Below are 72,089 nucleotides of genomic sequence, written 5' to 3'. Positions count from 1 at the left end.
TAAGGACTTGACCTAGTTTCACACTTGTTGCCAAGTCGAAACCATTATACCCAAAGGTTTTGCCCACATTCACAGAATGTAGGGACAATTGGACGTACTTGCAAGAAATGATCTAGGGTTTCTACCCTAAGGATCACTCAGATGTTGAAACTCAAATTGAGTTGGAACCCCTAGGACTTGTCGGCCTAGTGCAATTGGGAATGGGTTGGATAAGAAGACACCCTAAACCCTGCTTCTTATCTAATCATGATTCCGTGACTAGAAGACGCCGTTCGATGGGTGAAATGATTCCATGGAATAGATGCGACACTTGTGCAACAAGTTGCAACGTCGCATGATCTTGTGGGTTGATCACAAGAGAATGACCAATTCTTGGGAATGAGATTGGCCGATTCTTGCACAAGTTTATCTTGCAAGTGGTATGACATAAACGCCATGATGTACTGTTAATAAAACCTAAGGTATTGGTTAAGTTGGGATAATAGGGTACAGCCCTAACCCAAAGACATAAGGGTTAACAAATAAACCCCTGGGGATCTTGCCAAGTCGCAATTGATCCCGGATCGAATGCTGGATGCATTCGGAGAGAAGGATTCACTCCTTAGCAGTTGGCCAAATAATGACCACTAGAAATGATTGTGCTTGTAATAGTTTAGAGAGCATTGTTTGATTTGTTTGCTCAAGGAACTAAAGGATGAAAAGATATCTAATGCTTCAGGTTGAAGGCCTGAAGGGAGAGGCAGTCTCAGTTACCCCCGACTATCTTCCTGACCCTAACCAAGGGGATTGTTAGCAGCGCCGAGAAGGTGGACCGAACCCACCGCGTGAGGTCTCTCCGTTGAGTGCTACTTGGAGCAGGAGGACACTTGGGTGCCAGGGGGGCTCTAGATGTAAATCCCTCACCTTCTAGGCCCTGCACAAGAGGCCAACGTGACTCGAGATTGGATCTTGAGGCCCACATACTAGTCTATGGGTGGAATCTTGGATTAGTAATCCCTATGGATTGCTGGATAGCCTTCAGGTGGATTATGGAACTTTATGAATGTATTCCAAAGATAATATGATAACTTGTTGAAAAGGAACTTGTTTGACACTTCTTTTCTATGTCAAGTGCTAAGATTATGTGAAGGAACCAATGTCTAATGGGCTAATTAAGGAAACTGCTTGATGCTTGTCCAACAAAATGTGGTAGGTAATTAGAGAACTAAAACAACCTGAGGAAAGTGCGGTGGATGTGGCCATGGGTATGTCCTATGGATGGGTGATCCCAGTTGGCCGGGAACTTTTCTCAATCTTAATGGATAGCAAGGAGATCTTCTCAAAGGAAATGAATAGCAAGGGCGCTGACCTAGAATCTAGGTTATAATAATCCCAACTTATGCTGTTTTAGGGGAACGGAATGGGACTATGCCTTACGATAGAGAGGTTGAGCCTTGCATCCATCTCGTTTCCCATCCTCCTTGAACCATGTGTAGCGTGAATCCGCTGCGGCCCTGGCGTATCTACGTAAAGTAGTTCGCTTGGGGTTCGACGCTAGTCGCCGTTTAGGAAATGACCATCAGGGAAAATTGTGATTCAAGTTGGTCCTAAGTGGGAACGGCCAGAATACTTCCGCTATGTTGCAGACGCTGAAAGTCCTAGATCGCAAATAGTAACATTCCATGGGAGTGCTGGGCGGAGCTTTCTAGACCTCCTTTCCAATGGACTGCTAAGACATGTCCTGAAGGGAACAGGTGGACACGTTACAGTTGGTATCAGAGCGAACCAACAAAGGATTTTTTTTTTTGAAATCTTAATAAGAAGAAGTAAAGAAAATGTTGCTGTTCAAAACATTTCCTTACTTTCGATGCTATCTTGCAAAATTATGAAGCATGGAATAGGTTCTTAGTGTTCCGAGTTATGTTTATGACCACTATGCATTCCCCGGATTATCGATAAAGGATCGATATGATGAACATCCAAGACCATATTTATAATCCGTAGCCTTTGTACGTGGAACTGAGGAGGATGGGTGACTTAGGAATCTACTACATAGCTGCCCACCGGTTTGCATACCTTCGAACCAACCTAAAGAGGATCAAGTGGTTGGAGGACCTAAAGATTGTGAAGCTGTTCATTTTTGTGGAGGCTCACATAAACTCAACTTTACATATCAAAGGTCGGTGGGTTGAGCTGAACTCATATGTATATGAGGAAGTGACCCGTGTATTCCCCACCTATAGGATCAAGGTGTTGGGACACTATGAGAAAAATGGGTACCAAAGGAAAGGATACACTAATCTTCCGATGACTTATCGATTCCTGAAGATCCATGACCCGAAACCATACTATTATCCAATTCCCGTAGCTAAATGTAGCATGACATTATTCTCCCCGAACTAATGTAACAATTGCTCTATCATCACAGGAATTATTGTACTCCAAAAGGGTTATGCCCATATAAATAAACTAAGGCTTCCTTTTTATCAATGTCTGTCTTGTCTGCAAGAATTGATAAAAAGTTAAGTAGCTAGGTTTCTTGGTTGATAGATGAATTGGGTATGAAATATAAATTATAACGATTAGCGAGTTATAACAATAAGAAACCTGTATCCAGCACAACCCTAGGTACATATTCCTAGTTCGCCCCCTACATCAAGTATGGCCGTAATCCAGGAGAATAAGTTTCTTCTCAAGTAGATTAAGCCGCCAGAATTTGACGGGAAAGGTAGAACTGTCCAAGTGGATGCTGAGATTTGGATAGAGTCCATGGAAGATTACTTTGAAGTAGCCAGTACTGCACCTGCCAACCAGGCTATGCTCGCCAAGTTGAAGCTCACCGGCAAAGCTAGGCTTTGGTGGAAGCAATGATGCAGAGATCAAGGAATCGCGGAAGGATCCGTTACCTGGGAAAAGTTGAAGAAATCTGTGCAAGGAAGATACTTACCACCTGCATATTGCACGCAAAAAATGAATGAGTTCTACGAGTTGAAACAGCTGGGTCTCACTCTTTACGCGTACTACTCAAAATTTGTCTCACTTCTGAAGTATGCGCAACAGATGGACATGACACAGCAGGTGTCAAAAATTTGTGTTGGTTTAAACCCATCAGTGAATACCCGCCTCGAATCTATGCACCCAACAGATCTACAGGACACACTCATTCGAGCTGCGCCCATAATTCACGAGGTGCAAGCTAGGCCAAGAAGTAACAAAACTTGGTCTTATAATGACCAAAATAGAGGAGCATATAGGCCCCAAGTGAAGAGAGTTCAAGGTCAAAACCGGGGATAAAGAAAGAAAACAAGGACTAATAATGTCAACAACTTTGTCCCTACCCAAAGCAATGGCCGAAATCTCCATTGTTTCCACTTCAACGAGCCCGCTCATTTCAAAAGGCAATGTCCCAGCTTGGCGGAGGACATCGTCAAGCACCTTTTCAAGAAACTGGCTGTGGCTAGGGAGCCGCCACTTGAGGCAGAGAAAGATCCGCTTGTGTTTCCAATAGGAAAATGTGTGAAGTAGAAGATCCGACCATGGAAGTAGAGTTTAAAAGGGCAACAGTCCATGCCACTCTTCACAAGAAAGGCCCAAATCACCAATTTTTGGTGATTCAGATAGTATCGGACTATCAAGGTAAAGGTTTCAAAACCTTGATTGATTGTGGCAATACACATTCCTTTATCTCACCAGCTTATGCAAGAAGATTAGGAATAGCCACAATAGAAGCACCTACCTTGCTTGTGGAATTAGCAAATGGTCATGAGGTCACTTGTACCAGGAAAACTGTTAAGATGGAGTTCTTTCTAGGAGGAAATACAACTTCAGTCAAATTCAGGGTCATGAACCTAGGTATCCATGAGTGTTTACTCGGAATGGATTGGCTTAAACCTAAGGATGCCCACATTCATTGAGGAAAGGGCCAAGTTTCCTTTCGAAACTCTGAAGGGAAATTGGTCACAACTCAAGGTGAGGCTGGAAAGCTGAAAATTCAATTGGCCAAAGCATCTCAGATTATAAAGGGAGTTAGAAAGGGACTACCTGTCAACTTGATTAAGCTCAATAAGTTAGATCAGAAGCAGGAGTCTAGTGAAGAACCTTCATGGCTAAAGGAATACACGGACGTATTTCCTAAAGAGTTGACAGAATCCCGCCTCAAAGAGAAGTGGATCATGAGATCAAGCTAGTGCCAGGAGCTACGCCAATTGCAAAGAGACCTTATAGGATGTCCATCCCGGAAGCAATTGAGCTGAAGGAGCAACTCAAGCAAGTGCTAGATCAGGGCTACATCTGTCCTAGCAGTTCACCATGGGGAGCTCCAGTGCTGTTCCAGAAAAAGAAAGATGGAATGCTTTGACTGTGTATTGATTACAAAGGGTTGAATCAATCAACTGTTAAGAACAAGTACCCTATTCCTAGAATAGATGAGCTTCTTGATTGTCTTCAGGGTGCGAAGATATATCCCAAAGACGGCCTTCAACATAAGATATCCCAAAGACGGCCTTCAACATAAGATATGGACACTTTGAGTTCCTAGTTATGTCATTCAGGCTCATGAATGCGCATACCACCTTCAACAGGTTAATGCATGATATCTTTAGGCTATAACTTGATGACTTCGTACTCGTCTTCTTCGACAATACCCTAGTCTATTCCAAACAAGAAGAAGATCATGAACCCCAACTTCGGATTGTCCTTGAGACAATGAGGGCACACAAGCTCTATGCTAAGATGAAGAAGTGTGCATTCTTCAAACGTCAAATTGAATATCTGGGCTTCATTGTATCAACAAAAGGAATCTCAGTGGATCTGGCCAAAGTCAGAGATGTTCTAGAATGGCCAATACCAACAACTGTCAAAGAGATACGCAGTTTTCTTGGATTGACAGGATGGTATAGGGTCTTCATAAAAAACTATGCTTTGATTGCAGCACCTCTGACGGATTTACTAAAGAAGCAAACATCCATTGCATGGTGAGCTCTACCGAACAATCTAGCTTTGATAGATTAAAGCAAAGTTTGGTATCAGCACCTATACTGAAACTTCCGGACCTTTGTAAGGAGTTCAAAGTAGTAACTGATGCTAGCACACTTGCCTTAGGATGTGTACTCATGCAAGAAGGTCATCTTGTAGCATACTCTTCAAGGAAATTGAAGAGTCATGAGAGGAATTATGCTACCCATAATCTAGAACTGTTATCTGTCATCCATGCTCTAAAGCTTTGGAGATGTTGTCTATAGAGCGGCGTCACGAACTGTCTCTATAGACCTTGTGTTGTTCTAATGCCATTGTAATGTTTTTCTTTAAGTTTTGATGTGACAGATATATTGCTTACATCCCAAGTTGTGTTTGGCAAGCAGTAGTGTTGCGCCCCGTGCCGCCACTAAAGCAGCACCTCCAGCAGTCAGAGGGACGATGGCGACGTCCGCCTCTATAACCCTTTCCAGGAGTATTGTGGCATTGCCTTTGACCCGCGGTCCGTCAACACCCTCTATCGCCTCCCCTCGTCTCCTGAATTCCTCTTCCCGGAGGAGGCCGCCGTGCAGCACCGCAACTAGAGTGAGAACTTAACCTACTACACTGACTGCGGCTATCTCAGAGTGGGCTGGACGCAGGGAGCAAAGGCCGCCTTGAGAGTCTCCGAGGAGGTCTCCCAGCCGAGGCCATGGATGAACAATTTCCAGAGATCAGGGGTAGATTGGGCAACAACTGGAGCGAGAACTTAACCTACTATAGTGGCTGCAGCTACCTCAGAGTGGGCTGGAGGTTTGGAGCAAAGGCCGCCTTGAGAGTCTCGGAGGAGGTCTCCCAACCGAGGCCATGGACGAGCAATTTTCGGAGACGAGGGTGCGGATTGGGCATGGACGGGATAACGGCCAGAGAGGAGCCATCTATGAAGCCAAGCTGTCGGCACCCCTGTTAGCTATATATAGTCTGTCTATATATAGCGCCCTAGGTCCCCTCTATATATTCCTATCATGTGTGCTCAGTAGACACACTTCTGGGGTTCCACTTCTGGTGTCTCATATCACTCTTCTCTCTTCTCTTCCTTTCATCTCTCGTCTTCCAATAGGAGACACTACCTGTTGGGTAACAAGTTTACTCTAGTAACGGATCATAAAAGTCTCAAGTGGATCTTTACCCAGAACAAGCTCAACATGAGGCAAAGTCGGTGGATTGAAGTGCTGGAGGAGTATGATTTTGAAATCAAATACCAACCGGGAAAGGAGAATGTAGTTGTCGACACACTCAGTCGCAAGGCATTCCTTAATTCTATAATCTTGCAAAATCCATCAATAGCTAGATCTCTAGCCATAAAGGTATCCATGCCAAACAACCCAATACTTGAGCTAGCTAGGGAAGAAGCATGCCATAATCTAGCCTGTCAAAAGATGCTAAGGGAGATCCCTATCAAGGACCAGGACCGAAAGCTATAGGCTAAATATCATGAATTCTCTATCAGTAGTGGACTTGTCTACTATCGAACGAGATTATGCATACCGGCAAGCCAGTCGCTCAAACAGAAGATACTATGGGAAGCTCATGATTCCCTTTTCTCAGGACATCATAGCTATGCCAAGACTCTCAATGCAGTTAGGAAGAGCTACTATTGGGAGAGGCTTAAAGGTGACATTCCGAAATATGTCACTGAGTGTTTGTCTTGTCAATGTATCAAGGCCGAACATGTCAAAATGCCAGGGAAGTTGCAACCACTTGACATTCCCCAAATGAAATGGGAATTCATCAGTATGGACTTTGTTGTTGGCCAACCCTAAGTTCGGGGAGGATACAACTCCATCATGGTTGTGGTTGACATGCTTACTAAGGTTGCACACCTTATTCCAGTTAAGACAAACCATAAAGCCTCAGACATTGCAAGGTTGTTTATCAAGGAGATACTCAAGCTACATGGGTTACCTAGAAGAATCATGTTACCGTGTTTCCCGCAGCACAAAGGAGCAGAAAATGGAAAAAATGAAAATGGCAAAAAAGGTGCAAGATAAAAGCAGAAAAAGGCGCCTTGACCGGTAACTAGTCCCTGAAAAATTTAAATGTTCGGGCACGACCCTCAAAAAGCCTCGATGTTGGCTCGAGACAACAAAAGAGAAAAAGGGCACACCATTAAAATGTGGGAGTGCCCCTGAATCTTTGTAAAAGAGTGCCAAGCTCGCTCCTGTGCAAAGTGCATGCATTAGTTGGGAATAGGATAAATTAGAATGGTGGGAAATGGGAAAAAGGGCCTAGACTACGGCCGGCCATGTAAAAGAGGAAAAAGGGGATGACCGCCCAAAAAGGATTTAGGGCGAAAGTTGAAAAGTGAATGAGAAGCTCATTCTTTGGTGTGTGGCAAAAAGAGTCTTCTTCTTTCTCTCTTCTTCTCTCCTTCTTGCTTGTGTGTGCTCTTGAGAGAGGGAGTGTGAGAGTGTGATGGAGTGAGTGTGTGTGAGAGTGAGGGATCAAGAGGGTGAAGCTCTTCACCATCTCCTCTTCTCTTCTTCTCTTCTCTCCTTCTCTTCTCTTCTCTTCTCTTCTCTTCTCTTCTCTTATCTTGCGCGCACGGCTATGGAGGATGGAGCTTGGAGATGGAGGAGGCTTGAGGATGCTTGATCTAGCATCAAGAATCGTGGAGCTACTGAAGTGCAAGGGAGAGGAGGGTACTTGATCAAGCATCAAAGTAAGGTCACTACACTCGTAGGATCGACGGCGCATCGGCTAGGTGAGAGATAGCCATTAGAGCTCGCTTGGAATGCTTGAAACAAGAAGCACTCCGTGGGTCTTAGCGGTTGAGCAAAAGCTCCCACATTTTGGTTCCGTTGCCAGGACAAATGAATTCAAGCTTGAGCACTTGCGCGCCTCATATCGAGCATTGAAGTAGGGTATTCATCCCCAAAACGGAGCTTGAGATAGGTAGGATTTTGGGTGTTTTTGATCTTCAAAACAGGTAAGTATTTTGGGATATTCTGGTTGTTTGATGATTGGAAAATATGGAGAAATTAGTTCAGTATTTTCCTTTCAATTTGTGTTGTTTTTAGCGTAGGTTAACAGTAGGAAATCAAACCCGAGAGGCAGAGGGTTTGCTGCTGTAAAACGGGGAGAAAATCGGGAAAAATAGGGGGAAAATGGAGGAAAAGCGCTTTTGAATGTGTGGGAATCACACAGGGTTATAAGTTCTGGAAGGGCAAGGGAATTATCATTTGCAACTAGCTGAGAGAGAGAGAGAGAGAGAGAGAGAGAGAGAGAGAGCTTGGGCGACCGTTCGATCGATCACGGCACGGCGTCACGTTGCATTCGGCGATCCTGAGGTACATAGATCTCTCCCCCACCACTCCAACATCATTACTGGTGAATTTTGTGGTCTATAGTCATCGATATCTTGAGATTTTGGACGAATTCGTGCTCGTAAGTGCGTCGGGCCGGCGGAATTGGACACTCGACTCAGTGTCCGATTCCCATAATCGGATGTCCAATTTTGAGAATCGGACGCTCGGACGACCGTCCGATCAGACCAACCCGTCCCACTCGGACACTCAGATGCTCAGACTCGGACACTCGATACTGCCGTCTGATCGGACTAACCCGTCCGACTCGGACACTCGGACTGCCGTCTGATCGGACCAACCCGTCTGACTCGGACGCTGGGACACTCAGACACTCGGACCAACCCCATCCGATCGGACGAGTTAGGACACGTTAGCAATCGAACCACCTTGTCCGGTTCGATTCCCAGAATCGGACCAGTCTGACCACCCAGAATCGGACACTCGGACCAACCCTGTCCGATCGGACCACTTGTTCGATTTTCTAAAATCAAACACCTAACCCCTGTCTGATTTTGAGACTCGGACTGCTCAAACTCGGATCCACCTGGTCTGATTCCTAGAATCGGACCACTAGAATCGGACCAGTGGTAAATCGAACATCTGATTCCTAGAGTCAGACACACCTTAGGCAAGAAAAAAGGGAGAAAACATCAAAACTTGACCTCCATGAGCGACTGGAAGCGCAACCCACTCCAAAACAACATGGCCAACGCCTTGTAGGCAGTTCCCGATGTAGGAGTCAAGACCAAGGGACATAGGGACAGTGCGGGAGCACTCCCCAACAACCTAACGCATTGAGAATGGAAATCCAATCGGAGGACCTGTGATCAACCCCCTGTGAACGGTAAGAAGTAGCCCAGACACTAGAACCCACCAGAATGGCCAGGACTTGAGCATCAAAGCCTATCAGGCTTGAAACGAGTGAGAGTGAGTGAGACACCAAGGAATTGTTTGCGGCACTCACATTGAATTTCCGCACTTGAAGTATACTTAAAAAAGCTGAAAGCCTGACTGGGCACAAGTGCACGAGAAATGACACTCTCACCGAGTGACCATAAATTGAGGTTTGTATTCAATAATCAAAGGAACTCACTCAGATAAATCACTCAAGGAACCCACCAATAGGAGAGGACCCACAACATAGACAAACAATTGAAGCGCAGGGTAGGACCATGCAAGGAGCGCCAACAACAAAGATTTGTCAAGACTATTCAATCTGATCGACAGTGCAACGGGGCGCAAGAATTCGACCATGACGAAAGAAAGGTCAGACCATCAGTCTAATGAGGAGCTCGATTTGAGTGTATTCCCAGATGCTATACAGCAAATGGTGAGCAATTACGATGCGCACGCCCAGTATGAGCACCGTGGCAGGACAACAGACGCAATCATTGCAGACCTAGAGGAGGAGAGAAGGCTAGCCCACAAGGCATTGCAGGGCATAGCTGATTATAATAGGGATCAACAGGCTAGGAGCCAAAGGCAAATCATGGAGCTGCATGAGGTGCAGCGAGTGCTGAACTTGGCCGGCCGAAACCGAACAGACCATGAGAGAGCGCTAGAAGGAGACCTGACATTGAGCGAGCTTCTCATGAAACGGCTGCTTGATAACATCGTAGTAGAGCAAAGTGCCACCACACTAGCGACGTCTCTACTTGCAGGATTAGGGGCAAACCAGGGCTCAAAGAGCCACGCCAAAATACCGATTGTTGCCAAGCAACTCGATAAGTACCAACCGCATGACGATCCATATAGCTTTGTTGAGCAGTTTGAGCAAGTCTACAAAGCCAACGGCCTCAACGACCAGACTCAATGTTCGCAAGCATTTGGGCTTTGCTTAGGCGACAAGGGTAGAACGTGGTATACAAGCCTGGATGCCGTGGAACAAGCCAACTTCAATAATCTCAAGGATCTCTTTGTCAAGAGGTTCGCCGAGCCCGGATACTCCGATAACCTGCTAGTACGCTTGATGAATGTCAAGCAGAAAGAGAAGGAGGACATCCGCAACTACGTGACCCATGTGAGAGGTCTCTTTAAGAGAATCCCTCTAGGCAAGTGACCGACTGACAGAGCAGTTTCAACTGTATTCATCAGCGGAATTAGAGACGAGGAGTTATATAAGGCATTGGCAGGCAATTCAATCTTGCAGTGGGACGTGGTGGGGCTAGAGTTTTTGAGGAAGCTATTAGAGTCGATGACCAACTGAAAGAGTAGAGCTCCAGGATCTCAAATCTAGAAGAGACCAACCCGCGAAGCTTAGAGAGGAAGTTAGCCTCTAGTGAGCAGTCAAACCCATCATCCCAAGATAAGGGGAAGGCCACCGAGACAGCAGACCAAGGCTTGGCTGAGATCAAGATGGAATTAGCCAAGATACAAGACATGTTGAGATGACCAACACGCCCGCACATCCAATGCGTGTACTATGGCGGAAACCACTTGCCGGCCGAGTGTCAAGACCCTAGGTCAAGACCTTGCGCTAACTGCAGTAGGTTCGGCCATGATATCGCACATTGCAGACTACCACGAAGACTTCCATACTCGCAACCCTTCTGCCAACCTTATCTAGATAATAGGCCACATCCATTCTTTGGAAGGGGAGCCCCATTGGCTCTACCCACGCCTGACGATATGAAACCAGCCATCCCTAGAATGGACATAAATCCTACAGGCATTCCTAGACTGCCTGGTCCTTATGTGACCCACCCACCGAGCGACGCTCCAGTACACTACGTGGAGGAGCCGAATGATGAAGAGACCTACATATACCCTTATGTCTCGCATGACAATGAGGGCAACGCGTCCTCATGGATTATCGACCCGTGCCGGTGATGGCGTTAGGACGAGGACGGGGTAGAGGCCTTGGAGGGCAGCCACAGGATCCAGTCACTTGTTGGACTTGGGGACACCCCGATCATGTCTCATCACGCTGCCTTGAAAGAGAGTAGCAAAACAAGGACAAGGCTGACCAAAGGTGTAGAGAGTGCAGAATCACCCATCTTTTCATAGACTGCCCAAAGCGGAAGCCGTCTCTAGCTCGGCCAATTTTCCATCCGTCCCATTGGGGCTGTTTGGTGTCGAAAACCCCGATGGGGAGGCCACACCTATTCCCTTGCGAGTTATGACCCAAGCCCAAATAAAGCAGGCGGGCATCTCTCTCCCAGGACCTAGCAATCTTGATGCAACCTCAATAGGAAAGAAAAGTCGCAAGCGAAAAAAGAAGACATCGGAAGCTAAGGTCACACTAAAGACCGAGAGTGCTACGACTCTACCTAGTTGGAAGAAAGTCTCAGATGCGGAGGCAGAGACTTCAGCCCCTAAGACAGTCAAAAAGGGAAGCGCTAAGATAGGGGAATACCTGCATCCAAAGTGACAATTAGAGGCCATAGAAAAGGTGAAGGAATGGGTGAGGGAGGCTCAACAGCATCTCAAAGATGCTGAATCCATCATAGAGGACGAGATCAATGATCTCTCCAGCATAAGCACGCCAATGTCACCACCTCAACCTAAGTCGGCCAAAGCAACTGTGCCACAAGCAGTGCCGCTGAGACCAAGCCTAGATGCAACAGAGCTGCAGATCAGCCGCCACGGCCATTGGCCCGAACAGTCTAGGCTAAAGGAAGGACGAGTATCTAACGATCTCCTGACATGCTAGTGACCACCCCTGTAACACTTAGCCTGGGAGGTCTACTTAAGCAGCACCCTACCCTATGGCAAGACCTTAAGCAGTGGGTCGAGGGATCACAAGAGCAGGTCATGGCAGACCCTCGAGACCAGGATGTAGAAACACAATTTCCAAGTTTGACGCTGCACTCCGTGCCTAAATCTTTGCACGTCAACACCTTTTGGGAAGGCTCAGAGATGCACGCAGTCCTACCGGTCCTAGCCCTAGGTGACACAACAAGGAAGGGAATCGTAGACATGGGAGCTGGGGTTAGTGTGCTTAGCCATGCAGTGCTTTAGACTTGGGGAAACCCGCCTATCAAAGCTGCTAGGTTTAACATCACGCTAGCAAACGGTATGAGAGTGAAGCCATTCGGGGTACTGAAGAATTGGCCAGTGAAGATCGCACGTGTCCAATTCTCTGTCAACTTTATAGTCATGAAGGGAGTGGACTATGATGTCCTATTAGGCCGACCCTGGATGCGCAATGCTAGAGTCATCAAAGATTGGGGTAACGGCTTGATCTTTGTTGGCAATAGAACTGACACCGTAAGAATAGAGATGGACACTTGGAAGACATCACCAGTCGACCTAAACGCCATCTCTGCTATGCTCAAGGGGAACGCTCAGGTCAAGAAGCCCTATGGGTCCTTGACCAAGTATATCCTGTGCCCAGAGGATGAGTGGGATTGGATGCACATCCTCGCTGCAATTGACCTACCATTCTCAGACCAGGAGGCGTATGAGAAGGCCATCAAAACGATCGGCAAGACCATTGAAGCACTCTCTACATCAATCTACATGATGGTAGCAAGCCTCCATGGAAAGCCTAAGCCTGTCACTTTCCAAAGTGCCATCCAACAAAAGGGAACTCCAGGGGATACTGGAATACCTAATGGATCAGCTAGCTGGCAACCCAGCTGCCAACTTCAAACCACTCCAGGATCTCTTGGAGGACTCCAAGTGGCAATGGACCAGGGTGCACGAGTTGAACCTCATGTATAATTGGGCCCTGGTTCCTGACCAATGACACAAGGCATACCAAGGCCTAGGAGATGACGAGCAGTTGAATGACAAGGATTCCTGCGATGAATACGAAGACTGCCAATCCTTTAGTGATGAGAGTGAGGGTGAAGTGGATACCATAGAATATGACACTGAAGGATGAGAAATTGAGCAGATACGCGAGCAAACGCTAAGCCACAGAAAAGGCAAGCCCTTAGACTAGAGCAAGGAGTCATGCGCATGAAATGTGATCGTGCGTGGTTGGAATGTATAGGAGCCATAGACCTTGAGCAAGCAGGCCTAGCCCAATCACGAACGACATCAATACTTAGAACGGAATCGCTATCCAAACTGCGGCCACCCGGGGAGACCACCTCTTCTAGCAAAGATGGAGAGTTTGACTCTGAATCGGAAGTTACTTCGGATAGCGACCCAGAGATCCCTAGGCCGCCCATGACCAAATGCACCAAGGGGAACATACCCATCCACCTGAGGCGCAGACGGTTAAGGCACGATACGGCAAAGCATCGCAGGGATGCACGATCAGAAGAACAACGAAAGTCGTAGGACCTCCCTAAACGCTTCACTAATTTCAAAAAAGGGGATAGGGTAGTGGTTTTTCTAGGTGCCAAGCGTCAAGGGCAAACGAGCGAACCAATCGAAGGACCAGCCAAGGTGAAGGAGGTAAACCTAGCCCTGGAAGGGGAGATACCCGGACCAAAGTTCATTGCCGATGACTTGACTGGTAAAGAAGAGTTGAGTCTTGTCTCTCTCTTGCGGGACTACATAGATGTATTTGCCTGGTCCTTAGAAGAGCTACGGGGGGTAGATCCGAGTGTTGTGACTCACAACATACCCATGACATCGCATGCAACGCCGATCAAGTAGCGACCGTACCCCATGAATCCAAAACACTCTCATGTTGTCAAAGAGGAAATTGACAAGCTGATGAGAGCTGGATTCATTTACAAAATTGAGCACACAGACTGGGTATCACCCATAGTCATTGTGATGAAGAAGAATGGCAAAATTCGAGTGTGTGTCAATTACAAAAAGGTGAACGATGCTATGAAGAGAGACAACTATCCCTTGCCGTACACCAAGCACATGCTTGAGAGGGTGGCAGGCAAGGAAGCCTACAGTTTTTTGGATGGCTTCTCAGGATACAACCAGGTGCAAGTGCATCCTGCAGACAGGCACAAGACCGCCTTTGCCACTGAGTGGGGCATCTTTGCATACATAGTCATGCCCTTCGGGTTGACCAATGCCCGTGCCACTTTCTAACGCCTCATGTGCACCATCTTTAAAGACATGCTTCGCAAGGAGTTAGAGGTCTTTGTCGACGATCTGTGTGTCCATTCGACCTGCATCGAAGACTTAGACAAACTCAGCACAGTCTTTGAACGGTGCTACTTATATGGCCTCTCCTTGAACCCCTTGAAGTGTAAGTTTTGGGTGAAGCACGGATGCATCTTAGGACACGTGGTGTTGAAGAACGGCATTGCCACTCACTTCTCGAAGGTCAGGGTTATTTTTTACCTTCCACCCCTAATTAATTACAAGGGAGTTCAATGCTTCTTAGGTCACACAGGATACTATTGGCGGTTTGTGCTTAACTATGCGCTGATCGCCAGGCCATTGTACATGCTGCTGATTGTCTTCGAGTGGACCGAGGCATGCCAACGGGCATATGAAGAATTGAAAAGGGCTCTAACAATAGCACCAATTCTACGAGCCCCAGATTGGACCACTACCTTCCACGTGCACATCGATGCTTCTAAGTTTGTCGTGGGGGCAGTGTTGTGCCAACCTAGTGAGCATAACTTAGATTACCTAGTGAGCTTTGTTAGCAGACAACTCACTGAGACGGAGATGAATTATTCGACAACAGAAAGGGAGGGACTAGCCATGGTGTTCGCCGTGAAGAAATTCCGGCATTATCTATTGGCCACACCTTTCATCTTCTTCGTGGACCATCAAGCCCTACTCTATTTAGTGAACAAACCTTGTGCTATAGGACACATAGCTCGATGGCTCCTCCTGCTCCTAGAGTTTGATTTCTCCGTGGTGGTACGAAAGCGAAAACATCATTACATGGCTGATCACATGTCTCGTATACCCCCAGGGGAAGCCGCTGGACAAGGCATCATTGACGAGTTACCTGACGCCCACTTATTCCACCTGTCCAGCGAGAGATCTATTTAAGGCTGATCTGACGCCATATTGGGTAGATGACATAGTCCAAGTGCTCGAGCACAGACTACCTGAGCGACCAATAGAAAAGGCACGACTTAGGTGCTTGATCCTGAAGATCCAGTCCTACCAGTTGATTTCAGGCCAACTCTATAGGTTGGGGCAAGACCGATTGCTGCGTAGGTGCGTGTGTGAGCATGAGATGCACGATGTGCTCTCAGAGGCGCACAACGGCATTGCAGGAGGATACTTTAGTAGAGACATGATAGCACGGAAGGTGCTGCAGTCCCAACTATGGTGGCCTACACTTTTCCACAATGCCAAGCAATTTGTCAAGCATTGTGACGAGTGCCAATGGACAAAAGTCCCGATTCATAAGGATCAAATGGAGTTAACCCTAATTATTGCTCGCCCAGACCTGTCACCCTAAGACTTGCACCGCACCTCCAACAAAGCACGAACTGGGTCCTCAAGTGTGGGATGTTACCAAGGGCTTGCCCAAGGTGAGACCCATCTCCCAATTCCACTACCACGGGCACCACACACTACATGTCGAGATAGACACGCCCCTTAGGGAGTGCACAACTTTTCTTGCAGGTTATGTTCGCATTTCAAGAAATGGCTACTCGTGGATGAGGATTGCCCACAGCATCCTTTAATGATCAAAACTTCTTTTCATGTGCCGACATCTAGCCATCTGCCTATTGATGGCTACCCTAATTGAACCAAGTCAAGGTAGAACTCTCATTGGCATAGATCTTGGAACCTCATCGTCCAATGATCCATGCCCAACGCCTCAAGATCTACGGATCGCTTATTGATTCCACAAGCCTGAAGACCTTCAACTCAAAACTAAAGACCTTCTACTCAAAGACAAGGATCTTCAATCAAGGCATGGATTTTCAAGGCAAACAGCGTTCGGAAGGTTTCTCCAGAATCAATCCCTCCAATACCATCCTCCTAAGGGATTGCTTATTGCTTCAAGTGTTTCGGATACTCAAGAGACGACCGGCTACATAAGGGACACCACAATAGTGTGAAAGATGCCGAGTATCTTCATGGAGCCTAAAGCATGCCGGAATCTTTCCTGGTCATCGTCCTTAAGCCCCGTCACTTATCATTCACCCAACCACATTGGAAGTAGTGTCACCCACCTACCTGTTCCACCTAGCAGTCGACCTAACTAGCCACTACGTCCCACCACAGTGCCATGGGACTGGCACTTGGCTAGGAGGGGGGTAATGTTACTATGTTTCCCGCACCACAGAGGAGCGGAAAATGGAAAAAATGGAAATAGAAAAAAAGACGCAGGATAAAAGCAGAAAAAGGCACCTTAAGTGGTTACCAGTCCTTGAAAAATTTAAATGTTCGGGCACGACCCTCAAAAAGCCTCGGTGTTGGCTCGAGACAACAAAAGAGAAAAATGGCATACCATTAAAATGTTGGAGCGTCCCTGAATCTTTGTAAAAGAGTGCCAAGCTCGCTCCTTTGCAAAGTGTATGCATTAGTTGGGAATAGGATAAATTAGAATGGTGGGAAATGGGAAAAAGGGCCTAGGCTACGGCCGGCCATGTAAAAGAGGAAAAAGGGGATGACCGCCCAAAAAGGATTTAGGGCTTTGTATATAAAGTTGAAAAGTGAATGAGAAGCTCATTCTTTGGTGTATGGCAAAAGAGTCTTCTTCTTCCTCTCTTCTTCTATCCTTCTTGCTTGTGTGTGCTCTTGAGAGAGGGAGTGTGAGAGTGTGAGGGAGTGAGTGTGTGTGAGAGTGAGGGATCAAGAGGGTGAAGCTCTTCACCATCTCCTCTTCTCTTCTTCTCTTCTCTTCTCTTGCGCGCGTGGCTATGGAGGATGGAGCTTGGAGATGGAGGAGGCTTGAGGATGCTTGAGCTAGCATCAAGAATCGTGGAGCTACCGGAGTGCATGGAGCCCTGAGAGGAACACCAAGGGAAAGGGAATTCTCTTGCAATAAAATCTATCTTGTAACATCAACAAGCTTGTTTATTATGTTTCATATGATCACAATGAAGAAAAGAACACCAAGCACAATAAATCTTCATGCAGCATCATGTAGATCTCCCACGGATTTGATAGAATCAACCATATTCTTCAATATCTTCACAAAATCCATCCATAGAACAAAGAAAGCAAAGGAATATACCATCTTTGAATGGAAATACATCACATAGTATTCATCTTCAATATCTTCATAGTCTTCTCTTTCAATCTCTCATATACAATCACTCTGTTTCAGTAGAATTGGCTATCTTTGACTCTCTCTCTCTCTCTCTATTAATAATACATCATATCCTCACTACAATCTCTCAAAATCACACTCAATAATCCTTCTTAGGTCATGGATACCCCTCCCAAGAGGTATGTCTCATATGAAGAGTCACTAGAGCCACTACAGTGTCCTTTCATAGCTCACTACTGTCACTTCACTCTAGTCTTCACTTGAGTCTTCAGTAGCTACTTCTTTCAGCTCTTTTGCACTTGTATTCACCTCTTTCCAAGGCTAAAAAAATTTCAAAAGCTATACTCTTATCCATCAGAACACATACAGAAGCATACAGAACAGCCACAGAACAATACCAGAACAGCTACAGTACAGAACAGAACAGAACAGAACAGAGAAAGAGGCTCTACAGAAGACCTACAGAAGGTTACAGAAGGTCATCAAAACCATGTAACTCATACTCAAACCATTCCAAACTCTCACAAACCATTCAATAAACTTTCACAAGATCTCAATCTTCATCAATCAATACTCCATCTCTCCTTACATAAGACAATCAGAACAAAACAGAACAAAACAGAAGCTATACAGAAGGTATACAGAACCAATCAGAACCTATCAGAACATCACAGAACCACTAATAAACATCATGAACTTCCAAATCACAATTAATATCATCCAAAACACTCTCAAACCACTTCCAAACCAATCAATCATCTCATAAAATCAACCATTCATCTCTCAAAAACAACAAAAATCAGCCAAAAAACAAGTCATTTCAACACTCAACATATCCCTACACTTAATAAGGAAGCGTCCGCATGACTCAGAAAAAAGGGAATACAATTTCAGGTAAAATCTCAACTTTAATCTTCAATATCTTTTCAAAAACAATCCATCCACCACGACCCCAACTTATAACCTGTATCTGATATAAAAATACAAAGAAAGGAAAACCCTTTATACATTAACACTTCTTATCAAACTAGAAATCACAACAAACTTGTAAAGGATATAAGAGTTTTCTTCTTCTTCATCTGCATCATCTTCAACTCTCCAACCACGACCCCATCACCACAATTCTCCAAAATGTAGCTCACACAAAATCCAATCCAATAGGAAACCACCACGTTCGTTTTACGTAAATGAACTCACAACACAAACACTACACACAACACAACCATCTGAATGACTCCTCCAAAAAAGAGAGATTTTCATTATAAATCATCCAGCATACATTGGAAAGGTATCAATGAAGATGATCCCTCTTGAAAGATTGATGTTGTTGGAAATGCTCCATAGACAATGATTCATCTACAAAGGTTTTGGGAGGATTCTGAAAAAACTGAAGACAACACATCCTTTCCAACAGGACCAGGTATCTGCTAGGCAAACAAAGGGCATGAAAATACAATATATCCAGCTGTTGGGAATCAATGCTCACATTGACATTCATGCACAACTTTGGAATAGGCTTGGAATCATTATGAGAGTGCCTATGCATATACGCCAAGTACCAAGCAAAGTGAGCAGTTAATCTCACTGAAGGATCTGCAGACTGTGAATACTGCTGAGCAAAATGAGCATAGTTCTGATAAGCTTGATTGGCAGCTGTCCATTCTCCTGGAATTACTGGCCAATTGATCTCAGATCCTGTAAGGGAATCATTCGAGCTCCATCCCCTTCTTCTAGAAATCTGATGATCAAACCCGTCATAGTCACTAACCAACTGAGGTGGTTGAGATATAAAAGTGTTAGGTGAGGGTAGTGGAATAAGGAAAAGTGGATGAAGTAAGGGATAGGAAAAATCATAAAAGGAAGAAAAGTTTAAAGAATGAGTGGTAGAAATTTGTAGGGAATCACTAAGGAAGGGTGTTAACTGATAAATAGGAAATGTGGAGGGTACATGAATGGATGGAGAAGGACAGGGTGGAGAAGGGGAAAATACCCTATCCTCAATAAAGGAACAGTATGTAAAAATGGGAATTTGAGGGAAAGAGGAAGGTTGGAAAAGAAGGGGTAAAATAGTAGTGGAATTAGATTGACAAAGGGAAAGATATAGATCATATCGGTGAGCCATTTGTTGGTAATATAGGAGGGTAAGAACAGAAGGTCCTAAGAGAGATCGTCTATGATAGGCATCAAAGAAGGTAGAATAAAACGGATTATGTTTTGAAAGATAAACTAAGAGATCCATCCTCAGTTGATTAGTACTCTGGGCATAGGTAGGAGCTGTGTTTTATCTTTGATTCAGGACCACAGAATCAATCATGGTATGCCAAGAATTATCATGATAATCAGCCACTTTAGAGGAATAACTCTGGAACATGTCAGCTATGCGCAACTCCAAATGGTTGACATACAAAAGAGCTTGTAGAACCACATCCCCCACATACCATGCCATATCCAGCTCATCTAGAATTAACAAGTCTCCTCGTAGATACATGTAGGATATCAACATGGTATCTGGCGTGACAGAATCCTCAAACACCATCCTCACCACCTCTATCAACAACTCAGCAGACCAAGCCCCACTCCATCCATCCTCTGGAAGAGGTAAATCCATCGTGGAAAGCTTCATGTAGAAGACCAACTTTTGTAATTGGTAGTGGACAAAGAAAGAATGGTCTGGTGGAACATATTCCTGAAACTGCTCAAAGGTAGACCATAACAAGTCCATTCTGGATTGCAATCTTTCCACTTTATCTTGGAATAGAGGACACAAGGTAGCCTGTCTCTGAAGAGCAGCCAAGTCCTGCTGTGAGAGAGAAGGAATCAAGGGAACATTAGGGCTTGGAGGAACAGACCGTGACTTTGCCAATTGATCTTGCAGCTGCTTGATTTGGGAGGCTTGGGATTCCACTGTGTCATTAGCAGTCTATAAAGCTGAAAGTTTGTCATCTAATAGAGTTTGGAACTCCTGCGCTTCTCTGGACATCCTCTCCTTCTCCTCTGAAAGGCTAGTAACCTCTGATTGAGCCTCTAGTAACTGGATCTTCAAAGATGAGATCTCATCTCTTTGGGTGGCAACCAGGTGGGTTTGGTGTTCCATCTGCTTAAACAAATCTGCTAGGGTATCCTTAGCAGAAGCTAGCTCAAATGTTGCCTTATGCAACTGGTCCTTAGATTACATGAGTTCTTCATAAAAGGACGCGTACAGCTATTGAACACAGGCTGTCACTGACAATTCAATGGAACTCTGAATATTTTTACAGAGGAAAGTAATTGCATCTCCTGAGACTAGACTGTTCAGTGAGGGAACTGATATGTTCAATGATCCTTCTCGATGTGCTCTGAACAGGTTATTACAAGTGAGATACCCAGGGAGATCACTGCCAGAGGTAGCAGGAATGGACACTGAAGGAAGTACTGAAGGAGCTTTATCCACTATCCGCTTCAAGCATTTGCGCTGGATGACCAGGGGAGGTGGAGAATCATCATCCTCTATATCAATGGGTTCTGACTCATCTGAAGGTGGAGGAGGAGGAAATGGATCTGATGGAGGAGGTGGAGGCAAACTCTTCTGTAAACTTGAATAGGTCAAGAAGGCAGACAAATATGATCCGTATGTGACATTGGTAACATTACCCTTGGTGACTTTGACGAAATGTTGATCCATTTTAGTGAGGAGGTAAGTGCTCCAATCAATAGCAACTCCTTTCAACACCATCCTGGAAGCTGTGAAAAGCTCTTTGGACAAATATTGGGATGGCGTTTTGGCAGGCATAAACCTGTCCTGGAGAAACTGACAAACCATCTTCCATACGAGATCAGTGATCATGGAAAAGGAAACTCCTGAAGAGTTGATCACCTTCTTAACATCCAGCATTTTTCTTGTTTGCTTTTGTAACAGCTTCAGAATCTCTTCATTAGAGAAAAGCTGATGAGTGGTAACAAAAGGTTCACCTTTGAAGGAAAGAGACAGAGCCTTCCCTAAGCCTCGAGGTGTCAAAGTCATAGAAATTCCCTGGACTAGTCATGTCTTCTTGCTGTAGGAGGCCAAAAACTCATCACATAACGATGGATCCTCGGGAAGCAATGGAAAGGAAGTAGCCACAAAAGTAGCGAGTCCCACCTTCGTGAGAGGCTCAAAAGTGAGTAGGGAAGAGTAATCCCTACTAACTAGTGGGACGTACTGGATAGGGGGAGGAGCGTGAGAAGGCGCCATTCAAATGGTTACACACACACCACAAACACTGACAATCAAGGAGAATACCTGCAAAGCAACAGATAAAAAACCAAGGATAAGAGAATAATCAAAACAATAAAACGTGACTCGACCAACTAACCCTAAGCAAACCACAACCTAGAAAAAATTTGACATGACCTTGAGACATATGCAACCGAAAGCTTAATGCTATGCATCAGACAAACACCTAAATCCCCGTATCAGGCAATAAAAGAAAAAAAAAACTACATACCGTACCCTTAACCGTATCAAAGAAGCGGAACCAAAACAATACCACATTCGACACAGATCAAGACTACATCATTGATAAACCAGTGTTTGACTATGGAAATAACTCCAATGACTGCGCATACCCATCCCACGAAACCGGGTTTATTAAAAAGGGGAATGTAAGTGCAGTGAGGGAAAAATTAATTTAATGAAGGGTTTATTTTAATAAATTATTAAGAATGGGTGAATTTTTATTAAGTGATAAACCTTAGCAAGAAAATGGCGGTTCCTTCTTAAAAATTAAATTACCAATTATTAGGTGAAACCGGTGCTTTAAGTTGAATCCCGGACTTCGATAACCAGACTGGGTCTCTAAATGCAAGTTCATTGATTACAAATTAAGGTGATGTGGAGCGCTTTTTTGCCAGCACGTGCTCTTGTGACGGCTGGTTCATTTTAATTAAAAATATTAAAGTGCCTCTTTAGCGCACTTAGCGCATGCTAAGTGAACGGTAGGTTTATTTTATTTAAATAAAATATGGTGTGTTTAGCGCGAATGCGCATGCCATGGTGGTAGTTAGGTTTCATTTATGTTAATTATTGGTTTGTTTGTTTGTTTTTTTTTTCGTGGTTGTTTTTTATTTATATATTAACCGTGGGTTTTGGGGTAGCTGAAAAAAAATAACAAATAAAAGGGAAAATACCTAGTACTGGGTGTATGAAAATGCAAAGAATGCGCTCTCCTCAATCCAAAAATATCTGGATTTTTTCTAGACGTTTAGTTCCGGCGTTGGATGAAAAATATTTTTTTAATTTATTTTTTAATTTTCAAGGAATTTAGGTGTGAAAGAAAAGATTATGACAACTGAGAAAAATATGCCAAAAATAAGAAAGAATGTTAATGGAAGTGTTAGGAATTTTTCAGATATTAATTTGGAAATTTTAAGCATTTGTAATGAATTTTTATCATATTTTTGGGTATTTTGAAAGATATTGGAATTTTAAAATGGGTAAAAATATTTTTTTTTGAAATTTACAGGTTTAGAAAAATATGGCCATGGGTTGCAAAAATAAAAGGAAATTGTCCTAGATTGTTTTGTAATTTTTTCAGAATTTAAAGTGGGTTTGAATGATTTGTTTTGTATTTTTCAATGTTTTTGTTTTTGTTTTTTTTGGGTAATTATTTTAAAAGGGTTTACGGGTGTGTGAATTAAAAATCTGAAAAAATACCGAGCAATAGGCTGCATGGCAGCTGCGTGTCAGCAACCGACGATCAAAGTCCCGCACCCGCGCACGAACAATCGCACGATCAACCACAAGCTCCCACGCGCGCGTACACACCCGTGCACGTGTCGAAGGACGGAAAAGGGTAGCTGCGTGGGTAGGGGGAACAGCGGCTGAGAAAGGGGGACGGTGGATCGGCTGGTGGGGTGTCTGCGCGGGAACAGGGGTTTGGGAAGGGGTACGGCGGAGGTGGGTGTGTGCAAAGGTGGGGGGGAAGAGGGCCTGGTTAGGGGTGGTGGGTGTGCATGGTTATATGGTGTGAAGGGGGATTAGTGGAGTGAGGAAGGTTGTGTGTGCTAGGGGTAGGAACAGGGATTAGTGTGGGGGTGGGTTATGGTGGTGGGAACAGGGAGTAGTGGAGGGGGGTAGGTTATGGTGGGTGGGAAGGGGGTGTAGTGGGTGTGGTGGGAAGGGGGTTTAGTGGGGGTTTAGGTTATGGTGGGTGGGAAGGGGGTAGGAGGTTGACGTGGCCGCGGTGACAGCGAGCAGAAGAGGCGAATGGCGGGGCTGGCGTGGACGACGGCTGGCCGACAACGAGGAGGGCAGAGGCGGAAGACGACATGGAGGCCGGGCTGGAGGGCGGCGCTGCAGAGGACGGATGAAGGGTGACGTGGGCGAACGGGCGACTGGAGGTGTAGGCGAAGCAGGGCGGCGATGGCAGGGGCGCTTCAGGTGGCCGACACGGAGAGGCGGCGACTAGCGACGAGGGGGCGGCTGGGACGGCGTCCACGAGGATGCGGGCCGGACTGGAGGGCGACGCTGCAGAGGATGGACAATGGGGAGGGAGAGGAAGGAGGGGAAGGAGAAGGGAGGAGCGGCAGGGTGGGAGAGGAATAAGGAAAGAAGGAAGAGAAGAGGAGGAGGGGAAATGGCGGGGAGGAAGGAGGAGAGAAGGAGGAGAGAAGGAGGAAGAAAAGAAGGAAGAGAAGAGGAGGAGGGGAAAGAAAGGGGAAGAGGAGGTGGTGGAGATGGAGGTAGGGAGGGTGGAAATGGAGGCACGCAGAAGGAGTGGGAGAGGGAGAGAGGGAGGGGAGGCAGTTAGGGGGAAAGGGTCGGGGAGAGAGAAGGACATGGGGGGGGGGGGAGGGATATGGGTGGGGTTTTTAGTACAGCCTATCATCCCCAAACTGATGGCCAAACGGAGCAAGTCAATCAAGTTATCGAGGATATGCTAAGGGGACACTGCTGCCGTGAACCAAAAAGGTGGATTCAATACTTGCCATTGGTTGAATTTGCCTACAATGCTTCTTACCAACAAAGCATTCAGATGACCCCTTTTCAAGCATTGTATGGGCATGACTGTCGAAGTCCCCTAAACTTCTCAGATCCAACCTTGAGGGTTGAAGCTTCAAGGCAGATGTTGGAAGAGATGGATGACCAAATAAAGTCAATTAGACAGGACATCCAAGAAGCCAAGGATAGACAGAAGGCATACGTGGATTTGAAGCGTCAAGATAGAACCTTCGAGGAAGGAGACATGGTCTTCATTCGCGTACGGCCAAAGAAGAGTTCCCTATCCTTAGGAGATTGCAAGAAGCTAAGTCCAAGGTATTGTGGACCATATAAGATCCTCAAATTCCTCGAACCCAATGCTTATAGACTGCAAATCCCCAAGAACCTAAAGGTTCATCATTTATTCCATATCAGCCTATTGAAGAAATATGTACCTAATCCTAGCCATGTACATGATGACCAACAAGTTGTAATGCCTAGCCAAGGAGTCCTTGAGCCACGGCATGACAGAATCTTAGATGTTAGGGAGAGATAACTAAGATCCAGAACCTTGAGAGAATGCCTCGTCCACTGGAAAGATTATCCCGATGAGGACGCCACTTGGATGGATGAAAGCACTCTCAACCAACAATATCCCCAGTTCATCTCGAGATGAGGACATCTCGATTCCTCCAAGGGGGAGAGAATGTAATATTCCTGATTGAAAAATATCACTAGACCGACTTTCCACACCCTGCGTGAAACTCCTGCAAAGGTTATTTTCAGCATTGGAGTTAGCGGCAGAGTAACTTGTAAACTGTACGCGAGGAATCAAGGCCTTCGCATCGGCAAACGAGGACCGGGGTTCAAAACCGCAAGAGAACTCCTTCTTGGGAGGAGGTTAAGGGGATAAATGTGGAATTATTGCAATTTTTTTAATTCATTTATCTTCCCCCGCTGATGCGTGGCTGAGGGAAGGGGATGGGCTAGTAAGGGCAGCATGAGGAGGTGGGGGAAGAGGGCCATGTAAGGGGCCACGGGGGGGGAGCTCCCCTCTCCCCGAGACTATAAAAACCCCCCTTTTGGGGGAAGTAAAGGACGTGTGAGAGGAGGGAGAGGCTGTCAGAATGTAGGAGGTCATCGTGTGAGAGGAGGCAGAGCTGAGGCAATCATGGAGAGAGAGAGGGAAGAGGTCGCTGATGACGCTAGCTGTGGAGATTGTCGCCTTCACTACGCCAACAGCCGGACTAGTTCTGTTGATGACGCCTGCTGTCGTGGAGCTCACGGTCGCCCTCAAGCCTTCCAAGTCATCTATCTCCACGCCCATACGTAGCTCCCAGAAGCTTCTTAGAAGCTTCTAAGGGGGCTTCTCTAAGCCCCCTTCCCATTGGATCCACTACAAGCCATTTCCTAGCCCCGGTTTTAAATCCCCCTTCCCATTGAATCCTCCAAAAAGCTATTTTTCTCTCGGGCTTCGAAGAGGAAGCCTATAAGGCCTTCCTACCAAATCTTCCACCACGCTTTCTTTGTAAAGAAGAAGAGGGGTTTCTCTAAGCCCCCTTCCCACTCGATTTCCTCCATAAGACCATCCCTATTTTTTTCCCCTGGGTCTTGTAGAGAAGAAGAGGATTTCCATAAACTCCCTTTCCACAAAATCTTTAGCCCCGGATTTTTAATGAGAGGAAGGAGAAGTTCATAAGTCCCCATTTCTGCAAGGCCCTTAAAACCATTCCTAGCCCGTAATTTCAAGGAGAAGAATAACTCTCAAGCCTCCATTTCCGCAAGGCCTTCACAAGAACCTTTTCAACGAATCCCCTCTTTTTCCAAAAGAAAGAAGGCCCAAGCTTCGAACCCTAAGGCCTTCCAAAGCCAAATTCTGCAAGTCGGTACTTCTGTCAAGGAGCCGTACCTCAAAGGGATTTGTGCGTATGAGGGAGACGGCCAAAGATCATAAGACTGCAAGCCAAGGCAAGAAGTTCGAATCCACGAAGGCAAACCAGAAGCCAAATTCATGATGGCCCCTAAAAAGTCATAAGGTGCACCTGTAGGAGGATCATCTCCTAACATTCATGTGGATATCTCACCGAGCCCACAAGTCTAGGTTTTCTTCCTATTTTTGAATTACATAGAAGTATTGGAGTTATGCATTGTTATTTCATGGAATTAGGATGCACTTATGCTTGTCAAATCCACCTAGTTAGATACGATTGAAATAAATTGGCTATTTTAAATTTTTTAGAAGTAACTCACGATTGAAGATTGGTCATTTGTACTTTCAAGGGAATGAACAAAAAAGAACATAAGGTGTCTATGAATTTTTAGAAAGTGACTCTTGTGCATTGCAAAGTAACGAGTCTAGAACAAATAATGACTACCATTACGAGGTTAAATTTATTGTAGAACACCTTTTATTATGCATGGAAAGATTAAATCGCATGTCGCATTTTTAGACAAATCTTCTTCGCAATGATTCATTAAGGAAGTCGTTATCAATCATAGGAATTTGCGACATGGAAAAGATTCTAAGGGCTGCATGAAATAGGTTAACTCTAGCTTCAATTGGCATGAATCTCATTTAACTGCGTAGTAGTTAGGAAAGGTTGCATAATGCACATTCATCGTACGAATAATTTCCGTCAAAGATGTAGTTAGGGAAAGGTTGCATGTTTCATTTAAGTGAAAAATCTTAAAAGCTTAGTGGCATGAATCACGAATGCATGTCCTAGCAAGATCAATGGAAGTTATGCCAAAATTTAACATACGCTTGAATCTAATTATACGTAGAGGCAATGAATCGTGTGCTTATGAGAATTGTATCATAATGTAACTAGTTTTTCACCTTTTAGATCAAGGCAACATCTTTTTGAATGGTTCGTCCTTGTCATAAGACAAGTAAACTGGATTACCCAAAATACCTAAACCGCAAAGGATTCTCATAGGATGGTTAAATCGATACAATATACTCCAACTGCTAACTAGGGTTTAGCACGTTAAGGACTTGACCTAGTTTCGCACTTGTTGCCAAGTCGAAACCCTTACACCCAAAGGTTCTGCCCACATTCACAGAATGTAGGGACAATTGGACGTACTTGCAAGAAATGATCTAGGGTTTCTACCCTAAGGATCACTCAGATGTTGAAACTCAGATTGAGTTGGAACCCCTAGGACTTGTCGGCCTAGTGCAATTGGGAATGGGTTGGATAAGAAGACACCCTAAACCATGCTTCTTATCTAATCATGATTCCGTGACCAGAAGACGCCGTTCGATGGGTGAAATGATTCCATGGAATAGATGCGACACTTGTGCAACAAGTTGCAACGTCGCATGATCTTGTGGGTTGATCACAAGAGAATGACCAATTCCTTGGAATGAGATTGGCTGATTCTTGCACAAGTTTATCTTGCAAGAGGATGAGTAGTCATCCTGATATAGCGCCTTTCTTGGGAAAAGTTGCCAAGTTAAGGGAATTAGGTTTTTGCTTGGAAGCAAAGGAAAAATCAATCATTTTGTGTGACAAACGCCATGATTTACTGTTAATAAAACCTAAGATATTGGTTAAGTTGGGATAATAGGGTACGGCCCTAATCCAAAGACATAAGGGTTAACAAACAAACCCTTGGGGATCTTGCCAAGTCGCAATTGATCCCGGATCGAATGCTGGATGCATTCGGAGAGAAGGATTCACTCCTTAGTAGTTGGCCAAATAACGACCACTGGAAATGATTGTGCTTGTAATAGTTTAGAGAGCATTGCTTGATTTGTTTGTTCAAGGAACTAAAGGATGAAAAGATATCTAATGCTTCAGGTTGAAGGCCTTAAGGGAGAGGCAGCCTCAATTACCCCCGACTATCTTCATGACCCTAACCAAGGGGATTGTTAGCCGCGCCGAGAAGGTGGACCGAACCCACCGCTTGAGGTTTCTCCGTTGAGTGCTACTTGGAGCAGGAGGACGCTTGGGTGCCAGGGGGGCTCTAGATGTAAATCCCTCGCCTTCTGGGCCCTGCACAAGAGGTCAACATGACTCCAGATTGGATCTTGAGGCCCACATACTAGTCTATGGGTGGAATCTTAGATTAGTAATCCCTATGGATTGCTGGATAGCCTTCGAGTAGATTATGGATAAGCCTACAGGCTCGACTTTATGAATGTATTCCAAAGATAATATGATGACCTGTTGAAAAGGAACTTGTTTGACACTACTTTTCTATGTCAAGTGCTAATATTATGCAAAGGAACTAGTGTCTAACGGGCTAATTAAGAAAGCTTCTTGATGCCTGTCCACCCTAAATGTGGTAGGTAATTAGACAACTAAAACAACCTGAGGAAAGTGTGGTGGATGTGGCCGTCCGTCCTACAGATGGTCCCGGTTGGTCGGGAACTTTTCTCAATCTTAATGGGCAGCAAGGAGAGCTTCTCAAAGGAAATGAATAGCAAGGGCGCTGACCTAGAATCTAGGTTATAATCATCCCAGTTTTCTAGACCTAGAATCTAGGTTATAATAATCCCATTCTCCTTGAACCAAGTGCAGCGTGAATCCACTTCAGCCCTGGCGTTTCTGCATAAAGTAGTTCACTTGGGGTTCGACGCTAGTCACTGTTTAGGAAATGACCATTAGGGGAAACCCTGATTTAGGTCGGTCCAAGTGGGAACGGCCAGAATACTTCCACTATGTGGCAAAACACAAAAAGTCCTAGATCACAAACCCCGTAACATTCCATGGGAGTGCAGGGCGGAGCTTTCTAGACCTCCTTTCCGATGGACTACTAAGATGTGTCCTGAAGGGAACAGGTGGACACGTTACATAAATGTCCACACTCTCTTGAAGTACCCAAAGAATTGGAGGCCAACTATATCTCCAAAGCTCTTGATAACCAACAGGTTTTCTAGTATCTATTGTATCATTTGTCCATACACATCCTTGTAGCCTATTTTATAAAACCATTCCGTTCATTCATCGAGGGAGAACCATTTACATGCTATGTAATCTAATGCCACCTTAGAATTTAGAGGGGGTGTTAGAATTCTAACATGTGAAGCCTGAGTAAGCAAGGCTGCATGAGGGGAGATGAGGTGTGAATGAACTGCAGAGGAAGGGAAACCCTAACCCTATCCCACATTGAGGCTATATAAATAGCCTTGAGGTCACTCGCAAGTGTAGAGAGAGTATACCTTAGTTGTACTTGAACAACTTATTAAGCAAGATTTCCTTTTTTTATTTTTCTCTCCCTCTTGTGCACGTAGCTTTATGCTCTTACTCCAACCAATATCAAATGCTCTCCTCTAAGGAAAAAGAGAGAGAATGGGAGAGCTTCTTACTAATTACTTGATTATTTTTATCCTTGCTTCTTCTCATTTACTTCAATTCTAAAACCATCTTTCCTCAATGGTGTCACTTTGATCATAGGTCAGGAATTGCATGGTGGGGACACTTGCTTGAGCTACTGCATCAAAGACACATAATATACACAAGAAATAGTTCACTGAAGAACACAAGAAGAGAGATGGAGACCAATACATTTTCTTTTTGGTTTTTTTTTCTTCTTTTTCACACAATACAATGTACACAAAGAATATATAAGATACAATATAAAGGAAAGTGACCTACTAAGTTAGGCAGTGCATAACTAACTATACTAATCAACTAGTGCTTTAGCTATGCCAATTGTAGGTAGGTGTAATATATCAAATATAATAACTGATATGTTAGTACCCATGTGAGGATCATAATGATCACTCACATGCTAAGTACAAAGGTGGAGACCTATCTAACTAGGGGCTTCATCATCAATGTCAGCACAAATGAGCTTGCCATCTCAATGCAACCCACATTCTTTTGGCTTCCACAATATCTATATATCCTTGGAAAACAATGTTGTCATAAAGATTGATGAGGGCTTACATAATACTTTGATGTATCAACTGAGAAACATGAGGGTTTAGTTGATGAACAAGTGATTGATCTATCATACCCACATCTATCACCTCTCATGCCATCTTGGAGTCATCAAAAGTTATAGATGCATGTGCTAAAGTATCCATCATGTTACCCATATGAACATCTAACTTGCTGGAATCAATCTCTTTAATAATGGTCATAATACTCGAGTTACTTGCCATTTCAGAGTGTAGTTCTATTGTACCTATTGTCACTAAATTAGTCATAATTTTTTGTCGGAATAAATATGCGAGAGACCTGTAAATCCAACTTTCACCCTATTTATCCTTGTAGACTGAGCTGAGGGACTCTGTAGGATACTAAGAAACCTATATATGATATGTGAAGAACAATTAAAGACATGTATCACCCACCTTTAGTCTTGGAAATACCCTGTTACTTTTTTATGTAGGTTGGAGGATCCAATTTTGGCTTGTATTAGCTCCCATGATTCACATAGATCCCCATGAAATCCATGACTCCAAAGCTTGAATTATTGATGAATAATCCTTGAAGTAAGAATGCATTCAACTACCTTTAGCCTTCAAAAATGGGAAATTGTAAGGTTGTTGATGGATTCCCCAAATCCAACCTAATAATGCTCAAGAGACCTCTAATGCAACCATGCTTGCAGGATCTTTATACGTCCATGTTGTAGACCAGCTTCTTAGCCTCCAAAAGGAAGATTCTCTCTATCTTGATGCACTCTTGTTGAGAAATTAGAGGCCCCTAATACCCATTCTTAACCATTGGAGATTAAGGCTTAATGAGGGGTGAAATGAGACATACCCTCGCTTGCATGGTAGAATGAAGGTTGTAGTAGACCCCATAGGTGTTTAGATTTGATTAAAATCTTCTAATCAATGAAATTTAAGTCAAATATCCATATTGTCCAAAATTCACCATATCTAGGTTTTCCAAAGCTTCAAAATAATAGAAATACTTACCCTTGAGAAGAATAATGGCTCTCCTATTTGCTCCAAATCTAGGAAAGAATGAAAATATTTATGCATGCCCTATGTATCACAGTAGTAATGGAAATGTATATTGCTTTAATGTAGATGAATAGCCTTCAATCTTCAACATATAAGCCATCAATGGCCATGGTTAAGAGAGGCATTAAAATTATCATAAGCTTGAATCATGAGCTTGAAGAGGTTACTTGCTATCCACACCATAAACTTGAATCATAAGCTTGAGAAAGCTAATTGCTATCCACACCATAAGCTTGAATCATGAGTTGAAGCTACTTGCTATCCAATATCTTCACATCAAAGCTTGAAGAAACTACGTGATGTCCATAAGACTGAGAAGAAGCTACTTACTGTACACATAGATTAGTCCACCCTCTTTCCCATGAAATTTACGGCAAGCGATACTGCTATCTATGCAGTTTAGAGCATGCCATGCTACTGTCTACACCGTCATGAGTGCATTTCACATAGTTCAGCCAATGCCATGCTGCTATCTATGCAATTAAGAATCAACACACACATTTAGATGGAAGATCTCCATGAACAATACTAAGATTCTTGTATAATAAAAATCTTTGGATGCTTGCAATTAACAAGAACCTATTATTTTAGCTAATACAAACGACACCATAGCAATCTTTGTTGTAAATAAAAAATTACTCCAAACCCATCAATTGTCAATTGAATTCACCATGGCCATAGTACATCTTTGCTTTAGTATAGTTGATTTTTTTAACTTTTTAAGTAAGTTAAGAAATCTCCAATACTCTAATCAGACATGAAACACCAGATGCCATTTTGATCTCAATGTGGAAAAAGTGTTTTTTTTTGGGCTATATGTATTAGAAATTATCGGGAGATATGGTTGGACAATCTGGATTGTTTTTACAACTAGATCAACACACATGGCCATTTCACTCCCTATTAGGTGCTCTTTGGCAAGCTTATGAAGCAACAAAGCTCATGGTTGGGTTTTATGTACAAGATTCATGCATGCAAGAGACTAATGGGAGGATTTTAGGGTAGAACTTCCATGGAAGCTTTAGAAAGAAGGTTTGAGAGCAAAGGGGAAATCCTCCTTTGAAAAGTAGCAAGACTTTTAATGTCATCGAGGTCCATTGAAGGCTATTTTTCCAAATTCCCTATCAAAGTAACTCAAAGTTTATCCATGACTCACTAAAATAGCATGGATGCTACCACTTTTTCCACAAGCTCCTATAGATGCCTCTAGTTATGAGGTCTTCTAGTTGTAGCAGATGTGCAAGTCACAGCTACTCAAAATCCACGTCCTATACCTAAAGTACTTGTTTGAGAGAGGATTCTATTATGAAAATTGAGCCTAGATATGAAGAAAAAGGGGGGAGGAGAATGGATCAAAGACCAATGCTCTAATACCACTAGTCAGGAAGTGGACTAAGAGAAAGAAAGACTAATGCTTTGATGCTACTAGTCACGAAGTGAACTAAGAGAAAGAAAGATAGGAGAGAGAATACTATAGAAGGAGAGAGAAAGAGGGAAGAGGTGAGAGAAATACTAGAAAAAGAGGGAGAGACACAAGAATAGGAAAGAGAAGTCAAAAATGAAAGCTGGAGGAGAGAGATGAAATAAGAAAGTTACTTGTAAATGGTGAAAACGAACTCGTCCTTAGACCTTTTCCTTTTCCAATATTCTTCACCCTATTTTCCTTGCTTCATAAATTTATTTTAAACAAAAAATCTTAATACAATTTTATAAATACCTATATGGAGAAGTTTCTCACCTATGTATGTGGGAGATTGTACCCAATGCTCTTGTGTCATGCAAGCTTCGTCTATTTCTCTCCTCTTCTTACAACTTGTTCTCTTCTTATATTCTTTCAATATTTGTCTATTTCATGATGAAGGCTAGCAATATCCACATCTCCTTTTAAGACTCTTCATGCGAGCTAGAATTTCTTTATGCTCATTTAGAATAAAACAAAGAAGAATACCGCCATGAACTACAATTTGAATGGCATGACAAGCAAAATCTCACATATGGACATGACCATAATCTTGTAATGAAGGAGACCTAACTAATCTAACTAAGAGAGAGAAGAGAGAGAAATACTGTAGAAGAAGAGGGAAGAAGAGAGTAGAGGAGAGAGAAATACTAGGGGAAGAGAGAGAAAGACAAGAAGAGAGAGAGAAAGAGAGAGAAAGAGGGGAGAGAGAGGGGAAGCCATGAGAGCTAAAGGTGAAGGTGAGGAGACAGATTTGGATATCAAATGGTACCCTAATCAGGTCCATGTACACCTTAAATACCCCATCAGTGTAACTAGGTATTTACATGTGCTAACCTTCTGTTAACCCCATTATAAGACCCTCTAATCCCATTCTTTACATTCCATCCCGACCCGAAAGGTTTTTGCCCTGAAAACAAAAAGAGGATGTATTGGTATGGCCGGGTGGGAGGAGGAGGGGGGGTGAAATCTTGTGGAACAGTGGCCTATGAGCATGTATGCAGTGTGAGCATGAGTGAAGAAGGTAACTCAATACAAGGATAGGCACCAATTCCAAACAAGAAGGGCTAGACAACACTAGGCAACATGATGTCCCGAACAAGCCTGTAGTGGAAAACTTATCATAACTTGCCATGGGCAACTCCAAACAAGATGTTTTGCATGTCAAAACGGAGGTTTTTGAGCGTACTTTCAGCCCAGGTAGATTATGCATGGGTGCAATTAATGTAGGCCCAAAAATGTTCAAAAACATATGGTTGTCTACTGCAAAACAGGCCCAAATTGAGTTGTCCTTCAGCCAAAGGCGTTGCCTCAAGGTGAGGGGACTGCATTGGGGGAGTGCTGATATAGATAGAGCTTTTTTACAACCCCTAGGATCAAATGGATAATCTGCATGGTAAGCATCACCAACATAGAGGTCATCCATGCAAGCGTAGGTCTCTGCACTACCACCGGGGTCAAATGGAAAGTGGTTATCTTTTTCATGCATTGGGTTACCATCCACAAGTAAAGCTAGAATGGTGAGTACCACTAGTTGTTACATCGAGTCTCCCATAAGCATCATATGATTAAGCTCAGTCTAGGCTTGGATGCTGTCAATAACACATGGGGTTGCATAAGCTGAAAAGTGTAATCCATCAACCCTTATATGTGACATGTGTATAGACTGAAGGGTCTCCTGAAAGGACATTTTTTCTTGATCCGTAATATGAGCATGATCTTTAAGATCTACATGATCTTCTTTCTTGAATGAAAGTTCGTCTTGCTTTGGACCCACATCAAAATGGTCTTCAGCAAGATCTGTCCTATCCTTGGCATAATGATATTCGAATACAAATAGGAGTTTTGCATTCTGTGCTCTACATTTGTCTTGATGATCACAAGATATCGGCTTAGCACATCGATAGCATAAGCCTGTAGAATGCAGTTCCCGTATCGTATCACTAGTAAGATGTCTAATGCATTTAGCCTTAGCTAGAAATCTACACACATTCTGATCACCATTGGTTAGCTCAGTAGTAGTTCTAACATGCTACTCATAGTCATCTTGTTGCTCATGTACAACAGATAGCTCTCCATGACCACAATGCTCATGTTATCCATATGGAGGGTCATACCAATGTGGCTGCTACTCACAATGATACTCATGATGTCCATACTGCATATGGTGATAATAGCCCTGCTGCTCATGTACATCTATTTGCTGCTGACTATTACCAAAACTTTGGCCATATTGTTGCCCATAAACATGCTGCCCAAGGTTGCATGATGACTGTCCAACATGACTACAATGGTGTCCTTGCATCCTAAGCTAACCATAAATATGATGAGTGGTGACTCCATGAGCATAGGTATCGGCATGATGTGGGTCATAATCATGGGCTTGCTGCTCTTGCCTTGCATAAGAATCTCCATATGCATGCTCCTGACTATTACCAAAACTTTGGGCATATTGTTGCCTATAAACATGCTGCCCATATAGTACATGCGAACAGAACTGAACATTGGGGCCTTGCTACCCAAAACTGCCATGTGCATGCTACCCATGTGCACCTACATTAGGGCCTTGCTGCCCAAAATTTCCATGCTGCCCATGCAATACATGCAAACCAAACTGAACATTGGGGCCTTGCTGCCCAAAACTGCCATGTGCATGCTGCCCATGTACACCTTGTATTCCATGCTCCCCAAAATTTGCATTAGGCCCTTGCTAGCCATTCCCATGAGTATGCATACAGCTTCCATTATGGGGGAGCTGTTGTCCCAAGGATGGGCTTGAAGGGTTCGTAACAGGGGAGGGAAGGATGGGTTTATCATATCGAGTGGAGGGCTCTCCCGTCTCATAAGTGCTATGGGGAAAGCCATGGGTGCCACCAAAACCTTGTGGTCTATGCCCGGTCTCCAAGGGAGGAGGGCAGCTGGCCTCACGTGGAGGAACATGCTCCTTCGGCTGAGCCGAGGAGGGTGCGATGGCGGGGATGAGGGCGCCCATGTGCTCGATGAGCAAGTCCATCTTGGCCATCATCTCAGAGTGATGTTGATCTTGGCAGGTTTCCATCTCCCTATGGCGTTCCAACTCTTGATGCCGGTCGGCATGACGGGTCTCATGTTGGCATAGAGTATGGTTAAGCATAGCCAAGCGGTCCATGTCGGGGGCACCATCTTCAAACTTGTCTTCAAAATCTTCTTGGGCTTAGCTAGGATAATTCATTCAAGCATGGGAGTCCCTTATTTTATGCTGGAAATCCTCTTGGGCCTTTGCTTTTCCCTTGTGGCCTGCCATCCTAAGTGCAGTCCACTAGACCCCCTATTACAGAAATGGCAATATCTTGAGCTAGGAAGCTCCAATCACCAAACTTTCTAATTAAAATTAAATCTCTCAATCACCTCTACAAGGCTATGTAAAAATATCCCTGACACTAAATGATCAGGGCTTTTCTGTCATTGACTTTTGTGGGCAGACTGCTGCCTGTCCCACAATACTTCTCAGCACAAAATTGGGCGTATCTCCCAAACCGTAGGGTAGAATGGGGTGAATTTTTCACTCAAACTGAAGGGAATGTTTCCTCTTCAAATCAAGCTATGGGTTCTGTGCTTAGACACACAAGAAGGCTTTGTTGTAATTGACTTTTTTGGGTTGATTGTGTGGGAGTGGCTGTCTGCAACACCCTACAAGAACTCCTTCAAAGAGCATACATTATCCCATTGCTGAGGTGCTTATTCCAAGACATCCTAGGCCTCAATGGTGGTTCTCAATGTCACATAGATCCATACATCATTTGCATCAATAGTTCACTTGTTGAGACCATCTCTTGATTGCATACCCTATCCATCACTGCATACATCCACCATACATTCCCAAGTGATACATCTCATTACCAATACATCTACAAGGTTGTGGAATGTAAATGATCAAGCTCGGGCTATTCATTCAAGTGTACCTACACCTACAAGAAATTTTGGGCTCTGGATCACCGGGAGGTGGGCAAAGTTCCCCCCGGGTCGGGTTTTGCACCCCTTCAGGGTCTTAATCGGGAGGGGGCTTCAAGGTTCCCTCTTTTGCTCCCGACTCGCATGGTCTATGTATACATGGTAGGGATTTTCAATTCAAGAAATCAGCATGCTATGCAATTTCAATTGAAGAGTTGGGCTTTTCATGAGATGCATGACCAATAAGGAAATGGGATAGGGGAAGGGTTACCTCTGCAATCAGTGACTCACTGATTGCATGACTTACCCTTCTTACAAATTTCTTTCTTATTGGTCAAGAATCAAGAAAAGAGTATGCTTAAGGATTAGAGTAAAATCTTGATCAATGGGGAAAGAAATTTAAAGAGCATTTAGCCATGCATGCATTTCAAGATTGTGGGATGGGTATGGGAATTCAATTGGCACTCTCAAGCTTCCAGAAGCATGCAATTCTTCCATCTCTCTCATCAAGTGGTTGAGCTCAAAAATTGGATGTAAAAGAGATACCAAGAACGGATTGACGTACCTTATTCAAGCTCGGGGAAGAGTTAATGGTTGGCCTCTCCAATAAATTTGTGGTTGCCCTTCTTCTTGCAGCCCAGTCTTTGTCAAAGATGATGGAGTATTTGTAGGGACATTGCTTACAGGAAAGTCTTCCACTGTTAATTTGCAGAATGAGCTTGAAAAAATAAGCTTTCTTGTTCAAACTATGCAAGACCAGTCTAGCCCAGTGAATTTGCAGTCACACAGAAATGTCGAAGAAGTGCTTCTCAAATCTAGGACAAATGCTGATTGGCCAAACAAGGTGATAGAGAAGATCAAAGTTTTTCGACGACTTCTGTCCAAAGCTAAGGGCCAACAAAGTACATGTGAGGCTTTAATGAAGAGGTTGAAAGCTTCGCTATTAGCTAGTGAAGAGGAGGTCATAGCACTGAAAGAGGAGGTTGCCTCCCTTAACAAACTTGCAGCAAGAACCATGCCAAGGGGTCTCCATTGTCTTTCACTGCAACTAACTATTCAGGATTTTAATCAGTTGATTGACCAAGTCAATGGTGATGAATGGAAGCTTGAGGATCTAGAACTTTCTCATTATGTGGTCTACTCAGAAAATGTGCTCACAGCCTCTGTTGTTGTAAACTCTAATGTGTTCTATGCTAAGGAACCTCATAAGCATGTTTTTCATATATTAATAGATACCCTGAACTATCCAGCAATGAAGATGTGGTTTAGGGAGAATACACCTACTAATATGGTTTTTGAAGTGAAGAACATTTATGCCATGGGTTCTGGACATGTCTCTTATCTGAATATACAGAAGCAAACAAAGGATCTACAATCAAGCCTACCTGCTTTGGGTTTATTCAATATGAAAAATGAGACTCTACTCAATGTCCCAGCCTCTTTATTTTTCCATCTTGAAAAGGTTGTCTTACTGGATGACGATATTGTCGCTAGAAAAGATTTGGGAGGTCTTTGGAGGCAAAGTCTAGAAAAAAAGATAGTAGGTGTAGTGAGATCATTCAAAACATGCACTAATGAGCATTTGGATGATTTCTTACATCAATCCATAGAGGTGCAGAGATCCTGTATCAATGTGATAGACCTAGGGAAATGATGAAAATAGAATCATATGAAGGTTTATCAGAAAATACTGCTGAGTCAGATTGAATCTGAGTTCAAAGTCATGGATGCATCCCATGAGTTACCTAGTTGTGAAATTAACACTTTGGATGATGCATGGCATGTGGCAAACCTGGATGACTCTCTCAAGATCAGAGAGCATGAAATTCAGAATGCTAAATCTGCCCTTAGATCCCTCCTCAACATCCCAGAAGATTACACCATCTTGACAAAGCTGGCACGGGTAGCTTCATTCAGTCATCTGTCTTGTCTGATCACAATGTCGATGTCATGCTTGATGAAGGCTTAGCATCGCCTCGATCACATTACCACGTCTTCAATGGTGAGTGAATGCCCTGGTGGTTCATCATCAAAGCAACAATAGCTCCAAGCCATGGATCCAAGCTCTATGGTAGCAATTCCCTTGAAAACTTGATGAAGAGTTTTGAATCCATCACCCGCTTCAAGCAGGTGTAGTTTGACATTGTAAACAATGGCCATGTTGCAGAAGGAGAGGTTACATCCATCAATTGTGTGTACCTGAAGGCCAACACACCTTCTCCCACTGGATTTTTCATGAACATGCAACCATCTGAAGCAAAGGCAGGATTTGATATGTGAGTCTCTCCTTTTGCTGATCTAGCAGCCTGTCATGTGAGGATGGAGTATGAATGGGCACCTGCCTGGAGAAACTTGGTTTACAGATTCACTCAGAAGAAGTCGTTACTATCCAGCCAGGGTATCCCTCTCATCACTGCTGCAAATGAGTCAAATCCATGGTGGCACTTGTTGAAAGAGGCTATCCTGAGGGCTGGAGGTGAATTGTGGGAGCCCGAGATTTTTCCTACTAACATTGATAGCTGGTTTGTGAGGGAGAAAGGAATTCCATGTTTCAGGTTCTCTCCCATGGCTAATACACCTATTCTACTACATGACCACAATGAGTTTCTGAACAAAAAAAGAGTATCTGAAAGGAATTACAATGTACGTTGAAATCATCAAATCCTTTCTGTCCTCAGATGAAAATGTAGCCTCGCAAGATCTATACATACTCTGGTGCATTGGATTGTGCCATCAAAAGAGTGAAGGAAGAGGGTCCCATGGCAATGTACAAGGGCTTTGTACTAACTGTCAAGATTGTGGGAGAGAAGGAAGGAGTCGCACTTGTAGCTTTCTTGCTTGCACAATGGGGGAATACACACAGAGGTGGAGGCTGAAAATAGTTTTCCTCTTCTTAGTTGTGTAAGCCAAAAGAACTCTAGTACATAGAAATAGAAGAACCCTATATATGGGTCTCAAACCAAACTCAACTAACTAAGGTGGCATACTAACTGAGCCACGAACTAGAGTAGATAAGGATAGCTGTCATGTAGCTATTATTCATGGGCGGTGTACCAACCGCATCTGCAACTGACAAGTCGGTGACATAAATGCACAACGGTCACCCTGGCATATCACGAGTGGAGCTCGATATCTCAATACTCCCCCTCGATCTCAATCCCAATTCCTGCACACCAAGCAGGTCTCTGAACTTGCGCAGCTTCTCTGCGCCCAATGCCTTTGTGAATATGTCAGCTACCTGATCCTCTGTACTGACATAAACTAGATCAATAAGACCTAGTAAAACCCTCTCCCGCACATAGTGATAATGCACTTCAATGTGCTTTGTTCTAGCATGATAGTCTGGGTTATTTGCCAAGTGTATACTACTCATGTTGTCACAATAAATGACAACTGGCCCATCTGTAGGCTGATGCATATCATAAAGTAGCTTATGCAACCAAGCTACCTCACATGCAGCCATTGCTGCACCCCTGTACTCAGCCTCTGTGCTGGATAAGGCAACTATGGGCTGTTTCTTGCTGCTCCAAGTGATTGCAGCACTCCCAAAAGAGAACACATATCCACTGGTAGATCGTCTATCAGAAATACTATCAGCCCAATCAGCATCAGTGTATCCATGCAGTTGTATCTGAACCCCAGTCTCATAAAATAGTCCATACTGCAATGTGGACTTCACATACCTGAGTATGCGTCTAGCGGCATCCAAATGCGGTTTCCTTGGATCCTGCATAAACTGACTTACCAATCCAACAACATAGCTCAAATTTGGCCTGGTAATAGTCATATAAATCAAGCTTCCTACTATGCGTCTGTACATAGTAGGGTCTTCCAGAAGCTCACATGCATCCGCGCCCAGCTTCACATTCTGCTCCAAAGGAACTGAAATAGGCTTACAGCCTATCATCCCATATTTGGACAGCATGTCCAATCTATACTGCCTCTGCAAGAGCTGTATCCCACTTGGTGATCTAATCACCTCAATGCCCAAGAAATAATGCAGCTCTCCCAAATCCTTCATCTCAAACTTCTACTTCAATAGCATTTTCACATGAAGGATATCTTCATCACTGTCACCTGTCATAATCAAATCATCAACATAAATGACAAGTAGCATAATACCTTTCTCTGTTTTTCTCACATAAAGTGAGAAATCTGCCTTGGAAATCTGAAAGCCAATAGTGACAAGATACTGTCCTATCTTGTCAGACCATGCTCTAGGTGCTTGCTTCAAGCCATACAAGGCTTTCTTCAACCTGCAAACAAACTTAGGATGAACAGCATGCACATAACCATGTGGCTGCTCCATATAGACCTCTTCTTGCAAATCACCATGCAAGAAGGAATTCTTTACATCCATGTGATGTAAAGACCATCCCTTTGATGCAACCATAGCAATGACTGCTCTTACCGTTGCCATCCTTGCAACCGAACTGAATGTTTCTTCATAGTCAATGCCATATGTTTGTGCATACCCCTTGACTACTAATCTTGCCTTGTATCTATTCACTGAACCATCTGCATTGTGCTTCACCTTATAAACCCACTTACAGCCAATTGCATTCTTACCTTTAGGCAAAGGTACCAATTCCCATGTAGCATTTGCTTCCAAGGCATCCATTTCTTCATCCATGGCTTTCTCCCATTTTTCTTTTCCCATGGCTTCCTCAAAAGAAGTGGGTTCTGGTTCCTGTATCACTTTAACCATATATGCATAATGAATGGTTGTAAATCCATCATATTTCAGCCTATCCACAGGATACCTAGCTCTGGTAGACCTGCGCAAAGTAGGTTCAATCCCAGGTGCTCTCAAAACATCCCTGGTCTTCCTTACTCCAGGTGTAACAATAGAAGTAATACCCAACTCATCATCAATGCTCTGTTCTGAGCCACTGGATTCACCATCCACATAGGAGTGACCTGCATTCACATCAAACATGGGCTGATCAACCTTCTCTTTTCCTTTTTGTGATACCTGCATACCACTATCTACCTTGCTTTGAGAAGATTCTCCTGATCTCAATCTACCTGTCCATGGCGAAGAATGTGAACCACTGCTAGAGGACGCTCCAGGTCCACTAATATTTTGTGATTGCTACTGTGAATTCTGTGCAGCATTACCATTTTGTGCATCTACATCATCAATCACATTTACTGGTTTATACCAGCTTCTCATCTCATCAAAAACAACATCTCTGCTCACTGTAAACTTACGAGTAGAAGGGTAATAGCATCTATACCCTTTTTGCTGCAGAGAATAACCAATAAAGATGCACTTCTCAGCTTTTGGATCCAACTTGGATCTCAAGTCATCTGGCACATGAACATAGGCAATGCAACCAAAGATTTTCAAATGAGAAATATCTGGTTTCCTACAAGTATACCTCTCCTCTATCATTTGTTCGTTGGGACAGTATCTTTGGAATTCGGGTAGTTATCTCTAACAACTAAAACCCTAATTCGGGTAGAGCATCACACAACCACAACTCAACAAAAAAAATCCAAAAATTTGAAAACAAACCAAGTGAAAAAATATTCTCATACCTTAACAACCATGATACGACGCTCGGCGCTTTGACATCCAAAGGCTTCGACTTTCAAATTAGCATGACAAGAGCTCACTCTAGCATGCGACCCTCCACTCTCCCCTCTCACAAAATACAATTGTACATGAGGGGGAAGGCCCTTAACTCTTCAATCTCCTCTCCTTATATAGTTTTATATCCTTACTCACACACATTAGGCTTTTTGCTTTCAGCTTTTGGCTTTTGCTTTTCTACTACTTTTCACTATTTTTGTTTTTTCTACTTTATGTCTGTTTGCAACTTGTTTGGATCATAACTTCATCATTTCAACTGCGAATATAGTTGTTCAGGTAGTCAAAACAATCGGAATGCATCTAATCGACAAGCGTGCGTGGGTAGAATTACGAAAATCCATCAAAATCAGACAAAAATAATGATTTTTGTAAATCACATTATTTTTTCTCCATCTTTTATCTTGGACGACTTATTCCCTTCCTTGGCCTATTGTTCTTGTGATTGCATACACTTTCAGCACACATGTCCTCTTTTTCTTCAAGAAATACTCGCTGACGATGTAAAATGTACGATCTTCTCCTTTGATCCTCGAGTCTTCAAAATAAGCATTCTCTGGATATGAACCTGTTTTTTATGCAATGTGCCCTAGCAGGAATATGGTTTTTTGAAATGAAGTCCCTGCCCAATAATTCATGATTTGAAAAAATATGCAATGTTGGATCCATGATATGCAATCAATCAATCGATGCTACACATAAAAATAATGTATGCATTGAAGAAATTGTGCCTAGTCTATCTAGATGTGATCGTGCGCCATGCAAGATGCAAAAAAAATTCCTTAATTAATTAAAAAGTCCTTATCCTCACCTCTCAACTCTCATAGAAAAGATATGATATACTCCGCTCCACCCATCCAAAAAATCTCACAATCACTCTAGAAAATGATAGTCCTCAAGATGTTGACCAAATATGAACAACCCTTCTCACAATTGATGGCATCCTTCAGGACCCTCGAACTCTCCCAACCACCTTACACTCTCAACTAGAGGTTCCTAGATTTGTGATGAACATCCCAAATGGTGCGTGTAAGAAATGTGCGTGCTCAATGACAAGTGCTCTCTCATGTGCGCGTGCATCTAAGATTTACTGCATATAGCTGCCAGTAGACCTCATGCTGTGCTAGTGCTCAATGATGGTGCAAAATGTGCATAATTCCAACCCATGACATGAAAATATTTGATAAGAACAAGAGATGACCCCCGAGTGCAATGCATCAACAAGTGCAACGTGAAGTGCTCGTGAACCCATTATCCCCGTGATGTGCAAAAGTCTCGATAAGAAAATATACCTTGCTCCACAATGTTTAGTAGCTATTAACAAACACAAGCTTCATCCTGTTCCAAAAAATACCAAGCTCCACCAAGGCTATCAAGTTTCACACTCAACAAATAAAAAAAAATGATAGAAGCAAATCCTAGGCTAAACAAACACAAGAAATCCAACTACGAAATAACAAAACAAACTATCACGTAAAAAACTAACCAATGAATAGTGGAAGGGGAAGAAAGATAACTAGACAATGGTTCAGTTCTTCTTGCGGATGGAATCCGCTTCCATGAACAAGCAATTAGAGCTGGGAAGTCTGCTACCTGCAAAATGCCTCTGAACGCCGCTTTAAAACGACAAAATTTTCCATCCCTGGATGAATTGGGCAATATTGATGAAGGCATGACAATGGCTGTAGTGCTGGCGCCTTTTGAAGTCACTCAAATATTTGCCAAAAACTTTCGATTTTGGGTGAGTGAGCACACACCATAAACGAGGAGCAATTATCAACCGATAAAACGAAGGGCGCCTTAAACATGGGGTGATTATCAACAATCATAAAAAAGCCGTAAACCCGGAACAATGAACAATAATCAGTAATCACATTAATGAAAGAGAAAGGTTTGTTGCCAGGAAGAAAATTATTCCAAGTTGACACGCTCTCTGAGGATTATGATGTAATCAGCTTGATTCATTTCCTTTCTGCAATATGGTTATGGATCAAGAAGAACGTACCCATGAAAGACCTTTACATGCTTGAGTGAATGTAACACTCCAGCAAGCACACACTAGGCTTCTCTGAAGCCTTAAAGGATCAACAATATGACCATTAATGGAGAATGCCATGAGTTTCCTGGCACAACTTTATTTCTAAACAATCGAAAACAAAACCTCCCTCCCAAAGATAATTAAACTAAGAGTAACAAAAATAGTCTCTTGTAACTGATTAATGAGACTTACTTGTAAACCATGCAGAATTATGATGGAAAGCATGCAGCTCAAATTGAAAACCCAACGTCGAAAAATTGCATGAGAAAAACCGACAAGTTTTCTCACCAGTCCATCTGCGGATGCTGTTTTCAAGTGGCTCCTGAATGTGCACAACCAAATAGCTTGTACAGAAGCAACATCTTTCCACAAACCTGCGGTCACAACTCTGGCGCATCTAGTTTCAACGATCAATGCCTCAACATTTGCCCAGGTTAGATCAAAACAATCGATCCCACTCATAGCCCTGAGCAACACGCGCTAGCGATTGTTTCCTGTCCTCGATAGCCACAAGCTCCTCCCATTCATTGGGCAAGGGTTCTCCAATATCAGCTCTCACATATCTCGAGATACTCACCAGCTCTCACCAGCACTATGTGGCATCACCACCATTGGTTGGCAACATAATGATGACTATGCATTTTCACCATTGGTCGGCAATATAATGATGACTGTACATTTGAAGCTTGTTATGATGGCGACGGAGGGAAGAATGAGAGAGCAAGGAAGGACCAATATCAAGGTGCATGGGAATTAAATATTGGAGAATGCCCTACCAATGAATGGAAAGAGCTGGTGACTAATGGGGGACAAGAAATGATCGATGGCGCACATTGCTCATAGCCATGAGTTGAACGGATTGATCTCATCTAAGCTGAGCACTAATAAAGAGAAGTAATGATCGTCAAGGCCAGATACACCATAGTTGTGATGGGAGGATCAAAAGTAGCTTGGCTAGAGCGGCAGGTGTGGTTGTAGTTTGTAGCTTATAGCTGCCTGATAATTATACACCTTAGCTTGTGTGTGGCTTGTGTCTGTGTGGGGGGGAGGCAGGGTAGCTGATTATTATAGCTGCATGAGGAATACAGGCATTGACGTCGTTGAAAGGGGCTGTGCAAAGTGTTCTGCAAATTATTATAGCTGATTATAGAATTAAAGGCGAAGCAAGCATTGGAAGTAAAGGCGTAAAAAGCCTGCAGCGAAACTCTCTCTCTCTCTCTCTCTCTCTCATCATGGGCCGTGGCCAAATCTCCGACGACTGTCCTGGCGAACGACTTCTTATTTGGTAGCGAAATTATTTGGTAGCTGGAGTCTTACAAAATATCCCCCTGATCTCCCTTAACTTTGAAGTCCACGAATCACAAGAATCACCATCTAGAAATCAAAGGACCTTCTCACACTCATTCAGACACAATTTGTAAAGAGTGACCAGCTTGTTGCGATCGTCGCCCAGGAAGCTTTTCTTACGCTTGCACCATCATACAATCGAATCCAACTCACCAATCATGTTGTAGATAGGAGAAGTTTAATTTGTTATATTCTATCCGAACTATGTGAATACAAACGCCCCCCTTTTTTAGGGGAGTCGTGCACATACTATGCCTTGTTGTGAGCAACCATCATCCTTTGTAGTTTGAACTCATTTGTTGGTGTTTTCTTTTATTGGAAGGGGATTGTTTGCATATGCTTGGCTCTTGTTGAGATCTAAGATACATTCCTAGATGTCCCAAGGTCCAATATTAACAACAAATTTCCTATTTTCATATGAACAAATGCACAATATTCTCTTTCTACAAACATGTGCACGAAAAAAGGGTACTACACAAAAGCACTGTTACCATACACAAACATTGTAATAGATTAAGTGTATTAGCCACACTTACAAGTGAGTTTATGTGCATTTTAATACCCCTGTAGCACTATTATGCATATAAAAGTATCCACCATCAATGAGAACCAACATGTTTAGGTACATCTCTAGACATATCCTTCTGTGAAATATTAATCTTTATATAATTTTACTCTCTAGTATAAATTTGATTGGTTTTGATTTTAAAAAGCAAATACTACTCAAACAAGGTCAAGTTTCCCTCTTATCCATGTGTCACCCTAATCTCTATCTCCATGATTCTCTACTACTTAAATTGACACCTCATATATATTTATTAACAAAATATATGCTATGAGACTTGTGCATGCGTGTTTAAGTGAAAAATTTACAGTAAAGAATCAAAATACACCAACTTAAAGTATTTGTGCTTGCATATTGAGTTGGAGTACTCTTATAAATCTCTTCTTAAAGAATCTAATTCCACCCAAAACTTAAACAAAAAACAGGTAATATCTTTACTCTACTTGTGAGCAGAGTTGAGACTCGACTAAACCGTAATTTAAGCTTTGTTTTCACAAACTCAAGCATTACAAAGCTATTAGTTTGAGCTTCATTTTCGTCAAGTCAAGCATTAAAAGGAAATAGGTGAGAGAGAAGCAATGGTGGAATGCAAGGCAGAAAACTATGGAGTTCAAAAGGGTTGAAAGAAAGAAGAACACAAGAGAGGTTTGCGGGTATAAAATGAATGATGCTCTTATTCTTTCTTATCTTCACTTATATATGGTTGTAGTACATGTATGTAGTACATATACAAGGGGTGCCTATATAGGCCATTGACTTTTACCCCAACATCAATCTCCCACTTAAATAACAATGTGCCTTTATGGGAGTCTTAGAAAGTAAAGATATTATCCAATGCCCATCAAGACTCCGTAAGCTCAATGTGCTTAACCTCAAAAACCAACATAATGAAGTGATAGTTCACTTCAATGTGCTTTGTCTTTGCATGAAAGATAAGAGTTTTGTACCAAGTGAAAGGAGCTTTGACTATCACAATGCAACGTAGGCACATCTTTTGCAAAACTCAAGTCTCATACTAGACAAGTAAGTGATATAGCTTCCTTGCAGGCCTCAGTGGGGTTGCAATATACTATGCCTCAACCAAAGATAAAGCTATACATACCTATAATCAAGAGATCCAAGAGAATACACTACCTGTAAAAGTGAATTCAAAACTTGTAGTAGATCTTTTAGAGTCTACAGTCCTTGCAAAATCAAATATATAAAGACAAAACATGTAATAGACCTCTTAGAGTCTACAATCCCTACAAAACTAACATCTACATGTCCAAGAGTAGATGCATCCTTCCTTTAAAGCATATGCACATAGATCTATTTCCATTCAAGTATCTCATGATACTCTTCATTTCTCCCAATGCTTCTTGCCAAGGATTTCCGTACACCTACTAATAACAACTTCCACCACATATTGAATGTCTTGACATGTAGTAACCAGGCATACATCAAGCTATATCAACTCTAGATGCATACAAAACCTTGCCATTTCAGTCCTCTACTCATCTAACTTAGAGATATCCTCTAGGCTAAGTTTCAAATATAGAGGTAATGGAATAGTGATAGACTTTCCACTCTCCATATTGAAATGCTAGAATACCTTCCCAACATATTCTTCAAAGTCAAATATAGTATCCTTTTGTCTTGATCTTACATAATACACACACTAAGAATGTGATAAGCATTCTCCAAGTCCTTCACATCGAATGTCTCAAGTAACCTTTTCTATAAAGTATCCACATTTATAATGGACATCCCAGCCATAAACATGACATCCACATATAGAATCAATATTATAAGGCTATTATTCCTAGCCTTTCTAGTATATAGATAGTATGTGCTCTCACTCCTAGTATGCTTGTGAGATCGCATAAAGTATCGAACTTATGATACCATTTTCTAGGAACCATATAAACTCTTATACATCTTACACACCAACTGCCCCTTGCCCTTCCACAACAAATCATGTAGATTTCTTTATGTAAATATCCTCATGCCATTCCCTATGTAAAAAAGTGGTATTTACATCCATCTAAACCTACTCTATCTCCTCTCTGGCAACCAAAGCAAGAACCATATGAAGGGTCTTGCCTGCTATTGATAATATCTCATTAAAATCAATCCTCTTATCTTGGTCAAATCTTTTGGCTACCAATCTTACCTTGTACTTAGGAAATGCATCAAATAGAGATACCTTCAGCTTGTAAATCCACATACATGGGAGTGCATGCTTCTCCTTAAACAAAGAAACTAACTCTCATGTAGCATTCTTTTCCAAAGAATCCATCCCTCTTCCACTTATGACTATCATCCCTAATCATAACATCATTATAACAAGAAGGCTCATGATAATCTATGACCATGATATAGTCTAGAGATAGAGTATATCTTATTGGTAGTCTAAAAACCATCATAGACCTACATAAAACTAACTCAATGAGAGCCTCAGCCTCTCCCACCTATCTATTCTATAAGAAATGAGGTTATCTACTATATTATGGTACTCCTACCTCAACAGTAGCAAGTTGTCCAAGTCTTATATTATGTGGAATAAATCATACAATCTCCTCATGTACTAGCTTTCCATCCTCTTAAAATAGCACTTTTTGGATCTCAACCATTTTGATAGGTTGCTTATGGATCTTATCCTAATTAAAGATGGCATCATGGATGCATACTATGTTCTTTGATTCAAGATCCCACAAGTGATAGTCCATTTCACCAAACTCTCCATAGCTAAGAAAAATACATTTCTTGGACTTAGGATTAAGCTTACTTTGATTATCCTTTAGTATATAGATATGTCTCATTTCCAAAAATACACAAGTGATGATGCCTATATTTTTTTCCCAAGCCAAAAACCCTCTTGTATCTTTCCAAGGCTTGCTAGGAGACCTATTGATTAATACACTACTATCTTTACAACTTTAATGCAGAATGCATTAGTGAGACTAGCTCTATAGAGCATACCACAAACTCTTTCATGAATGGTCATGTTCGTAGTCTCAACCACATAAATTTAAGGAGGATTATCAAGGGTTACCAACTCTCTCTTGATACCATAGTTTGCATAAAAATTCATAAAGGCATGTGAAGTGTACTCTCCACCATTATTAGTCCTCAAGCACTTAAGCTTCTTGCATGAGTGATTCTCTCCAAATGCCAATTTTGAGATGCATTCAACATGTCACTCTTCTTGTGAAGAGGATTATCCCAAACCTACCTTGTGGCATCATCTACAAAAGTGACAAGTATAATACTTAACCTAATGAAGCCATATGCATTGGTCCACATAAATCAATATGAACCAAATCAAGATATTATGACCTTCTACTCACATTATATGTTTTATATGACATCTTAGTTTTCTTTCCAAAGAGACAATGCTCAAAAACTCCAATTTAAAGAATGTTTGGAGATCGAAGATAATGTAAACAATAGAAAGTTTTCATTCCAATGATTCACATATGCCTCAAATGGCGATGCCATTAAAAAATAGGTGATTTTTTAGTGAATGGCTACAACATGATCTTTAATACCAAAGAAATGAAAAAGATACAAAACATCTTATTTCAGTGTCAGGGGATGTACCTATAAGAAATCATCCTCATAATGTACGTTCAAAGGGTATTAAGAAACATCTTTCTTTACATGTTGTATGGCCTTAAAATGATCCCTTAAAACTTATAGATTTTTTTAAATTGTAATTGAAAAATCCATTTTATAAATATAATTCTATAGATTTTACTAAATAAAATACACTTTCTTTTAAATTCACATGGTATCTTATATGCTCTATAAGGTGCACCCTTGGGATTTTAGCCCTTTGGCCATGACAAGAGATCCATTACAAATATACCACACATAATCACCAAATATCACTCTATTATCACAAACAACATATTGGCATGTACTGATCTGACTTTTTCTTGAATTTGGAACATGTTGTATGTTTCATAAGATAAAAAAGGATCATTTTGTAATAACAAATGCATATCTCCAATGCCAACAAAGTTAGATGTATAGTTATTTCCAAGACAATGAACCCTGTCTTTCTAGTATCATAAGCGAAGAACCACTCCCTATTTGAAGCAACATAAAACAATGCTTTAGAGTTCATAAGCTAGTTTTCCGATAAGCCATTATCTAAGGCAACATTCAAGAATATATTACGAAAAGGTGATGCAAATAAAATATCACCATCAATGTTTCCACATGCATCAATATCCTCAATCTTTGCTTTGCTCTTATTTTTGCATAATCCTTATTTTCATTCGTATCTTTTTTCTTATTCTTCCATTTGCAGTAGTCATTTTTTATGTGTCCTTTCTTGTTACAGGAGCAACATTCTACATCATTTTTGCTACATGACTTGCTTCTATCATATCAAGAGTTCCTCCTAGCATTTGGCCTTTCTCTTATTATAAGTGCACTAGAGCTCTTTTAGCCCTCTCTGACCCTGCAGTGTCCTTTCTATTTACCTCCTTGGTGAGCAAACTACTCTCAACATTAATACTCATAATACCACATGCAAGTGTGGAGTTAGTGATGGTAATACTAAAAGTATCCCAACTCTTAGAGAAGGTGACTAGCAAAAAATGGTCTTCATTCAATCGTGAAAGATTGTCTTTTCATATGTGAGTTGGCTAAAAGTAGTCTTAAAATCACTTAAGTGATTAGATATCAAAGATCTCTCCTCCATGTGGACATAAATGAGTTTTCTTAGCCAATAAACCTCCAAGGCTACACTTTCTTTTTCATATATTAGATCACCAAGCTCTTTCCATGCACTATATATACATTGCATGTCTTTCACATTGAAATACACAGAATTTGAGAGTGTCAATATAATAGTAAAGCATGCTAGATCATCCAATTTCTCCCATACATATGCATTCACATCCTAGGCTTCATCTCATTACATTTGATTGGCTTTATCTACTTCCTTTCGACCAATACATTGCATATTTTCTATTTTAAATATGAAAAGATTGTACCATCAAGCTTTTCAATACTAAGCAATGTATTATTTAGACTTGATGAAGAAGTCATAATAATAATGTGTACATGTACACCAAAACAGTAATGTATACCTAGAATTGAATATTAGTGAGTTTGGGAATCTCCCAATTCCTATTTTTTGAATATAAAAAATGTGGCACCCAGATAACATGCCCATAAGTTTCTGAAAACCATATGATGTGACCTATCCTTAGAAAGCGCTTGAAAAATGGAATCTATTAAGCTATAGAGTGCTTGATTTGGAGTTATAGTGTTCAAGTTATGACAAATCCAAAGATTTGACCACGTTGTCGCAGCGCGTAGGGTTGAAGGTCACCACAGGGGTTTGGCAAGAGAAGAATGTGTGGGGGTTCAAGAGCTTTTACTCCGGAGATAGTAGAGATAAGAGAAGGGTTGAAGGTTTCAAGCCAAGTTCTTGAAGATAAGAGACAGCAGGGTGAAGGTAGATTTAGTAAGAGGAGTAGATGGAAGAGAAGGGGTTCGAAGAGATTGATGATGTAGAAGGATACTCCCAAAAAGAATTAGAGAATAAAGAAGAATACTAACAGAGATGAAGCTTGTCAAATTCTTTCAGCATTATGAGAAAATATAACTCTAATAGATAAAAACGTATGCAAAATAATACCTTCCTCTATGCTGCTTAGATCGCCAATTCCATGCCTCCATTGGCTTCGAAAGAGGGGTTAAATACCAAGACACCTCGCCAAAATTCAGCCAGATCACTCCTTCCTCATCTCCCACTTCGGAGTGATGTTCACTGCTTGAAAACAGTGATCGCGCGTCACACGATTTCGTCAATCTCTATTTTTGCATAAAATCCTCTCAAATTGGCTGAAAGCTACATGCTTTCTTTTACATGTCATCCTAATCTAGAAGTTGTCTATAGTTTTATGGATTTTTACAAGAGATAATATCTAGAATAGCAAAAATTGGCCTAAAAACTTATCCAAAAAAATCTAGTATTTTAAATCATGGACACTAACCCTAATGCCTAAAGTAGCATTAGCTCTCTAAATCTAAAAGGAAGCCACACTCTAGATTTTTTTACATGGTGTGTGCATAGCGGCACGACAACGTGTCTCAAACTTAAAGGAAATTCCCATTTTTCCCAATATAGTCTTCTAGCTACAAGCTCAAAATAGACCAATGGATTATAATCAAAGTATCCCACCAAGCTAACTAACTGCTATCCAAATATCAAACTAGAAAAAAATAATTTAAAATGGTATTTTAGTATTTTCAAATGCATATGAATTATTTGCAAGTTTTCCTAAGTATTTTGGCTATCTTTTGAGCATAAAATAGACATTCAAGGTTAAATATATATAAATTATCTTCACAAAATAATTTCAAACTACATATATACTTCAAACTGAGCATAAAATAGTGTGAAAATTCATTAAATTTGAAAACTTACAGAAATATCATCAAAATATGTGTGCAATCCAAAGTTGAGAGTAATGTGAGAGCTTCTTAGTGTGAACTACATCATTGAATAATATTTAAACCTTACAAAAAGGTTTTTGGATAAATGGATTCCATGTTGCTTCTAGATTATAAAAAATAAATAAAAAATATAGCGAGAAATACAAACCACAAAAAAGCATCAACACAAATTGATTTTATCATAAGCAACCTCTTGGAGCATCCAGATAAGCAAATCTTTATATTTCTCTATTATTAGATACAATCATACCCTTTGCTTGAAAACAAGCAAAGCCTTAGCTTAAGCAACTGCCCTATTAGATGCAAGAAAATCTCTTCCTTAAATCCCTTGCATTTGAAAAAATAGCTACCCTTATGCTTGCATGCATTAAAACTATGTACCAACAATCTAAATCCAAGCTATTTTGTTTAAAACCTAGCCACCATAGATGGCTTCCAAATCACTATCAAAGTGGACTATTGTAGTCCCAAATTGAACCTGAATCTGTAAGCATCTACTTGACTCAAATCTAGATCTCGATGATGAGAATAGTATATCTATCAATGTTCAAGTAGCAAGCATCAATGTCAAAGAAGAAACTTGAATCCTTGACATTTGCAATAAATCTTCACTCCTCATGCTCCTTGCTCCAAACCTGAGCTCCCACAAACACTAAATACCCCTTTGATACCACCTAAGGGGGAAGTAATGGTGGGATGTGAGGTGGAAGCTATAGAGTACAAGAGGGTTGAGAGAGACCAGAATACAAGAGAGTTATATGGGTACAAAATGAATGGTACCCTTATTCTTTCTTATCTAGACTTCTATACAATAGTATAATGCATTCATATATAAGGGGTGCATGCCTAGCTATTGCCCATTGGCCTTCACCCCAACAATAGACATGTTCACATGCCAATAGATGTATTTTTTGAGCTAAAATAAGAAATTCTATTTACATCTTTTTGGGAGTCTCTATTCACACCTAGAGACCTACATCTATGAAGCATCTATTAGCAATCAATCTTGCAAATTGTGAGTGATCAGCTACGATAATAGTTGCAATCATAATAGTGGTCATACTCATACCTATAAATATGCTAGTTTTTTGTATTTATAACAACACTATGTTAATTGAGTAGCTCCATTACTTTTCTTTGAGACCTAATTTGCATGATGTCAAGGAAACATCATTCAAGTCAAAGTTAGCAATTCATTTGCTCCTCTACTTTTATTTGCATAAACTTTCCAAAGATATAGGACATGATTACATACTAGACTTATTACTTCCATTGCAATTTTTATAAGAAACAATTGCTTTGTTTTTACATCAAATGTGAATATATATATACTCAATTGCAAGCTCTAGTGATACTTCTAATAGGTTAGCACATAACATATGCTCAACAATACCAAAAAGATGGATAGTCACTTCTACTTTTGGGTCTCAATTGTCATTGGTACTCGTAGAGCCTAATCATAGCCTACACCATAATTTATTTCCATATACATATCAATTGATTATTGTTACATATTTTTTTAATAGAGGCATAAATTTTCCTTTTTGTAACACTACACTAATTTGTTAAGCTTGTATTACTAACTAGTTAAGCCTCTCTTCTTTGATGGATGTCCTCAAAATCTCCTAATTGGAAACTCAATAAAAATTGAATAGTCAAAATTATATTTAAGTATTATTGATCTACTTATTCTTGAGGCAATACATGATTTTTCCCTTTCTAATATCATAAAGATTAAACTGAACCCTTGATCTCTCCTAGTGGTCTTGTTTTATTTTGTTATTTTCAACTTCTATCCTATGCAAGCCTATGCTTAGCCTAGCCATTGGCTATGCTTAGAAATGCAGATGCCCAATCAAATGCTTATGCTTAGCCAACATGTCTTCATAGCTCCAATTAGCCCAAACTAGCCTATGGATCTATGTACCCTATGTTTAGCTTACACTACAAGATACATGACATATATTGATGTCTAAAGCAATGAACATATTCATAAAAATTTTGCCTTCCCCATCACTAAAAACATCAGTTTATACATCTGTATACATCCATCATTATATTTGGTGATGCATTCAAACACATTTATAGATGCTAATAGCGATGTGTCCAAGTAAATTAGCAATGGTTATGGAAAAAAAAAAATAGGTGGCACAACATGATGCCTTGTAACCCTTCCAATCGCATGTGTTGAGCAATGTTCCATAAAGCAATTATAAATCAATTACACGGTCATCATCGAGACATTGTATCATGAGATGCTCGAAAAAAAGAGTCGTTGATTCAATATTCAAATAAGTACAATACAGATGATGACAATTCAATGAATGACATGGAAAGATAGAGAGAAGAGTCCAAACAAATATTAAAATGTATTTATAAATGTAAAAAAAGTGTGATTTTGTACAAAGGATTAGAAATATATCCAATAGGAACTATATAGAAAGAGCATGTATGTATCATAAGGCCAAAAAAGGAAAAAATGTGTGCTTCATGGATCCAAGTGACTGCTACAGCTCCTCATCATCTAAGAGCTCATCCCAAAAGCAAACTGCAATATAAATAATCAAAGATTAATTCACAAAATATAATACATCACAAAAGACTAATGATTGAAAACAAGAAAGAGGCATGACTTATTGGGTTCCTGTGCACATATAATTTATCAATGTGAGTACAATGAGCATGTGTCTTTCTACATAATACAGAGTATCCGAACTTGTAGGATTCACTACAAGGGAATGGAGTGATAGCAATGACGATTTGCAACGTAAAATAGCAATGTCACTATATGTGTTGCAAATAGCATCGCTATTAGCATTGCTTATTTACTTTAGCAATGCTGTTTGCGACACTAATAGTGATGCTAATTGTGACGCAAATAGTGATGCCAATATGAGAAAAAAAATTGTCGAAAATCGAAGCACAACATTTGCTGCAAACATTTTCGAGAGAGAGTGAAAGAGAGCAAGAGAGATCCTCGCCTTGAGAGGGAGAGGGAGAGCAGGAGGAAGAGGGAAAGAGAGAGAAAAGGTGAGCTCCTCACCATCACCATTGGCACCACTCTCCCCATACATGAAGAAGAGGGAGGAGTGTGAAAGGGAGAAAGAAGGGACATCACGAAGAGGAGGCAGAAAAGAATTCATCATTTAAAAACAAATCATCAAAGAATTGAGCAAGCAAATGCAAATACGACCTAGCCTATAGTCCCATGTCAATCTCGTGGCACAACTTGGCGTACACACTAAAAGGTATATAGATAGGTCACCACAAAAAGAGAATTCCACTTCATTCTCAAAAAATAATTGGCCTCTTGTCTCTTCTTCTATGTTACCCGTGCTTGTCTCCTCTGTATGCTCCAAGCCCCCTTCACCCTCCACCCTCCATAATATCAAACCCTCCACCTACATACTCTCCTTGTCTATGTTGGGAACATTGCTTTCATCATAAACTCGTGCACTTCGAGAAATCAATGGCACAACATATCACCATTGAGGTTGTCGGGGATTTGGATAGAAGATTATATGTTCAATATCATATATAAGAGTGAATCAACACTTGTGATTGTTTCGTGTCGTGAAAAAATTTAAAAAAAAAGGTCATGCACCTATTCACAATGATCCGACAGGGCAAACCTATTGCATAGATCCATCCATCTTTTCTTGGAATCTATTTCGAGAAATCCAAATGGACGTCACTAAACAGTTGCCTTAGCTCCTTCCAATACCACTTTAAACCATTCTACATGGAATATGATCTTGGAGAAGCTATGGTAATCCGATGATATAATACTATAGAAGTTCCCAAATATACTCAATCTCATCTACTACGGTATTTGGATTCGTGTCCCACCATCAAATCTCTTGCTCAAACTTTGCTATGACACCACAATCTGTGATGGAGCACATTTTGTTGATGCGCTCAACACGGATTTTTGTTTCCCTCCTCGTTGTTTCTCTTACTCATTCTCCTCTCTCCCTCTCTTCGTATCTCATTTCTCTTCCTCTCTCTCTTTGTTGCCCTTCCTCCCGTTATCTCTCTCTTTCTCTCTTCCTCTCCCTTCATATCTCATTTCTATCTTCCTCTCTTTCTTTGTTACCTTTCCTCCTTCTCTCTCTCTCTCTCTCTCTCTCTCTCTCTCTCTCTCTCTCTCTCTCTCTCGTTCTCTCTTCCTCTTCCTTCCTTCTTCTCCCTCTCTCCTTTCCTCTTTTTATTTCTCTCTTTCAAAGAAGAAAACAAAGAAAAAGAAAAGAAAAGAAAAGACACAAAAACAAAGCAAGAAGAGGCAATGTACTTACCTCAAAGGTACTTTAGTATGTGCATTTTAATTAGCATTCTTTTTTTTAGAGTTGCATTGTTGTGCTTTACCTAAATCCTTATATTGATTATACTAACATCATTTTTAGTTTGCGCAAGTTACCTTTGATGATACCTAGAAAGTAAAACGAGTCAAGGGATGACCGATGAGGAGTTGTAAGATATATTCATACGTTTGTCTCTAGATCAGATGGCCGAAATTTATAGATATGGCAGACCAGGAATGGTCATCGATATCATCAAGCCATTTTGTGAGGTCTACTTTGGCATGCTCTGATGCCTCAATTTCGAGTAGATGAGGTTGACGCTCTAGACTGGCCCCAAATGGAGGGAGTGGTTTTGGGGGGTATTGTGGAGATGTGGATGCTCTGTGGTCGATTCTAGAGAGGATTACTACTCCCTCTAGTATCGATTTTAAAGAGGGTGGCTGAGGTGGGTGTTGTGGAGGCACCGATGCAGTGTCTTCGTCCTCATCGATGTGGTGGATACTTGTCACCTTCAAGATTTGTCACACCTCTACGTACATCTACTCTTGTGACTCTAGGTTTTGCTTAGCCTTGGGCACATGGCACCCCTATCAATGCTACTCTCCAAGAGATACTACCTATGGGGGTATGCTAGACATACATGGGTCACTTGGTTATGCCTAGGAGAGCGTGATTGTCGCAGGTAGGAGAGGATACATCTTAGACATAGCGTAGTAGGGTATGGATACCTCGTAGATGACAAGACATGTAATGTATTCATGAATGATGAGGGGAGGAGGGTGATGTCTTACATAAGAGAGTTGTGCCCACAAGTATTTAGGCACAACATTTAGGACCATTGGAAGAATATACTCGAGGGGAGAAAGGACTATGTAATAGAATCTTTGCTTGATGAGTTTTTGGTACCTATGGTGGCACAGAGGTTTTTCATCACTAGGTGGATGATGGAGTGCATGTGTGTATACATGTCACATAGACGATTAGACACATGCAAGAGGCAATCAAGAGTGGCACCTCAAATCCTGAGTGGCTAGACATAGAGGATTGGTAGAGACTCATGAAAGAGGCCACACATTCTTCAGGGATGATGGTAGCAGCAGCAAGTGGGAGGCAACAAGGGCATGATTGGAGGGAGGGGTCATGCATTATCTAGGGAGTGGCAGCCACATGTGTTATTTGAAGGACTTTATAAGTTTTCTTTTGGTTCTTCTCGCTTTCTTATTTGGAATATTACTTGCATTAACAATCTTGTTTCTAAAAATGCAATTTTATTTTCTTTGCAACACTCAATCACAAACTGCGATCCCACAAGTTTATTCGATATGTAGAGAGACATGGTATCACTACACTTATCGATAGATTGCACGTGCAATGTAGGGCCTAGTAAGACAATCCTCTTGCTTGTCGATAGTCACTAGTTTCTTATGATGCATTATGTATAGTAGACTAATGTCTCGTTATTCATTTTGCAAAGTCCGTTGGACACTCATTTGCCTCGTGACAAGCTTTCAAATGGTGAGGATCTGTAGCACATGGATTCATGGAGTGCATATCATCTTCTTTTTTAGTCATGTGATCTGTGCAAGTCTCTCCCATGTAGCATTCCTTTGATATACTTATCTTCCTTTGTATATAGTCACACTTTGTGATACTTACAGATAGATTTTCTTGTTTGTTTTGGCTGTCCTCTCCATGGTTCCATGTAATTTGATGAGTTGTCATCACTATTCTTGTACTTATTTTATGAGTTATCAATCTTATGGTTTTAAGTAGTTTTTGCACCCTCTCGATGATGATTGTATATCCAATATGTAATTACTTTGCATAATATTATACAACATCTACCAAAATTTTTTAATCTATGAGAGTATCAATTTGTATCACTAATTTAATTCACATGTTGCTATCTGCATTGCTATTTGAGTTGCAAAGTGTTACTATTTGTGTCGCAATTTGCAAAGCTTTTATGATACAAATAGCAATGCAAATAGCCACACTATCTTCAATAAATTTGTAGAGATGTCTATACTGATACTTTTAGCAATGACGGGGACAAGTTTTTTTAATGAATATTTGTATCAATTTGAACATCATTATTATGTTTCCTATATCTTGTAGTGATTGTGGTTTGTGATGGAGTGCTGCAAGGAAAAGCAAGTCCCTCTAATAAAATAGGGATTTAATGCAATGCCACAATGCCAAGCACAACCTTCTAATTGTTCAATTTAATAAAAAAGTGATTCAATCAATGAATGGGCTGAAAGGTAATAGAAGTCTTGAATTCTTTAATCTTTAAATCACATGGGTTAAGATTAGCAAGTGGATGAATGAGAAAGATCAATAATTGATGTGAAATACCTCTTGCATTTACTTGAATAAGACTTGAATGCTCCTAATGCTTGAATATGCTCCCAATTGATCAATGTTGCTAAAGTAATCTCCAACCCTTACTCCTTTATTTCTTTGAAGTAATCTTGAATCATAAGTGGCTTAACATTGAAGCTTGAACCTATTTACCCCAAATCTTGACCAAAGGTTGGACTCCATAGCTCAATAATGCTCCATTAGTTACCATAATGCTCCAATGTTGATAATGAGGAAGTAAAACCATTTAGAATCCCTTGGATTAAGAGTCTTCATCTCTCTATATGCTTTAGAAACAAAGGACTCCTATGCTTGATGGAAAATCAAGAAGCTCTTCCCCAATGAAAGCTTGAAAGACTCATATAATGCCAATAAACTCCCAATCTTGATGAGATTTTGAACCAATTGAAAAAGGTCAAAAGCCCCTTGAAATTGATGAGAGCTTGGGTGAAGCTTCAATGGCCACCCTATTTATGATCGTTAGGGTTTTCAAAGAGAGTGAAAGGATGAAGAATAAATGTCAAGATAGACCAATATAGCCTCCTTTGTCAAGGATCAAATGGTAGAGACTGATTAGAATGAAGCTCAAGTGAGAATGGCTAATGAAAATGATGTATAAATCTAAAAAATTTAGCACAAATTGTGCTAGATTTGTATTGTCTAAGTGGCACTTGTTTCGTTGATCAATGGTTATAAGAAGGCATCGTGAGGTGTGAAGAATAAAGGTAGACCAATGGTTGATGTGCTTGATGCATATAGAGAGAAAGATCTTGTAGAAATCCACCCTGGGAACTGAAGAAAGCTTGTAGAAATAAGAACAAGACTCTCTCTCCAAAATTAACTAAGGTTTTAGTCTACTCAAAGTGCATTTACCTCTTCTTTCATAAAGGCTTTGGAAGTTGAGAGAAAGGAGACATAAGATGAAAATAATTCTTTATTAACTGAATTATAAAAAATAAAGTCTCATACACCTTATATACTAGCTATTGTAGCGACTATATTCCCACATTATTATTAATCTCTTACAAAAATAGTGAGTTTTTCTATATTTTAACATTACATGTTTAGTCTTTCTAAATATACATGTATTTGATAAGGTGCAAATATGCAAATATGGCAAGTATTCACATTCCATCAATGAAAATACATTTTCCATAAAATTTACACATAAATTTATTTGTTTTGAGAAATGCACATTGTTACACATTGTCTTACTGAATTGAAATCTATACGTACATTATTTATTATAATGTATTGTGTAATGGGAGGATTACATATATATTGTCACCAAATGCATTATCACCAAACATGCATCAACACCATCAATAATATTAAAGAAGTATCTAATGGGTGATAGTCCCTTTAAAAATAGTGGCAATCACATTTATATCTCGATAGGTAGGCGAGCACCAATGCGTTTATTTTTTGGAGCCCCTACTAAAAATTTGCTCAAAGATTTGATGATTGAAGCATGTTGATAATCTAAATTGTTATCTTTGGTAACATAAACATATGTCTGCAAGAACTCAATTTATATAAAAACACATGAAATGTTGTTCTCATGGAAAAAATATATACGTATAAACAAAGAAGCTTTTGATTGTCCCTCTTTACATTGTAATGTAGGCAAATTTTGGCAACAAAATACCTTTTAAAACTTATCTTATAGCCATATTTGACAATATGAGGTGATTTTTTAATATGAAATATATACAATTTTTTGCATTTTGAATGTCCTTTATAGCCAAATTTGCAAAAGTTCATCCAAAAAGAGAAATACAACTAAGTGGCTCTTAAGGTCTAGATTATTTCTAAAGGACTTGGTGTTCAAGCTTGAAAAGTGATACTTTGAAGAACATTGTATATTTTTTTATAATAGATGCATTTTCTAAAGATATTTTCATTGTTTGTAGAAAATGCATGATTAGTTGAACTGTTAAGTATAGGAGTGTCTTCCCCACATCACATTTTCTCATTCATCCATTCAACATCTATGACAAGACAAGCGTTTACAAGTACCAACTCTACAAATATTTCAATAGAAGATACATTATTAGTGATCGTATAGCCGAAAGGGAGCCTTTGTCCACTACTCACATGATAGCTATGCTCATGCTTCCATAAAGACATAATTGTTGTCCTTTTCACATTTATATAAGTGATTCTCTATGATTGAGAAAAAGAGTCCCATTTGTGTAATTGAGTGTACATGGTTGAGTTGAAAGTTACAACATCTTGGAATTAGTACATACACCATTGAGCCACAAGGTACATAGTAGAGCAATTAACTTGCATCCAATATAAAGTACATGATTGTGAATTTGTGCATGATTGAGACACAAAGTATATGATGGAGAAATTAACTTGTACGAGATCGAGACAAAAAGTACACTATGAAACAATTCATTATAGGCTTCAATTGATGGAGAAATTAACTTGTACAAGAACGAGACAAAAAGTACACTATGAAACAATTCATTATAGGCTTCAATATACCATAGCTTACCATTAACTAAAAACCATGAGAATAAAAGTTGCACAAGAGAGAAAAATAGAGACAATATGCATGAAAAGAGAATGGATATAATCATCCCCATGTATAAGTGTATATCTCCCTCATGTATGAATTTATGTATTTATATTTCTTAACTTTTGTGCTAAAAAATCATTAGAATCATCATTTGGGGTCTTTGTTTTCATCAATAGTATGCTTTTGCATACTAATTTTCTAACACTCATTTACTAAATCTAACTTTGCAAAACATTTGTCTTTTCATTAGGCCTTAGTACGAAGTATAGATAAAATAAATATATCTAAGAATTTGTGCACAATAAATGCAGATGATAGAAATACCCAAACATTACTAGAAATAATTAACTTTTGCAATAGCGACCATAAAATTGGCAACTATTACATACGCAATGGATATTATGGGCATCGAATAAAAACCAAATTCGTGTGATCCATGAAAAATGTATCGTGTTTATATGACATAATTTGTGAGTACATACAAAAACTAGAAATGGATGCTTAAGAGGAGATGCTTGAAAGTGTGCCATACAAGTGATACTTCTAGTTACAAATTTTGTATTGAACAAATGCTTTTTCTTCCATTTATTTTTTATGGATTCTCAATAGGGTCTCTCTCCTTACTAGAAAGCATAGGGTAGACATCAAAAAGATCATGAGGAGCAATATTTCTCCCCCTTCAATAGACACCATCATGAAAAGTTTGGTAGTAGCAATAGTTATTTCTCTCTATCATATCCCCCATCAGTAGAGGCACCATCGTGAAGAAATTAGTAGTCATAAGAGGTATTTCTCTCTATCATATCCCTCATATTTGAATTCACAAATAGTTAAGAAAGTTGGTAGAAATATTATTTTGCAAGTTCTCAATTCAATAGGGGTATGGATAGTCTAGTTTCAAATATATATTTCTTATTGTGAGTTTTTCAATCCTTTCTTTCACATATCAATATTAGCTATTCATATATGGTATGCACTTGAAGACCCCTTTAGTTGGCAAAGAAGCAAGCAAGGATTGTTACCCTTATAAAAGATAGAAGCTAATGTATTATTTAATTGATGCTCAATGTTGTGCCCTCATTTTGGAAAATAAATAAACAAGGCCTATCATTTTGAGAAAAGGTAGGAGGATATGTTTAGTAGCTAAAACTTTAACCCTATAAGGTACCTTCAATACACTACAGATATGTGCATATATTATGGTGGCCAAGATATAATATTCGTAGGGTACATTGACTCTAATTATGTAGGACAAGCAAATAGTAGGAAATCTATCTCTAGCTATATCTTCACCTTTACTAGGGGTACTATTTCTTGGATATCTAGGATACAAAAATTGCACAGCCTTATCTACTACAAAGGAAAAGTGTGTTGCAATCATAGAGGCTTACAAGGAGGCTCTATATTTAGGTTGTCTACCCATAGAACTTGGTATTACTAATGTGGTCCCTATCTACATTCGGATTCTACAACTGCTATTCACTTAGCCAAGAATTCAATCTTCCATAATGCAAAGATAAAGCACATTGAGATGCTTTACTACTTTATTAGAGAGGTCATTGAGTTCAAGTCCATCAAGCTTATTCAAATCTCAACTGACCAATATCCCATAGATCTACTCAGTAAACGTGTCTGAGCTCAGCATTTTGCCTTCCTTCGAATGCAAGTAGATATTGGATCAGATGATGTCTTTCCCCATCCTATTGTACTTTATGTACATTTGTACTTAGTAAATTCTTTTTTCTTTCCCTCCTCACTAAGGGCACATTATCCTTTAAATGGGAGGTTGTTGGAGGTAAAGGAACCGATGCCTACGCCACTCGTTGTTGTGACGCTATGCACCCACCATTGAACCTGAGGGCGGAGTTTTTCCCAAGGATTTTGAACTAATTAGTCATATTCATTAGGAATTTTTTTTCTATTGTGTGTGTCTTTTTGTTTGACGTTCAATTTGAACTATTATTTTGAATATTTGATTGCTTGGTTCAATCCTAAATTTTTTGTATTTACCGAGTAGTACTTAGCCACAAACAACCCTCATGTATGTTTGTGTGTGTGGTAGCTCATATGAATGGTTGTTTGTGTGTCTATGTTGTTTATGTATCTAGAAACTTCTAAAATGGTGACAAATGTTTTTAGTTTATGTAGCTTAATATCAAGACAAGCGGGAATGCCGAATTTGTATGGGATTCGTAGAACCATACGAACTCTGTCTAATCCAAAGTTGAGAGGGCAAGACATGAAGAGAAACTTAAAATAAAGCAACATCTTAGAATGAGTCTATCAAGAACCCGGGGAAAGAAGATGCATAAGATTATATTCGGTCATACTCGAAGCTTTCCATGAAAAAGGTGTGAATGGTGAGGTGACTAAAAAAAATTGGTTCCCTTCTTGAAAGTCTGAACACAAAAACAAATCATTGGAATAAATCATAAGCTAATGATTTTTCTTATCAATGATTGGAAAAACTTTGAAAAAACTTTTAGATTGAAACGAAGAAAAACAACATCACTCTGGGCATAAAATGGCTCATGTTGGACTGCTTTTTGCCCACCATCATTAAACCTTTTAAGCTTTGAAGATTATGGGGAAAGAAAAGCTAATGATAGCTATGTAAAAGCTATGATCTATGTAGATTTGGAGGATATGATGCAAAAAAGTATGGAAAAAAGTTAACAACAAGAGGGGGGATCATGAAAAAAGGATTTCCTCAGGCCTTGGATCAAAGAGCATGCTTGTTCCTTTCCGATTTATTCTTCGTTATTGATGGTGCCATGAGATATGCATAGAAGGACCTCACAAATTCTCCAAAGGAAAATGAAGCAACAGGTGAAAGAGAGGATGTGGGCCTTTCATCCTATTCTTTTGCAGAATCGAGTGCATGCCTGAACTAGTGGCATTATGACATGTTGCGAAAGAAGCTTTTCAATGAGAGAGAGTCATGTCCTTTGTACAATCAAGCACATATGCATCAACAGCTATTGGATCAACAACAACTGTTGCATTAAGAACGTGAGAATAAACTTCGTGCAAGTAAGGCAATTAAGGCTGTGGTTATAGTGAGTGAAAATTATTTGATGGCTAGAATGTTTCAACCTACATTAAGGCCTTTGAAAGCTAGATGCACTTCTTTGGAGTTCTAACCAAGTGGAGCAACTATTTATTATGGCTTCTAACACCTGCTTTGCGAGTTAGAGTGACAGATCTATTTCTACAGGACTCTAACTAGAATGCTTTCAAGAAAGTTCTCAAAGACAAATATTTTCTGGAGGATTATGGTATTGCTACATGAAATACATTTAGAGAGTTGGTTTATCAGCCCAAAAAAGGACTTATTGCCGTTGAATTGTTGTGAGAGTTTGAAGAGCAATACAACCAGTTGGATGCACTAGAATAAAGAGCTTTGAACTCAGAGAAAGTGGAGTTATTCTTACATGCGGCTGATCTTGCACTTCAAGATGAGTTGGGAAAGCTGCTAAAACCATACGTAGCCCATGGGATTGAAGATGGATTGGCAAGATGATGTTGATGTGGTCTCTACACTAACAAAGAGTCAAAGATGGAATACTTGCTTGTAGATGGGATGCAGTCACCACTAGCGATGACTTCTTCTACCACAACTTCTCCTGCTTCTCCTGTGCACCATCTACTACTTCTCCTATTTCTTAGCATGTGTCTATACCTATGCCTATTCCTACTATGGTTGTCAGACCAACTGCAAAACATACTGTTGAAGATATGACTGAGGAGATATCAAAGAACTTAAAAGACCTACAAATCAAGATGACTAGAATAGAGCAGCAGCTGCTTAGTCACGCTTTGGTTTGAGCCTCAACTTCTTCTACTCGTGCAAATTCTTTGAGGAGTTGGGCTACTCATATGAATTCCAAAAAATATATGACTAATTTTTGTCAGTCAAAAGAGTTGGGTGTTGTTTATACACATCAAAATTTATGTTTACTAGGATATTTACAGCAAGGGATTAAATTTTCATGTTGTAGCAAAGAATTCAGAGTACAAACAAAATATAAGACAATTGACAAGAAGATCAGAACAATTGCTTGACTACTACCTTTGGAAAGTGATGAGACGATTAAGAGAGTAGATATGCAGCCTCCTTTATGAGATCCTACAAGTATTAGACACATTATTTGAGCTAAGACACTGAAAGAGATGAAAATTGCGACTGAATATTTTTTACTTCCAATAGAGGTGAAATGTTTTGAGGAGATGTTGATCAGACATGGGAGAGCCTTTGCTTTTTTCCTACATGATATAGGTTGCATTGATCCTAGGGTTGTGATGCCTATGCTTACTTTTACCATTCTGCATGTTTCTTGGAATCTACGCCCTATTTAAGTGTACCTGCCCAAATTTGTGGAGCTTTTGAATGAGCAGATCAGGATGGGGATTATAGATCCATCTTCAAGTCTGTATTCTAATAGATGGCTCAAAGTTCCCAAGAAGAATGGACCACTCAGATTCATATAGGACTTACAGCCATGATTAGGGTCACTATGCAAAATGTTGGTGCAGAACCTATTGTGGATGAGCTCGCATAGGCTTTTGTTGCATGTGCTATCTATTCACTTGTCGACCTTTATTCTGACTATGACCAATTCCAACTTGCCCTTGAGAATAGAGATTTGACTACGATGAAGACACCTTTAGGCCTTGTCCAAATGTGTACGCTTCCCAAGGGAGATACTAATTCAGTTGCCCATATGATGAATGGGATGAATAAGGTCTTATGGGATTTTATTCAAGATCTTACCATGCCTCTAATTGATGATCTGCCTATCAAGGGTTGTTTGGAGAAAGAGAAGGATGAGACTTTAGATGATCATGGATGCAGGTACTTTGTAGCCATGCATATGAGAGATGTTGAGAGGATTCTTTGTAGGCTAAAGGAAGTGAATTTGACCTTGTCGGGGCTGAAGTCTATTTTTGGTGCTAAAGAGGTTTTGATTGTCAAACATATGTGTAGTTATTATGGCAAGAGGCCTTCCCCTGCGAAGGTTGAAACCATAGAGAAGATTGCATGGACTTTCTCTTCCACTTCGGAGATTCACATGTTTCTTGGAGCTTGTGTATTTTATCTTATTTTGATTCCTCATTTCACTCATATTATAGATGATCTCTACTAACTCTTGAGGAAAGGGTAGTGTTTTTCTTGGGACATGAGACATCTAGATCAATGCAAAAGCTAAAGAGATTGTTGAGAGCTACTTCGACTCTTTGGAAAGTAGATTATGAGTGTGGGATACTTATTGTACTCACTATTGATACTAGTCCTATCAGCATTATCACATGGGCTATTAGCCAGGACGATGCACATGGGAATAGGTATGCCATTTGGTTTGGGGCAAAAGGCCTAAACGAGTGGCAGCCCAAGTATCCATAGATTAAGAAGGAGCTCTTGGGAGCTTTCATAGCTCTCAAGAATGATAAAGAGTACTTCATTGGTGCTGTTATGGTGGTCGAGACTGATTGCTTGCCTCTTCTAGTTATAATCATGAGTTGTTCTACTCCACACATTGCCATGCTTAGGTGGTTTGGGTACATAAAATCCATGAATCTTGAGTTCAGACACATAGCAAGTAATGAAAACCTAGTAGCCGATATGCTTTCACGAGGGAGGAATGATGATATGGATTCTTCTTGCACTGATGATGTTGATGATGGAGTTGATCTTTTAGCCATGTATACTGATCATACTTGTCATGTATCTGCTTTGGAGAGCTTTGATGAGTCTTTGTATACAAGAGAGTATTTGTAGATTCACCATTATTCGAGTACCATGTCTAGACAAGATGGATGGATTGATGCAAACTACAAGTAGATCAAGAGAAAAGCTTATGGTTTGTTCTTGTAAAGTGGGCTGCTTTGGAAGCATCCATGGAAGCAAGGAGGATAGCCATTGAGAGTTGTATGTGATAGAGCTTCAAAGGAGGTGTGAATCATGAGAGAGTTTCATGAAAGTCTTTAGGTAGGACATAGAGGTATTTAGGCAACCTATGAGAATATTAGAGAGCGCTATTGGTGGAGAGACATTTACAAAGATATCTTACATTTTGTTGAGACATGCATTGATTGTGAGTTGTTTTCTTTAGTGACGCATAGAGACAAGATTCACCCTACTTACCCACTATGTATTCACTACAATTGGGTTCTTGATTTGATTACTATGCCTATTGGAGTGTGGTAGATGCATTACATTGTTTTGGCATGAGAGGATCTCACAAATCAAGTGGAAGGAAGAGCATTGAGGACAAAGACTACTTCAGTGATCTGTAAGTTTCTGTTGGATGATGTTATTTGCAAGTATGGCTACATTGGGAAAATTATAGCAGATAGAGATGAGTTGGATGTTGATGAGGCTAGGGAGTTTTTCTCTCACCTTGGCATTAAACTTGCTTTAACTTCAGCATATAATCCAGAAGGAAATGGGAAGAGCAAGAGAGGCCATCCAGCAATTGTGAAAGCCTTGGCCAAAGCATGCAGTGGATGGGTTAGGGAGTGGCCTAGATTGTTGCCTTACGCCTTATGGGCTAATCACTCTACCCAATGTGACCACAAGTTATATGCTAGCTGAGTTGATGTATGGACAAAAACCAATTATGCCTATAGAAACTTGTACACTCACATGGAGTGCTTTACTATGGCAGTAGGATGAAATGACTAGAGAGGATCTTTTGGCTCTTTGTATTCGTCAGTTGAAGAGCAGATATAAGGATATTGAGAGAAAAAGCCCAAAGAGGCCAGAATTCGCAACAAAGAATGATTTGATAGCAAACATAGATTGAGATCTAGAAAGATTGAGGAGGGAGATTGGGTGTTGGTCTACAACAGTAGTCTAGACAAACAACACAGTACTATCCACAAGGTTTCAAGATGATGGTTTGGGCCTTATTTGGTCCAGCATATCTATGAAAATGCTACATATTTCTTAATAAGGCTTGATGGTATGGCCTTGTGGATATAGATTGTAGGAAAGAGAATCAAGTTGTTCAAGAGCACAAACGATGTAGCCTATGCAGTTGAGAAGTTGGATAATGAGTTTTATGATGGACTTGAGGCAGGGGATGATGTAAATGAGGATGTGGATATTGCATATGACTTTACAGAAGATGAGGAGATCAGGTTGACCGTCAATATTGGCAATGATGAGGATGGGTAGATGTGGTCTATATGGAGGATGTGCAGGTTAGGAGGGGGCAGATGTCGCGACACTGCATGTCCACCACTATGAACATGAGGGTGGAGTTTTTCACAAGGAATTGGAACTCACTAGTCAGTGTCATTAGGAATTTGTCTTCTGATGTGTGTGTCTTTTCGTTTGCCATTCAGTTTTAACTATTAGTTTGAAAATTTGATTGCTTCGTTCCATCCTAATTTTTTTGTTTTCGCTGAGTAGTACTCATGCGCAAATAACCTATGTGTATGTCTATGTGTGTGGTAGCTCATATGAATGCTTGTTTGTGTGTTTACGTTGCTTATGTATCTAGAAACTTCTAAAATGATGACAAAGGTTTTTAGTGTATGCAGTTTAATGTCAAGACAAGCAAGAATCCCAGATTTGTGTGTGTTTCTTATGACCATACAAACTATGTCTAATCCAAAGTCAAGTGGGCAAGACATGAAGAGCAATTTCTTAAACTGGAGCAACATCTTGGAATGATTCTATCAAATAATTAGGGAAAGAAGATGCATAAGATTGCATTCAATCAAACGCGAATCTTTCCATAAAAAAGGGTGTGAATGGTGACTAAATAAATCCCATTCCCTACTTGAAAGTGTGAGCACAAATTCAAATCATTGGAATAAATTATAAGCTAATGATTTATCTTATCAATGATTGGAAAAGCTTTGAAGAAGCTTTAAGACTTAAACAAAGAAAAACAATGTCGCTCTCGGCATAAAACGGCTCCTATGAGACTGTTTTTTTGGCCGCCATCATTAAATCTTTTAAGCTTTGAAGATTATGGGGAAAGCAAGCTAATGATAGCTATGTCAAAGCTATGATTCGTGACAATGTGGAGGAGATGATACAGAAGAGTTTGGACGAAAGTTAACATCGAAGGGGGGGGGAATGACATCAAGAGACTACTGTATTATTAGTTGAATGGCGGCATCCACAGAGTAAAGTGCGGGGACTGATTATCTATGTTGTAACTTCAAGAAATCATGCAGAAAGGATATCCTTGGGCCTTGGATTGAAGAGCATGCTTGTTCCTTAATTATTCATTGGTATTGATAACAAAGTGCCATCAGAAATGCATAAAATGACTGCATAGAGTCTGCAAACAAAAATGAAGCAGTAGTTGAAAACGAGGGCCTAAGCCCTTCATCCTACTATTTTGTAGAATCCAGTGCATACCCAAACCAAGGCATTATGGCATGTTGCAAAATAAGGTTCTCAATGAGAGAGAGCCATGTCTTTTGTACAATCAAGCAAGCAATCCTTGTGGATTTGTTGTGGCTACAATTGGCTTCATGAAGATGAGCTTGTTTAACAATAGGGATTTTGAGATCAAAATCACTAAAAGATGGCTATGGGTTTAGCTCTCTTTATTGAGCTTTGGTTTTGTAATTTGGCTTTGGATTTGTACTTAGATTAGAACTGCAATGTACTAGAACTTTGTCATCAAATACGTTTTCTTGAATCGATCTTGATCTTGCTTCCATTTGGCATAGTTTTCCTGCGACGAGGGACTTTCGCAAACTCCTGTTCATATTCGATACAACACCATGTATTCACTACAGTGATAATATCCATACACCCATACATTGTAGGTAGTGAGAACCAAACACCACCATCACTTTATTCTTTATTTTTTTAGTGATTTGACTAATAGAATAAGGGAGATTAATCACACATTGTAATTGTTGGAGTTTCCACATCTCTCTCTCTCTCTCTCTCTCTCTCTCTCCATAGCTCACACATTTGGTGTTTTTGCTTGCTTGTGCTCTCACTCGAGCTTCTCCCTTCATTTTTTTTCACGATTGATCTTCTTCATGTGTCTCTTTGGTATCACTGTCTTGGAAATAGGTCCCTCAAAGGAGAGAAAGTCCTTAATCATTTGCAACACTTAACACCTCTTGGCTAATCATGTTTTGATTTATGTAATCATTGTTTATATGGCATGTAGACTCATAACTTGTATAAAAAGAATGGTTCTATATATGTGGGTGTGCCCTTGGCTCTTCTATATTCACATGTTGTGATCCCATGCCATTGTAGTCATTAGGTGATGCAAAGTATTTTTCATTTGTTGGTGATTATTTACATAAGGTTTGGACCTATCCCATAAAGAAAAAGTAAAAAAATTTGCCTATATTTCAATTGTTTCTTACTATGCTCACAAACCAATTTGGGCATAGGCTGAAATTTCAATGATTTGATAATGGAGGTGAATATATCTCTAAGGCATTTGAGCAATTTTAGGATAAGAGGGGTATTAAGCGTCAACTAACCGCCCTTGACACACCACCCCAAAATAGTGTTGTAGAGTGCATGAATAGGACTATTCAATAAAGATCCCATTGTCAAAAAGTTTATTGTTCATAATATAAATCATGGAATTCTTATGAACAGAGAAGAACTTTACTAGGATTTATATGAGGAATTTTCATACATAACTCAATCATTATTACCCAACAACCAACTTAGATATCACTTAGTTACATAAGTTCTTTTGTAATTGTCATACAATTTTCAGTTGTACCATGTATATTGATAAAAAATTAAGTCTATGGGAATCCACAACTTGATCAGCTGGAAGTAATTGACATTTTGCAGGCTAAGCCACATTGGTTCAAGTGGAAAATTTGGTTAGAAATCAAGAAAAGTGCCAAAAGTCCACTAGGTTCATGGGGGACCTGAAATAATGGACTAAAATGACCTGTAAGTGACCTAAGTGGTCAAAAAGATAAGTGGGAGCTGAGCATCATGCAGCCCGCATTTTTCGGCACAAAAATCGGGCTTGCATACCTATGACAACTGGAGAAGGAGCAGTGGGCTCTGGTAATGCTCCAAATCATGCAAACTCAAGACAAACTGGAGCTGAAGAAGGAGTTACAAACAAGGAAGGTGAGAGCTCTTCTTACCCGTCCATTTGGTATGACAAAAATGAATGGTTTGATAGTCCATAAAAGGGGGAAAACCTGAGAAAAAGGATTCAGCCTGCTCTTGTGTACGTCTTCTCTAATTTTTTTACCTTATTCATGGTCCATGAAGTCCGTCTTGTATCCAAGTACTTGAGTGACTTTGG

The 72,089-nt window shown here is 40.8% G+C and overlaps 1 pseudogene; it reads left to right on the top strand.

Annotated features, from left to right (window-relative positions):
* The first annotated feature begins 37,360 nt into the window (after positions 1–37,360).
* LOC148012645 (uncharacterized) lies at positions 37,361–68,995 on the top strand (annotated as a pseudogene).
* The last annotated feature ends 3,094 nt before the right edge of the window (positions 68,996–72,089 follow it).

The sequence above is a fragment of the Lygodium microphyllum genome, chromosome 27, assembly GCF_053477565.2.
Source record: "Lygodium microphyllum isolate KBCC chromosome 27, Lygodium_microphyllum_v1.1.10, whole genome shotgun sequence".
NCBI classification, from domain to species: Eukaryota; Viridiplantae; Streptophyta; class Polypodiopsida; order Schizaeales; family Lygodiaceae; genus Lygodium; species Lygodium microphyllum.
This window is presented reverse-complemented; position numbering and strand designations above follow the sequence as displayed.